Source organism: Pleurodeles waltl, chromosome 11 (assembly GCF_031143425.1).
Source record: "Pleurodeles waltl isolate 20211129_DDA chromosome 11, aPleWal1.hap1.20221129, whole genome shotgun sequence".
NCBI classification, from domain to species: domain Eukaryota; kingdom Metazoa; phylum Chordata; class Amphibia; order Caudata; family Salamandridae; genus Pleurodeles; species Pleurodeles waltl.
This window is the reverse complement of record NC_090450.1, coordinates 760,460,044-760,532,132: the sequence shown is the minus strand read 5'-3', so window position 1 is coordinate 760,532,132 and position 72,089 is coordinate 760,460,044.

Genomic DNA, 72,089 nt, shown 5'->3' with positions numbered 1-72,089 from the left:
CAGTACTGGCCAAGTTTCAGGAGACCCAGCAGCTGCAGGAGGAACAGTGTTTGGACTCCAGGGAGGAACTCAAATCCATCAATTCCCCCCTGGGCACTATCATAGGGGTGCTGAAGGAAGTCCTCAACACCAGGAGGGACACTGTGGCACAAAAAGGGGCCCCTGACACTAGCCTGGACGATGAACTGCCCACCACCTCTGCCGGCGCTAGTGAACAGGAGGCACAGCCACAGGACCACCACACCAGCACCCCACCCCCTGCAGATGGAGAACCACCCCGCAAACGGTCCCTGAGATCCAGGACAAAGACAGAGAACGATGCCAAGACCCTGCCAAGAAATGAGATCACCCTGATTGTCATCCTTTTGTCCCACCTTGTCACCCTGTCCATCCTCAAACTGCCCCAGCTCCACTTCCTATGCCCCTTTGGACAATGCACCTGTGAGACTAATAGCTTGGACTCTGCGATGGACATTCCTCCACCATCACCCCTCACCATTTTACAACCCCTTCCAATATTGAGCACTTTAATAAACACCCTTAAAGCACAAAACAATCTGGAGTCTGTCTGTGATTTGAAATTAGTGTATTAGCAATTACAGTGACAAAATGCTCTTTCAAATGTAATGTCAATATACCTATGTCGCACAGCTCTAGTCCATGAGGAAACAAAGCAGAAGTCACACGGTGGGACCTACATCTGTGAAATCGTAAGGGAAAGTGACAACTCAGTGACCATACACTGGGTGAAAAAGACAGACAGTAGAGAGGTAGTAGTGTTAAAGTACATTTAGCAGGCAGGTTTGTCTTCTTACCTGTGTTTCACTGGAAGTATTGCAGGATCACTGAGTTCCTGTTATCAATGTCCTCTTCTCCTGCTTCCTCGTCTTCACTGTCCACAGGCTCCACAGCTGCCACAACACTTCCATCTGTACCATCCTCCTAAAGAAAAGGCACCTGCACCAAAGCCAAGTTGTGAAGCATACAGCAGGCCACGATGATCTGGCACACCTTCTTTGGTGAGTAGAATAGGGAACCACCTGTCATATGTAGGCACCGGAACCTGGCCTTCAGGAGGCCGAAGGTCCGCTCTATAATCCTCCTAGTTCACCCATGGGCCTCATTGTAGCGTTCCTCTGCCCTTGTCCTGGGATTCCTCACTGGGGTCAGTAGCCATGACAGGTTGGGGTAACCAGAGTCACCTGCACATGGCGAGGGACAACTGTTAGACACACACTAACTCTTAGGGACATCCCCGGACCCAGACCCAGACCCATACACCTATTCACACTGTATAGTGTCCATGTCCTCACTTAATAGCCACACACGGTGCCTCTGGAGTTGCCCCATCACATAAGGGATGCTGCTATTCCCCGGGTTTAAGTGTCATGCACTGAGCCAGGGAATTTGGCATTAACATGGGAGATGTACTGGTCTCCCAAACACACCATCTGCACATTCATCGAATGGTAACTCTTCCGGTTTCTGTACTCCTGTTCACTCCTGCAGGGGGGGGGCAACGCCACATGTGTCCCATCAACGGCACCTATGATGTTGGGGATATGTCCCAGGGCATAGAAGTCACCTTTCACTATAGGCAAATCTTCCACCTGAGGGAAAATGATGTAGCTCCGCATGTGTTTCAGCAGGGCAGACAACACTCTGGACAACACGTTGGAAAACATATGCTGGGAGATCCCTAATGCTATGGCCACTGTTGTTTGAAATGACCCACTTGCTAGGAAATGGAGTACTGACAGTACCTGCACTTGAAGGGGGATTCCTGTGAGATGGCGGATATCTGACATAAGGTCTGGCTCCAAATGGGCACACTTCCAGGATTGTGGCACGATCAACCCTGTGGGTGATGATCACATGTCTTTCCTCCTTTGTCGACAGGTCCACCAGCGGTCTGTACACCAGAGGATGCCGCCATCTCCTCACATGCCCCAGCGAACGGTGCCTATGGAGGAGAACAGCGAGCACAGAGTCAACCAACTCTGAGGTACGGAAATACAGCTTACTCAGAAAAGTTCATAAAATGAAATTTGCCTGTATGAGTGTTGAGCCAAGGCCTAGGTATGTGTGACGCAGTTAAAAATAAAGCTATGTGGCCCCTGAAATGGCAGCTGCCTGACCTGTAAAGTGGGACAATGGGATATGAGGTAACTGCGCTGGCGTTGTACACCGTCGCGGTAGGCGGTCGAAGACCGCAGTGCAATTCTGCATTGGTTAACATGGGACCCTATGGGTCCCAGGAGCCAATGACAATGTACGCCGGCGGTGACGGTACGCACTGCCGCAGACGTGACCGCCATTTTCTATCTGTTCAATCACTCGATACCTGATCTTCGACAGGTGAGGACCTACACTGCAAGTGCTGCTGTGACCTCAGTCTGGAAGAGATAATGGCTCGTGCATCTGGGGAAAGGGCCCCTGCCTTCAGCATGGATGAGTTGGAGAAACTCGTGGATGGGGTCCTCCCCCAGTATACGCTACTCTACGGTCCTCCAGACAAACAGGTAAGTACACTGGGAGCATGCTGTATGGGCAATGCCTGTGTGGAGTGGTGTGGATGAAAGATAGGGGGGGAGAGTGAGGCATGCATGAAACAACGGTGAGTGCATGTGCCACATGGCAAGGGTAGGGTTGCGGGCCAATGACTGTGACGGTGCAGTTGGTAATAACTTCTCTTTTTCCCCTGTACAATTCCTGTAGGTCAGCGCCCACCAGAAGAAGGATATTTGGTGTGCCATTGCATAGGATGTCCAGACCCCGGGGTTCTACCACAGACGGAGCACCCACTGCCGGAAAAGATGGGAGGGCATTCGCCGCTGGAGCAAGAAGATGGCGGAGGACCAGCTGGGGATGGCCTCCCAACGTGGGAGGGGTGCCCTTCGCACCATGACCCCTCTAATATTCCGGATCCTGGAGGTGGCGTACCCGGAGTTGGATGGGCGCTTGAGGGCATCACAGCAGCAACAAGGGGGAGAGTACACTCTCATTCCGCTGATTCAGCGCGCATTGTAGGTATCTGGGTGGGGGAGGTTGGCTGTGGGTTCCCCTAGGCCAGGGCGAGTTTGCTAGTTAAGTCCCCTTTTTCAGGCAGACCCTGTGGCACCCCACCCCACCTGGGTACAGTGCCAACTACACCTAGTCAGGCTCCTTTGACATCCATGTGTGCAGAAATCAGCCATAGCCTTGTAAGCCATGTCCCAGGGATTGAATAGTGGACCCCAAGTGCGCGGCGTAGTGCAGGAGGCTTCTGTGTCTGTCGTGTCCACCAACGGTAGCGGTATTGTATGCACTCAACATGTCTTTCTTCTGTCTCCCCCCCCTTTTTGTGGTCTCCCTGTACTTGTGTGCATTAGCATCATCAGGCGGAGAAGCAGTGGCACCGGGGCCGGAGGGAGCTGCATCCCACATGGCCCTGGAGGGCGAGACTACGGACTCCGAATTCACCAGTGGGACGGAGGGCGAGGGGAGCTCCACGGCGGTGACAGGAGCTGAGACCAGCGATACGGACACCTCCTCTGATGGGAGCTCCCTTGCGGTGGTGGCCCTTCTGTGCCCCCCGCATCTACAGGTACAGCCCCCTCCAGCACCGCCCTCCCAGCAGCCCCTCAGCCTTTGCCCCGTGCCCACTCACCCAGGAGGGTGGGCATCATCTTCGCCCCATGCACCTCAGCCCCTGCCCCTGACACCCCTGCTGCCCTCAGTGAGGAGGCCATTGACCTCATCAGGTCCCTCACTGTTGGGCAGTCTACCATTTTGAATGCCATCCAGGGTGTAGAGAGGCAGTTGCAACAAACCAATGCATTCCTGGAGGGCATTCATTCTGGTCAGGCAGCCCTTCAGCGAGCTTTTCAGACACTGACCTCAGCACTGATGGCAGCCATTGTCCCTGTCTCTAGCCTCCCCTCTCCAACTTCCTCCACCCAGACCCACACCCCTGTACCTCAGCCTATCCCAAGCACACCATCAGACTAGCATGCACACACCTCAACACACAAAGGAAGCTCAGGCAAACATAAGCATCACACATCCCACAGGCACTCATGCAAGCATCAGACACATGCAGACATACCAACATCCACTGCCTCCACTGCGTCCCCCTCCTCCTTGTCTCCCTCATCCTTCCCTGTCTCGTCTCCACTCACACCTGCATGCACTACATCTTCAGCCACTATGTCCATCACCAGAACACCACCACCACACCCCGCTCACATGCAGTCACCACCCCCACTACCATTCACACATCCCCTGTGTCCTCTCCCAGCGTGTCTATGAGGCCACCTCCCAAGGTACACAAACACAGCCACACACCCACCCAACAGCCATCCACCTCACGACAGCCTCCAGCCCATGCACCTTCACCCAAAGTCACCAAACATACGCCTCCTACGACCACTACCTCTTCCTCCACTCCCAAACCCCCTCCATCTACCCGTCCCAGTGTTCCTAAGAAACTTTTCCTGTCCACCCTTGACCTCTTTCCCTCACCTCCCCCACCCCGTCAGTCTCCTACGACCCGACTCTCCAGATCCCAACCTAGCACCTCAGCCGCAACATCGGCCGGACCAGTGGTGCCAGTAGTCACCGGATTATGGAGTGCACCAGGCAACAGGGCAGGCAGTGTGGCAAGGAGCCACAGCACGGACAGTCCCCCACCTGTCAAGCATCAAAAGTTGGCCAGTGCCGGGCAGGAGAGGGGGAAGACACCAGCCACCCAAGCCGCTCACAGGGGTACAGTTGGGATTGTGGAGTCAGCTGCAACACCTTCCAAGGTGGGGAAGGGGCACAAGAAAACCGGCAAGTCTGGGAAGATCAGCATGGCGGAGAAGACCGACATCAGCCCCGCTGCCCAGGAGACGACCGCCAGCAGCCCCACTGCCAAAGACAGGACCGCCAACAGCAGCCCCGCTGCCTAGCAGGCGACCGCCAGCAGCCCCACTGCCACAGACAGGACCTCCAGCACCAGCCCCGTTGCCCAGGAGGCGACCGCCAGCAGCCACACTGCCCCAGACAGTACCACCAGCAGCAGCCTCGCTGCCTAGGAGGCGACAGCCAGCAGCCCCACTGCCACAGACAGGACTGCCAGCAGCTGAACCGCTGCCAAGGACACTGCCGCCACAAGCACCGCTGCCAAGGACACCGCCGCCACAAGCACCGCTGCCAAAGACACCACCGCCACAAGCACCGCTGCCAAGGACACCGCCGCCACAATCACCACTGCCAAAGCCACCGCCGCCACAAGCACCGCTGCCAAGGACACCGCCGCCACAAGCACCGCTGCCAAAGACACCACCGCCACAAGCACCGCTGCCAAGGACACCGCCGCCACAATCACCGCTGCCAAAGCCACCGCCGCCACAAGCACCACTGCCAAGGACACCGCCGCCACAAGCACCGCTGCCAAAGACACAAACGCCACAAGCACCGCTGCCAAGGACACCGCCGCCACAATCACCGCTGCCAAAGCCACCGCCGCCACAAGCACCGCTGCCAAGGACACTGCCGCCACAAGCACCGCAGGCCCATGAGCGCCAAAAGCTCTGACGCTACTGAGGCCGCCACGAGCAGGATGAAGCACTCTGGGCACAAAGCCCCCTCCAGAACCCGTGGAGACTGTTATCCACTACCTCAGTCCTTGGCAGGATGAAGCACTCTGGGCACAAGGCCCCCTCCAGAACCAGTGGAGAGATACATCCACTACCTCTGTCCTTGGCAGGATGAAGCACTCTGGCCACAAGGCCCCTTCCAGAACCAGTGGAGACTGTTATCCACTACCTCTGTCCTTGGCAGGATGAAGAACTCTGGGCACAAGGCCCCCTCCAGAACCAGTGGAGAGATACATCCACTACCTCTGTCCTTGGCAGGATGAAACACTCTGGGCACAAGGCCCCCTCCAGAACCAGTGGAGAGATACATCCACTACCTCTGTCCTTGGCAGGATGAAGCACTCTGGGCACAATGCCCCCTCCAGAACCAGTGGAGATTGAAATCCACTTGAGAGACTGTGGCTTTGCACTCCCCAGGATAAAGCAGTGGGCAAACCACCCACTTGAGAGACTTGAGAGACTGTGGCTTTGCACTCCCCAGGATAGAACAGTGGGCAAACCACCCACTGTAGAGACTTGAGAGACTGTGGCTCTGCACTCCCCAGGATATGGCAGTGGGCAAACCACCCACTGTAGAGACTTGAGAGACTGTGGCTTTACACTCCCCAGGATATGGCAGTGGGCAAACCACCCACTGTAGAGACTTGAGAGGCTGTGGCTTTGCACTCCCCAGGATTGAACAGTGGGCATGGGACCCCCTTGTAGATTTGGCATCGTGCACTTAACCGGCTGAGGTGCCCACCCTTTCCCTTCCCCCTGAGGTGCCTGTTCTGATGCCCCTGCAGTGTTTTCTCCGTCTTGTTCGGGTATCTTGTGTGGGCCTCGCCCATGCCTTTTGGGCCCAGTGATCCACGGACTATGATGGTGGACTCCCTTGGACTTGTGTTCTTGGTGTATTTAATTGTATACAGTTTAAATGAATATATTTGTAAATATTTTGGATGTATGTAATTGAATATATCACAATTTTTCGACTCATTTCCTTTTGTCCTTGCATTCTTCCAGGGGGTTTGGAGGGTGTAACTGTGATGTATCATGATGTATTAGCGTGTGTGTTGTAGTGGGTGAGGGTGGGGGTGGGGGTGTTGTGTATTGCGTGTGTTTGTCACTGTTTTTTCCCTCCCCTGTGTCGTAGGTGCAGTACTCACCATGGTCTTCGCCGCCGGCGTTCGTGCTCCTGGTAGAGGAGCAGGAAGATAAAGGCTGGAAAAATCTGGAGCTCTGGTTCCATGGCGTCCTGGCTCCTTGTGGGGTGTGTAGAGGTTAGCGTTTTCCCTTCGAAGTCCTGTTTCTGCCGTGTTTTTGTTCACGGTGAATCCTCCCTGGAAAAGGTGGCGGATTGGTGGGTTGTAATTCTATGGGCGGTACATTGTCCTCCGCCTGTCTGTTGTTGGTGACGGCCGCTGTGTTTGTTTGTACCGCCGTTGCGGTCGGAGTGTTTAAGTGGCTGTCTATGTTGGTGGTTTCCACCACGGTTGTAATTCCATTTTTTTTTACCACCGGCCTGTTGGCGGTCTTACCGCCGCTTTAACACCGACCACCAGGGTTGTAATGACCACCACAATTTGATTTTCGTTGGCAATTTAGGCAAATTAAATGAGACCATCCTCATACTACTTTACTGCTGTCAAAACTGCTATGATAATACCACAAAGCACTGGGGGGTATTAACCATAACCACTCTCTAGGCATTTGAGCATGAGCAAGAAACAGAAATCCTCAATAAACAAGCATAGAAGAGCTTGCTTTGGTCTGCACACTCTGCAGTCTTTACAGTAGACTACCTAATCTAGTGCGTTAGTCTTACAGTGCCAGCCCACAGGATATAATGTTAGGGGAGAGGGACAGCAAAACCAAGTAGAAGAAATCTTAAGCTGCAAATTACTGACACATTAAAAATAGGAAAAGGGATAATGCAGAGTGGGATAACAATAACAAGAATAAACATTGAATAGAATCAAGAGCATTTGAAAAAAGAATCACAGCTTAAGAGAAAGAAGGAAAACTTAATCACATTAGGGAGGCTTAATGGTTAGAGTGATAAATATTAACAAAAACTTACTGAGGCTAGCAGAGCAGTCTGCCACAGCGCTGGTGGTGGAACTTCCACCAATCGTGACACTGGTGGTAGTACCCTCCTCAGGCCAGACACGGTAAGGTCCTTCGAATCCTTTGGTGCAGATGTAAGAAATAAAGAAATTAACAAAAATAGATTAGTGGTATAGATACTGTCCTTAAAATTATTTTGACAAACAAAGATAAAGGCAGTAACATATTAACATTGTACTTTTCTTAATCAGATTGCCTAATACCTAGATGATCGAGTTGACCGATTCCTAATTTCTGACATCTTACCCAAACCTTATTTCAAATTTCCTAAACTACAATTATTAATACTAATGCATTTCAACCCCCTTTGATTGGCTAATTCAGTTCAGTGTCCCTTTTCAATGCATAGATGCATGCATACATCACTGGAAGATTGCTTAGGACTGTACGAGCTACATAAAAAGAAAGACAAAGAGAAAGCTAACTTACTGATATATATTACGTACTACTACTACCACAGTACCACTATCTTAGTGACAGGAGGACAGAGGAGTCAGCAAAACCAACATAATCAGCACAATCAGCTCAAGAGAGTGCCTACAGCAACAAGCAGAACTAGGTATCACCAAGCACCTGGCTCCCTCAAATTAGATCACATAATATTTGTAACATTACGTTACATGAACTTGGGGGCGTGGTTAGCCTGGCCAAGATGGCAGATGCGTGAAACCGCAGCTCCGTCCGGGCCTAACATTAATCCTCATTGAATCATTCCCTCCTGGGGCTGGAGCCTGGACCTGAGCGATGGGGGGCCACCGTGACACAACGTGGCGCCACCCTGGATAGTCTGCTGACCTCTGGGATGCTCAGAGCGGAAAGCATGGGAGGAGCAGAGTCCGCCACCTCACGTGAGGAGAAGCCAGCCAAGGGATAGCACTCGGCCCCGGAGGACGGCGCACGAACGGAGGAGCAGGCGCTGCGGTCGGGCCGCGGGGGCCTGGGGCTGGAGGAGACAACGCGTGACAATCGGCCTCATCGGAATGGAGAGGGGTCCTGTGGAGGTGTTGTGGCCTCCTCCCCCCATTCTCCTTCTTAATCACCTTTCACGGATTGGCTAGTGCTGGGGAGTCACGGACTGGCCGCACAGCCCGACAGAGGGAAGCGGAGCGGATGGATGGTGGAAGAGGACAAGGGGGAACTCCCCTTGAGTGGAGCTTGCACTGGGTGATCTGCTGCCCCCTGGACGGGCCCTGTGACGAAGCACTAGGAGAATGCGAGAGGCAGCTGATTTCTTGCCGGGGAAACTCGCCTGGGCACGAATGGTCAACTTCTGAGTGGTCAACTCCTGAGTGGTCAACACATGATCCTGCAGGCCTACCTGCTGGCATATTGAAAACAACGGAGGTACAGTTCATAGTGGGGAGTCCTACAAATGAACTGCTGGTGGTAGTGTTGGATTTTTGGAGTGGCGTGGAACCAGGCCGCGTGAACTTTTGGTGAGCTTCCCCCCTGAAACTCGGATGAACTTCAGAAGCAGGCGTAAGGGCAAGGCGCAAGCCCGCAAATGTGCAGGCGAACAAAATTAAGGGACCATGGAGGGTACCCCACAGCCCCCGGTGGAGGCCACCCTAGATAGGATTCTTGGGGCAAAAGAGGATACCAAAATGACGCTCCAGCATGGCAATGGCCACGTGGCAGTGGAGGTGGGCCTGTTAAAGGCAGACCACCAAAAACTGGTGGATAGAGTCCAAGAGACGGAGACCGCGCTGGCAGAACTTTCACCAAAACAGGAGGAACTCACAGCCATGGTACTGCAGCTGGCAGACCGCGTCCAATGCCTGGAGCGCAGAGTAAGGAAGCCGAGAGCCGGAGCCGCAGGAACAATGTCAGAATTGTTGGTCTTCCAGAAGGTGCAGAGGGCACAGACATGGTGTCCTTTCTGGAGGGGTGGCTGCGTACAGATGTGGCCCCGGACCAACTTACTCCTTTCTTCATGCTGGAGCGGGTACATCGGATGCCCTCGACACCACTGGCACTGGGGAGACCATCCTGAGTGGTTGTGGCTAAATGACTGCACTATAAAGATAGGGACGTGCTACTTCAGAAAGCCAGAGAGTCTGGACCCTTCAAAGTGGCAACAGAGTGGTGACTGTTCCCAGACTTCACAATTGAGGTGCAGAACAAGCGGACCTCCTTTATGGTGGTGAAAAGGGCCCTACGGGTGGAAGGGATTCAGTACTCCTTTCTGTTCCCGGCCAGATTGAGGGTGATCTCCAAGGACCAGACTGTATTCTTCCAGACTTCGGATGAGGCATGGGAGTGGCTGGAGGCACATAGTACCGGAGGGAGCCGCCACGCCACAATGGACCACGTGGCACGCTGGGGTCGCAGAGGCCCAAGAAGACAGCAAAGTAAGTATTGATTGCACATGGAACCGACTCTGGCCCAGAAGGAATCCTCAAAGAAAGCGGCATTGGAGCCAGTGTCATCCTTGAGTGGAGTGAACTCTCCAGCGGAGGCTAGCGAAGGGGACTCGGACCGTGCATCTTTTACCTCAGAGGCGGGTTCCCGCTGTTCAGATGCAGTCCCTAGGGTGACCCCTCAAACCGCAGATGAACTGGGTTGAAACAAACTTTAAGGCACCTGCCCTGTGGTGTGGATGAGGACTTGAGTACGAGGCCCTGATGGCTTTGGAGCCCCCCCCCCCTTTTAGTGGTTTCTCAGCCATTGAGCAGATAATGGCGAGAACACTGACTGACTTGTTGTTTCAGTTGTGCCATTGCACTGTTCATTGGCTGACCTACTGTTTGAGAGGTGTCCTGGGGAGGGGGAGTTGGGGTTTGCTGTTGTATGTTTTGGTTCTGCGCAAGGGGCTGAGGGTCACTTCTTCAAAAAGAATATTGAAGGCGAGGGAGGTGGGGGCGGGAACTGGGGATGGAGGCCATGGGAATGGTGGGTAATCCACTCTGACGTAGTTACTATGATATGGCAGAATAAAATGTTCTAACTTGGAACATACAGAGGATGGGGTTGCTGGCCAAACGGCACAGAATCGTGTCATACATGTAATTGTGGAGGGCAGGCTGCATGGGACGCTGGTGGTGCTGAGCAGTATATATGCCCCTTATATGGGGCTTCCTTTTATGCAGCGTCTCTCGAGCCACCTTACTAGACAGCAGGGGGAAGAGCTAATGATTGGAGGAGACTTTAACGGTGTGTTGGAAACCGAGCTGGACTGTTCCACTCCTCCACTCGCATGTGTACTATCGCACAAGATAGCCAAAGGCTTACGGGACTGGATGCAATGTTGGGGACTAGAAGATGTATGGCAGAATCAGCACCCGGGGGAAAGAGAGTACTCCCACTTTGCAGGCCTGCATCAGGTTCGTACCAGAATAGACAGGGTGGTGTGTACGGCAGCTATAGCTCTTGGAATTACACACTCTGAATATTTGGGGTGTACCCTCTCTGACCACAGTCCGCTGCTCCTTACATGGAGAAGTGCAGAAACCAGGCCTCCTATACCGATGTGGAGGCTGGGACCGGCTGCACTGGAAGACTTGGCCTATAGGGAGGAGCTTCGCACTTACCTCGCGGACCACATCAATATCAACAAAGGGTCCGCTACAGCCAGGCATGTAGAATGGGAAATGCTTAAGGTCGCAACCAGGGGGCACTGTATGGGGCAGACAGTTGGGGTTAAGCGTACTCTAAAGTGAGAACTTACCCTCTTAGAAACAATCATCCATGATGAGGAAAGAGATGGGGGTACTGATTTGGCAGCACGACACAGACTGGTTGACGCAAGGAAGTCACATGCTCAGACTGAGGAACAGTTACGCTGCCATAACATGCAGAGGTACTTGACGTCTACACAGGCAGAGGAGGGTAGATCGGGCAAGATGTTGGCGTGGTTGGTGAGGCCCAGAGGGGAGGGTGTGCCAGTAATGAGCGTGCATGACATGAGAGGGGTGAGGGTGTTTAGACCGGCTGAAATAAATGAGGCCTTCCAGAATCATTACACATTTCTTTACAGGCAGCCGGAGGCGGCTATACCGGAGTCCCTGGGCGATTACTTACGTTCACTACCACTACGATCCCTCGTGTTAGAGGACAGGGACCCATTGGGTGTGCCGGTAACAGTAGAGGAAATTAAGGGTGCCTTCACACACTTGGCCGCGGGTAAGACGCCAGGCACAGACAGAAATCCTATGGAGTTTTACAAGAAATACTTGAATATTCTAGTACCCCTAGTGGTTGAATTATATGCGGAGGCGCTCCAGCTGGGTTTCCTTCCTGAGTTAATGAGGGAGGCTTTGGTGGTTCCCCTCCCCAAGCTCGAATCCAGGGAGGTATCGGTGACTGACTTCCAGCCTCTCTCAAGGCTAAGCTGCGACTTTAAGATCCTGAGCAAAATCCTGGCCAACCGGTTAGCCCAGCATATATCCAACCCAATACACGATGACCAAAATGGGTTTATACCAGCATGTAATACTTCTCTCAACCTTAGGCAACTGCTTGCGCTTCTACACGTGCCACAGGTGGAGACACAACGGGGGCGGTGCTCCTGTCGATAGACTTTGAGAAGGCCTTCAACTCGATACACTGGGACTACCAGTGAACTGTGATGCTAAGGATGGGCCTGGGTGAAGGATGGGTGCGATGGGTCGATTTGCTGTACGGGAAGCCGATGGCGAGGGTGAGGACGGGCCGGTCGGTGTCAGCAGCCTACCCCATATTTAGGGGCACTAGGCAGGGATGTCCTCTGTCCCCATTATTGTTTGCACTTGCCATTGAGCCACTGGCAGCCCAGTTCCTTATGAAAGGTGAGGGTAGGGGGCGTACTCTGGAGACTGGCTGAACATAATATTTCACTCTACACAGATGATATATTAATATACCTAAGTGTCCTGCCATTTGATAAAGTTTTGTTTTGACCAATGACTTTGTGTTTCACCACTGCGCATATTAGTTGCTCAATGTTCACCAGTAGCACATGGTATGTTTTGTTCAGTTTAGCCGCCTATGGGCTTTGACATTGCATTAGTCATTACATTCTGTATTGTGCCTATTGGCTTTGACATGGCATTAGCCATTGCTTTCTGTATTCAGTTTAGCCGCCTATGGGCTTTGACATTGCATTAGCCATTACATTCTGTATTCTGCCTATTGACTTTGACATGCTATTAGATATTCTGCCTATTGGCTTTGACATGATATCATATATTACATTTTGTATTCAGCTTAACTGCCTATTGGCTTTGACATGATATTATACATTACACTTTGTATTCAGCTCCGCTGCCTTTTGGCTTTGACATGATATTATACATTGCATTTTGTATTCAGCTCAGCTGCCTATGGGCTTTGACATGATATAAGACATTGTATTTTGTATTCAGCTTAGATGCCTATTGGCTTTGACATGACACTAGACATTGCATTTGATATTTAGGTTAGCTGCCCATTGCCTTTAACGTGGAGTTCTGTATTTTTCCAAGCTGTGTTTTTGCACCAGAGAACCAAGATGTTTTGCTCTCACAGTAGACTAGACCTGATAAGAGAGAGTACATGGGCGTCGTTTCTCTTCCCTTGAGCTTGGGAACAGGAGTAGTCTTGGAGACCTGGCCAGTCTCCAAAAGGCTTGCTCAGTTTCCCAGGTCTGAGAGGAGGGGGCACACCTTTGTAACGAATGTAACAGGCTGCAGAGAGTCAGATTCGAATCTGCCGGACCTCGTGCTGGAGCTTGGCGCAGGCTGCCAGCAATCCCGTGTGGGTAGATGAATCTCTCTTTCTCGCGGCTGACAGGGGTCCTCAGCTTGCAGACCTTAGAAAGATGAAGCTGTGAATAGTTCCCACACGGTGAAGTATTTGTTTTGCTTTGCATTCAATATCTTATAAGTATAACCTGCTGTGTATATTGCAAACTGATATATTTTGTTTGATTAACGCGGACTTGAAAGCTACTAATTCGTCATTCATTCATAAACATTGGGGTTGGGGAAGAATAAAATAACAATAAAAGTCTTCTTTGACCTCAGAAGTGCATTTCTGTTGTGTTATGTTAGTGCTTAGAAACTAAATAAGAGGAAAGCACTACAATTGGTACCAGAAGTGGGGTCGGTCATTAAGAGGTGATTAAGAAGGGGTTTGACGAGTTAGTAGATTTCTAAGTGCACACTTTAAAAGTGTAATTGTTTTTTTGTTGTTTGGAGAATTACAGAAATTGTTTTCTATTTGGAGAATCACAGTAGCACGGCAGACCATGTCTGAGAATACATGTGTTGATGAACTGCCTGATGGTGCTAAGAAAAACTGTGAATTGTTTTCTGTTTGGGGAATTACAGAAGAAAATGCATGTGTAGCTAAAAGGCCTGATAATGTTTTGAGAAATAATTCCCGTTGTATATATGTAGAAAACGTGTCTTTTGGAAGTAATGATGACAGAAAGGTCTGGATACCTTTATCTGCTTACAGAGAAATGCAGGAGAAATGTAGGAAGTTGGAACATGAAAATAGGAATTTACGTGAGCAAATTAGCCCGACTGAAAGTTATAAAAAGGCTGTTTTTGAAGAATCTTTCTTGTCCCATTCCAGTAATGAGGGGGTTAAGACAGCTCCGAGCTGCACTGAGTTTCCATGTGAGCCAGGGTTTTTGGCAAACAATATGCATTCCTTAACTGATAACATGGACGAGAGAGCTCAGAATGTGATTTACGAGTTACCGTTGCAAAATGCCCAAGTAAAAGGAAAGATTTTAGAGAAAGAGACACCGAGTTTCATTAGCTTGTTTGATTTTTGGAAAAAGAATAGCCCTCATTTGAGTGAAATCCTAACACTTTTGTATATGGTCACTGTGAAAAATAATATGCAGCTGCGCGCGTGTGATTTGGCAAATGAAATAATGCAGACTTTAGGTTTCTGCGCAGTGCAAGAAGGAAATACTTATGTATATTTAAATCATGAACAAGGAAAGAAAATAGTGCCCCTAGCTAGAATCATACAATGGATCTGGTACTTGCAAGACAGGGCTAGAGTACCACAGATAAAAGAATTACCAATGAAGTTGAATGCACCATTTGAATTCGTGTCCACTGAAGATAAAAAGCATGTTTGTTTTACTAATGATTCATTGACTGAAATGTTGTTTTCTGGCACCGTAGAAGGAACAGCGTTGTATAATGTGTGTCAGATTTTAAAGCAAGAGCTACGTGAGATGTGTCATTTTTATGCTGATTTTTGGTTCTTTGATAATGTTTTAGCACCTAACTGGTTCAATTACCTTGCAGATGTTAATGAGAAAAATGCAGAGAGAGAAGTGTTCACCCAGAATTCTGCCTTAGTGGGGATGGCTATGTGGGTGCCCCAGAAATGTGAAAAGGCCACTTACAGGTGGGCAGAGATGAGAGAGATGCACATTCCCCTAGATTTGATAAAAACTGTGCAGCACGCACAAAAGCAATCTGTCATGCAAGCAGTCACAGAGCAGTTGGGGAGAGGAAAGTTACCAGAACAGAAATGGCAAATTGATCAGGTTTTAGGGAGAGTGATTGCTGCAAATTACCAAGGAAAAATCGAAATTATGCTGATACCTAGAAAAGAATCTGATTTATTCATACAAATTGGAGACAGAATGGCCCAACTTGGCAAAAATGCAGTGAATGGAGGTTTGGTAAAGAAGGAGTCTGCCCCAGCCCTTCTGACAGTGCAAGAAAAGGGAAGCTGTGGTGCAGCAGATAAAAACCTCAGTGCTGATGTGTGGGCTGAAGCCCCAAGTGATCCTCCAGAACCTGCAGAAAATATAACAAAGGGCCTCAAAAACGTCCTGCTGATTATAAAACAGGGAAAGAAAGAGGAAGGGTGCAGTTTAAATGAAAAATGTTATTTGCAAGAAAAGTCATACTTGTTTCTTTTGCAGATCCGACCACGTTTCGCCACTGTCCCTGAGTGCGCTGTGTGGTCCCCCTTCCGGTGTGTGCGTGTGGGGTCGGGGAAGGGACCGAATCCCCAACCTGAACCTGGCTGAGTAAAGTGCCAGCACCATGGATCCATTTTGCGCAAAGTGCGCCTTCAGTTCAAGTTCAACTTGTTTGCTGTGTTTTTTTTTTTTCCCTCTCGTATGGAACTCTGACTTTTGCTTACCTTCCAGAAAACCTTTCAGGTGGACCGTGCACCTTTACATGAGCAGAACTCATGCCACATCAAATTGCTAATACTGTTGAATTAGAGACTCATTCAGAAAAAAAAAAAAAAAAAAATTGCCCAGTCTTTTCTATGTAGATGTATCTGATGTGAAAGGTTATGAAATCAATGTGTTAATTCACTTCTATTGCTTTACAGGGATTGCTTTGATCATAATGTTTTTTTTTTGTGCTGATGTTTTTTTTTTTTTTTTTTGGAAATATGAGATATGTGAAACAAAAATTCATTGGTCAAAGGGCGGAATGTCCTGCCATTTGATAAAGTTTTGTTTTGACCAATGACTTTGTGTTTCACCACTGCGCATATTAGTTGCTCAATGTTCACCAGTAGCACATGGTATGTTTTGTTCAGTTTAGCCGCCTATGGGCTTTGACATTGCATTAGTCATTACATTCTGTATTGTGCCTATTGGCTTTGACATGGCATTAGCCATTGCTTTCTGTATTCAGTTTAGCCGCCTATGGGCTTTGACATTGCATTAGCCATTACATTCTGTATTCTGCCTATTGACTTTGACATGCTATTAGATATTCTGCCTATTGGCTTTGACATGATATCATATATTACATTTTGTATTCAGCTTAACTGCCTATTGGCTTTGACATGATATTATACATTACACTTTGTATTCAGCTCCGCTGCCTTTTGGCTTTGACATGATATTATACATTGCATTTTGTATTCAGCTCAGCTGCCTATGGGCTTTGACATGATATAAGACATTGTATTTTGTATTCAGCTTAGATGCCTATTGGCTTTGACATGACACTAGACATTGCATTTGATATTTAGGTTAGCTGCCCATTGCCTTTAACGTGGAGTTCTGTATTTTTCCAAGCTGTGTTTTTGCACCAGAGAACCAAGATGTTTTGCTCTCACAGTAGACTAGACCTGATAAGAGAGAGTACATGGGTGTCGTTTCTCTTCCCTTGAGCTTGGGAACAGGAGTAGTCTTGGAGACCTGGCCAGTCTCCAAAAGGCTTGCTCAGTTTCCCAGGTCTGAGAGGAGGGGGCACACCTTTGTAACGAATGTAACAGGCTGCAGAGAGTCAGATTCGAATCTGCCGGACCTCGTGCTGGAGCTTGGCGCAGGCTGCCAGCAATCCCGTGTGGGTAGATGAATCTCTCTTTCTCGCGGCTGACAGGGGTCCTCAGCTTGCAGACCTTAGAAAGATGAAGCTGTGAATAGTTCCCACACGGTGAAGTATTTGTTTTGCTTTGCATTCAATATCTTATAAGTATAACCTGCTGTGTATATTGCAAACTGATATATTTTGTTTGATTAACGCGGACTTTAAAGCTACTAATTCGTCATTCATTCATAAACATTGTGGTTGGGGAAGAATAAAATAACAATAAAAGTCTTCTTTGACCTCAGAAGTGCATTTCTGTTGTGTTATGTTAGTGCTTAGAAACTAAATAAGAGGAAAGCACTACACTAAGGGATGGAGTAACTGGCCTGCCTTGGGCGTTATCGAGACTGGAAACCTTTGGCGGCTACTCGGTCCTTCGACTAAACAAAGGCAAGACGTATGTCTTTCCATGGATGGCGGGTGAAGAACAACCTCCCACCTGCCCTGCGGATATTGTGTGGGCTCCCCGCACCTTTAAGTACTTGGGTATCCAGGTTTTCCATGACTTGAAGGACCTCCGTGAAGGTAACCTTGGTAAAGCGCTCTGTTCATTGCGAGCTTCTGTGGGGTTCTGGCGATCTCTTAAATTATCCACGATGGCCAGAGTGTCTCTTTCCAAAATGATCATGCTGCCCGCCTCCTTTATTACTTCAGCAAACTCCCGGTGATTATCTCTGCGGGTTGGTTCAGGGAGCTGAACACACTGCTGCAGGAGCTTATTTGGGATGGGGGGTGCATCTACGGGTGGACTGGGGGCCTCAGATTTTGAACTTTACTACCTGTTGTGTCAACTACAGTGGATCTCCAGGTGGTGTGCTGGGGAGGGATGCCTGGACCGTGCCACGACTTGCGGTGAGATGAATGGAGATTTAATACTAGCGCAAATGCTTGGCCACCAAATAAATCCTTAGGTGAGGAATGTCCTAACGATGCTAGGACTCTCCTGCTGGAGAAATGTATGCGACGTATGGGAACAAAGGTAGCTTACTCACCGGTGTTGCCACTGACGGCGGTGGTGCAAGGTACCACAGTTTACTCAGTTATGAGGGCTCAGTTGAACATCTGGACGGGAGCAGGGGTGGAATCACTGTGCGACTTCTTCTGTGATGGAGCGTTACAACCCTTTGCTAATATGATTGAGGAGAGTTGAATCCCAAGTGGGCAATTGCAATTCTTGCTGTATCAATCTTTGACACATCAAATACGGGAATACTGGTTTACAGTTAATTTGGAGCCGGAAACACACAGGATTCTTTACCTATTATTGACCTTAGGGGGAGACACTCACCTCGTCACCAAACTTTGCAGGGCCCAGATTGAGGACACTTTGGGCTCTCTACAACCTCTTAGGGAGAAGTGGGAGGAAACGTTGGGGAGAGACTTGACTGATGCAGAATGGCAAAGAGTATTAGCTTATTACCGAAGGGTGTCACAGAACACCCGCCTCAGATACATACAGTGCAATTACATCCATAGAGCGTACCTCACGCCACATAGGTTACAACTCATATATGGGGGAGACCCTAGGACGTGCCCCAAATGCGGTAGACTTGACGCAGACTTGGACCACATGGTATGGTTCTGCCTTGTGATACAACGGTGTTGGAGAGTGGTACTAGACGAACTTGGCAGAGCGCTGTAGGAATGGAATTGGACCCCTCTCTCTGCCTTTTGGGCATGAGAACCGAGCTGCCCACTGGGAAGGTTGGCAGTAGATTCCTGGATCTGGCTTTGGCCCTCCTTAGGCGTCGTATCGCCATGTGTTGGAAGTCGCCTTGGGGTCCTCCCTTGGGGAATTGGATGCGAGATGTGACAGCATGGGCACGAGCTGAGTTGCAGGTTTTGAAACGGGAGGAGGCACGGGGGATCCGTCAACACCCAATCGCCCCAATCTGGGGGGAGATACTGGATGCATGGGAAGGGCGTACACTAGAAGAGGGAGTTAACCCGGGGGCCCAGGGAGGGAGTGTGGTTGCAGTGCACACAGATATCATCATAGGTGCTGACCAACATAATACCAGGGTGCAGGTGATGAAAGGTGATTAACTGCGGAGCAGAGGATAAATGGGAGCATGTCGGTGAGGTGGATGGGAGCGCCCTGACCATAGGGACCAAGATACACTGAGACACTAACCAATGGGGTGGACAGCCTAGACTAGGGAGTGGTCTGGTGGGAAAGGAAGATAGCGGGGTGGAGAGCTCACCTGAGCTGTCACAACACTGCCATCCCAGTTCAATAAACCCTCCTCCAGTGCTGACTCACCCAATTAGCGCAAGGTTACACTTAAAGTTAGTTCGAGTTTGAAGACATGTTGACTTTTGAATAAGGTGTGTGAGCTTCTGAAAGTTGGCAGGGGGAATTACAAGCGAGGCAATTAAGAGTGAGGATAGATACAGATACATGGCATTTGAACAGATAAAGGATTAAAACGCTTGCCTTACTTGTGTACTAAATATGCTTGTATACGATATATGCATTTGGACTATGACCCGTGCCTTGAAGTATGTATACTACTATGAAATTATGTATTGAAGAAGCATAAAGCAAAATGTCAATAAAAACAATTTAAAAAAAAAACATTATGTTACATGAACTTAATTTATCTCTGAGTGTGAGCAGCATGCTTTTTTAAAAGAAATTGCATTATAGGACAACACACAGTAAAATTAGTAATCATGAATTACTAGTACTCACCAAGGCCCTCAACCTGGATGCCCAATAGGTCGAGCAGGTCCCTCTTCCGGTCAATGTTATCAGCCCAGCAATGCATCAGCTGCTGCTGGTTGCGCCAAACCCAGTACATCGGCGGACACAAAGACACACCTTCCCTCACAGTAGCTGATGCCCCCGCGGCCATACCTACTGGTGAGCCTGCCACCTGTTGCCAGCATGGAGGGTACGTGGCACTGGATAAAACAAACAAGTGTAGCTACCTCCTCCTTTCTAAAAATGGTGCAGAGCTGCACCCCTTGGTGGTGCTGACACCCCCAGGGTAAGTGGTTCGCTACACTCCCTGCACTGGTACAACTTTGTCCCCAACATTCTGTCATGGCACTGGGTGGAAAACTAATAAAGGTACAAGAAGTCACAGGAAATTAAAAAAGAAGGACACATTTAAATACACAACACAAATACACACACTAATGAAATAAATGTAAAACAGGGGAGGGTAAGGAGAATAAAGTAGGGATTGCAAAGATATATATTATATTGAAAAGTAGATTCAGCACCATGCACAGAATAGGAAAAACAAGATAGCTGCGCATGCTAGTGACCAAGTGGTGCCAATAGCATCACAACAGATCAATGCAGAGCACACAAGTCACACCAATCAGTGTGAATGGGTGGCAAGTACAACTCTGCCCTCTCTCCTGGAGTTAGGCAGAGTTCACGGAGTGATTTCTTCACAGTGCAGAATTCTGCATTGCGGAACTCCACAAACTCCGCCCGGGCCTAGTTTTTAGCCAAAAACGTTCTAAGTTTAATGTTTTGGCTTTTGGCTATTTGGGCACCTTTAGTACCCCCACCAAAGACTCACTCAAGCTGGGTCCAGGTGCAGATTTAAGATTATGGGAGCTTTTTCTTTCCCTAAGGCAATGACCAGGAGGCCAGCCAACTAGCCACTGGAGACACACTGGTAGTCCTGGGTTGAAGTGATCAAATGGCGCAGACAGCAGGGCAAGCTTCTGGAGGTTCAGTGCAGGCTTTAGCCAGGTACAGCAAAGCAACCTTGTGGAGGACACAGCGGGCCACAACATCAGGAAATCTTCTGAGAGACCCTCTGCAAGTCCAGAGAGTGAACTGAAGGGTAAGTCTGATGGTCCTAATTTAAACCTGGTATCCTCTTTGAAGTTGGAGAACTTTTTAGAGAATTCCCTTTGAAGTTTATTGCTTTCCATGACAAATTCTTTGTGTGAAGGCAGAGCACAGCCTATTGAGTTGCAAATGGGACTGTGCCCCGCTCCATTCCCCCCATCCTGTCAGTGATGGCTCATCCAGACACATCTATTCCCTCTATTGTGTGGCTGTCTGGGAGGAATAAACAAAGTCCATCTGCCAACTACACCCATTCATTTGAACCAAAAACAGGCTGAAGACACCACTTAGAGTACGAAAATGTCCACTTTCTAAAAGTGCATTTTTAAAAATTGCAACTTACAATCTGACTTTGCCATTAAAGATGGCTTTAAATTACAATTTCTCAGGCACTCAACATAAGCTATTTACCTGTTGCCAATATGACATTAATTCTACTAAATGTAATAAAGTACCCCAAAGCTATCCTCGAGAGAGGTAGGCCATAAAGTAATAAAAATGAAACAGATTTGCATTTGTTGTAGAAGAACACAATATAAGAAGCAAATAGAAATGATACATCTGCTCAGAAAAAATGGTGTGAAGAAATCTAACTCTTTTTTATGTGCACAAGAAAGATGCAATATCCGTGAATACCATCTAATCTGCTATTAATGCCTTGGAAAACTAGTCAATAACTTCATGCCCTCACATGCAATTCATAACAATTTGAAAATATATCCATTCCCTTCAAAACTATAGCAACTGAATTTATTTGAAAGCATTTTAATTCAAACAGTGCTTTCTTTTCAAGCCAAACTTAGAAAGCAAACCTGATCTGGAAAATTTCAACAGCATGGATTAGTGCATGCACTGAAAAGGAAACTTGTTTTCTCCCATAATGTTTCAAGAAAAACATAACAACACTTTGAAATGAACTCAAACTAGAGGAACCTTTAATGGATGGTTTAGTCAATAGAGTAACTACAAAAGATAAAAACATTTGGCAAGAATCAATTTTCCTAAAGAGTTTGAAAAGCACCAAATTACCTATAGAAAACAAACATACTCTACAGATTCTGATATTGCAAACTACATCTTGTGCACATACTTATTTTTTGGGAGAGAAAATCAAACAGGACAATTTGAACAGAATACTGAAGAACAAGATGAACCATTATATGACAATTTTAATATACAATAACTACACTCAAGAGATATGATAGGTGATGCTTTAGAACTGTATCAGACAAAGGAAGCTATGGGAGAGCCTAGTAATGTCTGGGAACAAACACCAGAATCAAGAAGTTATGCATATTTATTCCTCACTGGAAAAGGTGAAGAATATGATGGTTGTCTGTTCCACATTTCCACATGCGAGTACTGAGCAACAAGAATATATTCCCAGGTCCACTCTTTTGACAAAATATTCCTTATATTTTCACACTACTATATGAAAGTGAACTTTCTGTCACTTCTTATACTGTTGCTTATGTTCTGTAAATAGGAACTTGCTTTACTAATATAACAGCACAGGATTTTGTTGAAAAGGTGCATGATAAAGATGAACACCTAGAGCATACCTTGATCAACAATTGGCAAGAGCCTAATTAATATTTGTTTCAAAGACATGGTGAACTGAAATGTGTGCTCAAACATTTAGGACCACCTCCCAGTCTCATTATTTTAAGTTGTATTGAGAACGCATTTCTTCTCAAAGCTAATGCTAACATTCCAAACATTAACTGCAAAATACCAGCAGAAATATGTTCTTTTGATCCTACCAGTATTAGCACATATTTCCACCACACATTTCAAACTATGCATCACTGCTTAATAAGCAAAAAGAAAAATCCTGTTGTAGAAGTACTTGATTACTTTTGGTGCAAAGAAAATCACACAGGAGGTGCACCACACATTCATATGCTTCTCTGGATCAAAGATGCACCTAAGTTTGGATACGTGTCTGATGAATCAGTGCTACATTTTATTGAACATTATGGCCCTCATTACAACCCTGGCGGTTGGCGGTCTTACCACCAACAGGCGGGCGATAAAAAAATTGAAATTATGACCATGGCGGTTACCGCCATGGTCATCCGCCACTTCTCCAAACCGACCGCCATGGCGGAGAAGACCGCTGGGCTGGAGACTTGGGTCTCCAGCCCGGCGGCCATCACAAGACCGCCGGCGGTATCATGACCCGGCTGACCGCCATGGATTTCATAGTTTTGGGCACCGCCATGAAATCCATGGCGGTAAGCACTATCAGTGCCAGGGAATCCCTTCCCTGGCACTGATAGGGGTCTCCCCTACTCCCCACCCCCACCCAGAGTCCTTCCCTGCCACCCCCCACCCCCCTGCCACCCGCCAAAGGTGGCAGGACCCCCTCCCCACCCGACCCCGACATCACTATACAGACACACAACCGACACGCATGCAGACACCACCAACACACATACCCGAACACACATGAACAAACATGCCAACAGACACACACAGTCATACACACACACCCACATTCAGACATACATGCACACATCCATACAGACATACATACAGGCAGACATGAACACATTTCCAAACACACTACACCCCCTCTTCATACTCACACGCACACCCCCATGCACACACAAAAAACACCACACCCCCATGCCCCCTCCCCTAACGGACAATCAACTTACCTGGTCCGTTGATCCTCCAGGAGGAGAATGGATCCATGGGGGCTGCTCCGCCGCCAGCACCCCGTCAACAGAACACCGCCACGCCGAATCATGTAACGTGATTCGGTGGGCAGTGTTCTGTTGACGGGCGGTGGAGCAACCTCCACTACCCCGCCGACCGCCAGTATGGCTGCTGGTGGCTCTCCATCCCGAAAAGGACGGAGGGCTGCCAGCAGTCATAATTCGCCGAGCTGGCTGTCTTCAGCACGGTGGTCCCTCGGCGGTCTTGTGAAAAGACCACCAAGGTTGGAATGACCCCCTAAGTGACTTGTGACATCCCAGAGAAAGATAACAACAAGAAACTATGGGTGCAAGTTTTATGCTTTTAATCACATAAGTGTGGTAAATACTTCTTAACAGTATATTGGAACAAATGTAAATATTACTCAAAATGTTGCTTTGGATTCCCAAGGCTAATTTATAGAAAGAAAGAGTCAACAATTTAATGCCATATGTAAGATATGCAGTTACAAGCAAATCATTGAAAAACACATACAATCACAGACCAATAGCATCACAACGGATCAATGACGACAACCCTTTTATTCTGGATATCTAGGATGCTAACATTGATATACAATTTATTGCAGATAACTCACCAGAGGTTGAATGTTATGTTACTTCCTACATTACAATGGCAGAAAAAACAAATATGAAGGAAATATGGGAAGAAATATCTGCTGAGCAATTCTTAAATAGAAGGTTATAAAGATTTAGCCTACAAATGCTATCTTACTGTGACGTCAGTAGGTATGAAGAATGTGACCTCTTAAGTTCCTTCAGCTTATATAGTATATCAAGGATGATCCTGTGGCTTAGTTTCAGTTTGTTATATAATATAAGACAAAGTCAACCCTACATGTCCACTGGTATTAGGGTCAGCATGTAAGATTTATACCACAGTCCTGTGGGACTCATTCAAAACTTGAAAACCTCTTAGTTATTTAAAGGAATTCATTAGATTTGGCATTCTTTAACCTACAATAAGTGTTTAAGAAGAACTGGAGACCAGAAGGGTCAACAATAAACTAGTGCTGGTTTTCTGTCAATCATATATATTAACAGTGTACAATCAGTCATATGTGAGAGGGTGAATCAAGTGTAGACAACGAAATGCTCAAACATGAAGCAGTGTTTAAAAGCACATGTACATTAAGGCACTGTATAATTCCTTGATCTGTTACAATAGTTCTCTATATCAATTGGGGGTGTTGTAAGTTCCATCACAGTCCCTGCTACTATGAATTCAGACAACAACAAGGGAGGGGGTCTATGTTGACTGTTCGACCCAAATGAATTTAAGGGTCTCCTCAGGACTAAGCCATCTGACCATTCAACATGCACGTAATAAAGGCAGAACCAAGATAGCATTCTTAGTCCCAGCTGATACTAGAATAATGGTCTATCACTCTGTCAAAGGTACTACATGAAGGAACCACCTCTTGCCAGCATGTGAGTCTGGCTGAGACTCTCAAAATGTTTGTGGTAATATTCTTAGTTTCAATACACTGTATACAACAATATGAGATCAAATCAATATGTTGTGTATTTGTGTATGTGTGTGACTTGACAGGTACAGAGCCTTATCAGGTCTGGAAAAAAGACCTGTCAAAACTTGCAAATGAGGAGTTATTGCTAGTTATAAGGTTTTATAAGAGAGTTAAGCAGGCTTCGCTAAAGTGCAACCATCTCTTTATACATTATAGGGTTTACTGAACTCCCTGTCACATAGGTGTGAAGGTGCACATGCGCCTTAACAATGTATTTACAGTGGAAAAGTGCCCAGGGCCCTAAGGCTACTGGGAGGGGTCTATATTTATAAAGAACAAGGGAAACCCATGGGTACTCAGGGACCAGGAGTCTATATATTTTAAAGGAAAAATGGTCCCTTGAGTGTACAATGCAAAGATAGGTTAAGCATAAAAATACAATGAAGTCTATGTCTGATATCTAAATGGACAATTATATATATTTATTGAGTTAAAAATAACTGCATTACAATGGGGAACTAACCAAAAGGGAGGGAATTTCCACACTCAAATATTTTACATGGGACATAAATCAAATGGTGAAGTCACTTGCTGGTAGTGCCCATGCTCATCTTTTCACAAATAAACAATTACAACCATTTGAGTCAGGGTATTATAGTCAACCATATTTCGATCCCTAAACCAGATATCAGGATCATCATCATGGCATAAGAATTTATGCCTGAGGTACAAGGACCTCCTTTTTGGTTGTTCTTTTAAAATATGTAGGCCTGTGTGTGCACTTGCACCTTTGGTGCTTTTAAACATGCGTCCAGCCTGCCATTGCAGGCGTGTATGTGCACAAGGGCACATATGCCTAGAGAGTGAAGAATACCCATGTGTGTTTTCACTGCATAGAAACGTTGCTCTGTCCTTAGGTTAACATGTGAGAAGTGCTACAATTTCTCCTAGCTGCAACAGTGGTTTGCAGCAGAACAGCCTCATGCTGTTTTACTATTATTGGATTCATCCTGATAAACCCCTTCCTATGGTAAAGGTGGTTTTGTCATCAATCATGGAGAAATGCCACTTCTAGAAAGTCAACATTTCTCTTCCCTAAAACGCTGTTTGTGCCTTCAAATCTGACTTGAGTCCAATGGAGGGACACATCTGTCCATTTCCCAGCACAGCTATAAAATTTGGATACACAGCTGGAACAATAACCTCTACAATTTGTGGGCCTGCCTGGATAGATTGGATGGAGAGGTTCTAACACTTGGCCTCTAGGAGCCAGATCATGGCCCCACTAAAGATTAAGATCTGCGTTCCACAGCCTAATGACAGACAGGACTGAAATTTATGGAAGACATCTGTGGTTAAACTCATATCTGTGACTGAGGGTGAATGTTTGATTTGTTCTGCATACTTTTCAAACCTGTTCTTTTTGTATGTGTTGCCCTAACTGGTAAGGGTATGTCCAGACATAGGTCCTTTGCTCACTATGCAACCAGATTTCAGGCTAGTGTGACTGATGAGGTGTGATATCCAAAAACCGGTCCAAGGAGACTTGTTTTTGGTCCACAGATGATCTGGCTTGGCAGGTCAAGCTGGCTTGGCAGGTCAGGATCTGGCTTGGCGGGTCAGGTTTCCATGGGAAGCGGGGGCAAGACTGTTTTGCTTATATCTGGTTCCAAACTGAAATGGCATGGCGAAGTAAAAAGCGATGGATTAAACCCAGATCTGTGACTTGTGGTGAATGTTTGATTTGTTCTCCATTTCGTCCATCATCTGTTCTTTTTCATGTGTTGCTCTAAGTGTGAAGGGTATGCCCAGACGTGGGTCCGATGCTGACTGTGCCACCAGATTCAAGCTAGCCTGACTGATGAGGGGTGACACCCTGAAACCAGTTTCAGGATGCTTGTTTCTGGTCCACTCAGTATATGGTCTAGCAGTTCAGACTGGACTGTTCCCATGGGGAGCAGGGTCAAGACTGATTTGCACATGGCTGGGTCCAAACTTGTATGGCACGGTGAGCAAAAAATTTATGGATTAAACCCAGCTCTGTCACTGGGGTGAATGTTTTGATTTGTTCCACATTCTGTTTATTATCTGTTCTTTTTGCTTTTGTCATCCGAAGTGGAAGGGGTATGCCCAGACGTGGGTCCTCTGCTCACTGTGCTACTGGATTATAGCGAGCCTGACTGAGCGGGTGATACCCAAAATCTGTCCCAGGATGCTTGTTTCCAGTCTAGGGAAGATCTGGCTTGGCAGTTCGGACTGGACTGTTTCTGTGGGGAACAGGGTCAAGACTAATTTGCATATTGCTGGGTCCAAACTGGGGTGGCGTGCGGACGTAACTCCACTGCACTTTATCACACAACACTTAATTCTAAGCCACTCCATTATGTGACTCCATTCTCTGCTATTCCACTTTACACCAGTACGCTGCATGGCATTCCACTCTGTGCCACAAAACCTCTATGACACAACACTCTATGCCACAACACTCTGTGCACCATGATAATCGATGATGCAACACTTTATACCACAATACTCCACTCTATGCCACTCCCCTCTATGCCACTTCACTATAATCAGCTCCAGAACAATGTACTCCACTCTGCAACACTTTAGGCCCCTCCCCTCTACCACAATCTTTTCCACTTCATACCATTCTACACTACGACACACCACTTCACTCTATGTCTCTATACTCCACTCTATGCCACACCACTATTGCATTCTAACCACTCCATGCAACTCCACTCTATAACTCTCTACTACACTCTGACACTCTACTCTATTCTATCCCTTCTCCACTCTACACCACTATACTACACTGTATAACACTCTGAAAAATGTCACTCCACTCCTCTCTACAACATGCCACTCCACTGTATGACACAGCAGTCCACTCTAAGGCACACTCCTCCACTCTACTCTATACAACACTCCACTCAACAATACTCCACTGTACGGCATTCTACTCTACCTAACTTCACTCTATGCCACTCCACTCTACAACACTTTACTTCACTCTATGCCACTCTGTAACACTCTACTCAACTACACTCCACTGGACGACACTCAACTTGATGATACTCTGCTGAAAAACACACTATTAATTTACACTATATTGTACAACACTTAACTTTATGACACTCCACTTTATGACTATCCACTGCACTGTATGACAAGTCACTTCACTCTACACCACTTCACTCTAGAAGAAACTACTACTGTGTATGTCCCTTCCTATCCTCTCCACTCTACAGGACTGTGCAGTACTGTACTCAATGACACTCAACTACAGGGCACTCCACTTTACGACACTCCAGTTGATGATGCTCCAGTGCACAAGATTCTACTGTACTCTGCTGTTCCCTACAATAAGCCACTTCACTCTGCAGCACTCCTCTCTAGAATACTCTACTCAACTGTATGTACTCAACAGTATGCCCCTACAGTTTATGCCACTTTATGTCACTAAACTCTACTCTACAACAACTCTGTCTGATATTCCCCTATAACACTACACTGTACGACACTGCACTGTATGACACTCTCCTCCACTCTGCTTTACAACACTTCCTTCGACAACACTCCACTGTATAACACTCAACTCTACTCTTTACCACTCAAGTGGACACATTTTTATAGAAATAAAAAACATTGAAATCCAGTTAATTAACCAAGGTTGAAGCTTAGTTATAGGTAGGAAAACATTATGGGGGTCATTACAACATTGGCGGTAAAAGCCGCTTACCGCTGTGCAGAAGACCGCCAACACACCGCCGCGGAATTCCGCCACAGCTATTATGACCCACAGCATGGAATCTGCCAAAATTCAGACACCCACACAAGTCCACCACACCAAAGGTCACTGATAAACTGGCGAAATCAAAACATCCACCATCACGCCAACAGAAATACGGCCACACTATCACGACACATGAATCCACGCGGCGGACTTTCAACTGCGGTAATCCATTGGCGGTATACACCGCTGCTCTCAAAATACACACACTCTTACAAAACACATCCACATTGGACAATTACAAATACACACACCTGATACACATACACACACCACTTCCACACACCCACTACAATATAAAACACACACCTACATCACCCACAAACCCCTACGACCACAATTACCGAGAGAAGGCCAGAGAGAGACACCACAAACAACTACCAAGCATCCACAGGCACACAATACCATCACCCACAGAACATCCACGCACCTCAGCACACTTATCACCACACACACCACCCCACACATCACCGACCCCACCCCATGGCACGGCAAAGACACCCCAGGTTCTCGGAGGAGGAGCTCAGGGTCATGGTGGAGGAAATCGTCCTGGTAGAGCCACAGCTATTCGGATCACAGGTGCAGCACACCTCCATAGCTAGGAAGATGGAGCTGTGGTGAAGAATAGTGGACAGGGTCAATGCAGTGGGACAGCACCCAAGAAATCGGGATGATATAAGGAAGAAGGTAGAACGACCTAAAGGGAAAGGTGCGTTCTGTGGTCTCAAGACACCACCTTGCGGTTCAGCGGACTGGCAGAGGACCCCCACCTCCTTCCCCACAACTAACAACATGGGAGGAGCAGGTCTTGGCGATTCTGCATCCTGAGGGCCTCGCAGGAGTAGATGGAGGAATGGACTCTGGTAAGTCAAAGCTTCACTATTACATCCCCCACCCTACCTGCATGCCATCACATACCCCCACCCTCACCCCCATCACTCCTACTCCTCACAAATGTCCCAATATCACAAACCACCCATCCCAACACCAAGCCCTGCATGCAACAAAAAAGCATGGACACCCATCACCAAAGAATGCCCACTGCACATACCCATGCACCCACCTAAACCATCATCACACAAGGTCCCACACAGGAATGCAAGCACTGGGGTACACAGTCACCCACCCATTGCACACCATGACACACACAGATGTAATAAACATCCTTTTATACCCCTGCAGGACCCCTACCCAACATCACCGGACAGGAGGGTCCACACATGTCCACACCACCAACAGAAGAGGCCCACAGTGATGACAGCACCTCTGTCCAAGTGGATCTAGATGACCAGCCCGGCCCATCGGGGACCTCTGGACAGTCGGATCCCCTTACCCAGGCACAGGCCACTACAGAGCTCCCTCCCTCTGGAAACACCAGCACAGCACCCACCCAGCGTACCCATACCTCTGTCCCCAGGCCACGTCAAGCAGCAGTGTGTCCACCACCACAGGGATCCCAGGCTAACCCACCACCCCAACAACAACAGGGACCTGGGGGCAGTGGTAGTGGGCACACGGTCCAGGGGACGGAGGCCCAGGAACACAGGGGAACTGGGAAGGCTGCTGTGCGACAGGGGGAGGACAGGCCAAGGAAACCCACTCTCCATGAGGCCCTCTCCTCCATCATGGGAGCCTACCACCTCTCCCAGGAGACGATGGCAATGGTACTGGCCAAGTTTCAGGAGACCCAGCGCCTGCAGGAGGAACAGTATTTGGGCTTCAGGGAGGAACTCAGAACCATCAATTCCACCCTGGGCACCATTGTAGGGGTGCTGAAGGAAGTACTCAACACCAGGAGGGACACTGTGGCACAACAAGGGGCCCCTGACACTAGCATGGAAGATGAACTGCCCACCACCTCCGCCGGCGCTAGTGGACAGGACGCCCCGCCACAGGACCACCACACCAGCACCCCACCCCCTGCAAAGGGAGAACCACCCCGCAAACGGTCCCTGCGATCCAGGACAAAGACAGAGAATGAAGTCAAGACCCCCACCAAGAAATTAGACCACCCTGAATGTCATCTTTCTGTCCCACTTTGTCACCCTGACCATCCTCAAACTGCCCCAGCTCCACTTCCTATGCCCATTTGGGCAATGCACCTGTGAGACTAATAGACTGGACTCTGCCATGGCCATTCCTCCACCATCACCCCTCACCATTTCACAACCCCATCCAATATTGAGCACTTAAATAAACACCCTTGAACCACAAAACAATCTGGAGACAGTCTGTGATTTCGAAATGGTGTATTAGCAATTACAGTGACAAAATGCTCTTTCAATTTTAATGTCAACATACCTATGTCACACAGCTCTAGTCCTTGAGGAAACAAAGCAGATGTCACACAGTGGGACCCACATCTGTGAAATCCTAAGCGAAAGTGACAACTCAGTGACCATACACTGGGTGAAAACGACAGACAGTAGTAGTGTTAAAGTACAGATAGAAGGCAGGTCTGTACTCTTATCTGTGTCTCACTGGAAATACTGCAGGATCACCAAGTTCCTGATGTCCATGTCCTCTTCTTCTGCTTCCTCGTCTTCACTGTCCACAGGCTCCACAGCTGCAACAACACCGCCATATGGACCACCCTCCTGCAGATAAGGCACCTGTAGTCGCAAAGCCAAGTTGTGAAGCATACAGCAGGCCACGATGATCTGGCACACCTTCTTTGGAGAGTAGAATAGGGATCCACCTGTCATATGGAGGTACCTGAACCTGGCCTTCAGGAGGCCAAAGGTCTGTTCTATGATCCTCCGAGTTTGGCCATGGGTCTCATTGTAGTGTTCCTCTGCCCTTGTCCTGGGATTCCTCACTGGGGTCAGTAGCCATGACAGGTTGGGGTAACCAGAGTCACCTGCAAATGGCGAGGGACAACTGTTAGACACACACTAACTTGTAGGGATATCCCCAGACCCAGACAACCATTCCCACTGTCTTGCTTCCAGGTGCTCACCCAATAGCCACACACGGTGCCTCTGGAGTTGACCCATCACATAAGGGATGCTGCTATTCCGCAGGATGTAGGCGTCATGCACTGAGCCAGGAAACTTGGCATTCACATGGGAGATGTACTGGTCGGCCAAACACACCATCTGCACATTCATGGAATGATAACTCTTCCAGTTTCTGTACACCTGTTCACTCCTGCGGGGGGGACCAAAGCCACATGTGTCCCATCAATGGCACCTATGATGTTGGGGATATGTCCCAGGGCATAGAAGTCACCTTTCACTGTGGGCAAATCCTCCACCTTAGGGAAAATGATGTAGCTTTGCATGTGTTCCAGCAGGACAGACAACACTCTGGACAACACGTTGGAAAACATAGGCTGGTACATCCCTGATGCTATGGCCACTGTTGTTTGAAATGACCCACTTGCCAGGAAATGGAGTACTGACAGCACCTGCACTTGAGGCGGGATTCCTGTAGGATGGCGGATAGCTGACATCAGGTCTGGCTCCAGCTGGGTACACAGTTCATGGATTGTGGCACAGTCAAGCATGTAGGTGATGATCACATGTCTTTCCTCCATTGTCGACAGGTCCACCAGCGGTCTGTACACTGGAGGATGCCGCCATCTCCTCACATGTCCTACACTGGAGGATGCCGCCATCTCCTCACATGTCACAGCGGACGGTGCCTATGAAGGACAACAGCGAGCACAAAGTCAACCAACTCAGAGGTACGTACGCACAGCTTACACAGAACACGAATCCTAATCCAAAAAGTGGCCTGTATGTGTGTTGAGGCTAGACATAGGTATGTGTGACGCAGTTAAAAAGTAAGCCATGTGGGCCCCTGAAATGGCGGCTGCCTAACCTCTAAAGTGGGACAATGGGATGTGGGGTAACTGCGCTGGCGTACACCGTCGCGGTAGGCGGTCGAAGACCGCAGCGCAATGCTGCATTCGTTAACATTGGACCCTATGGGTCCCAGGAGCCAATGACGACGTATGCCGGCAGTGACGGTACGCACCGCCGCGGACATGACCGCCATTTTCTATCTGTACAATCACTTGATACCTGATCTTCGACAGGAGAGGACCTACAATGCAAGTGCTGCTGTGACCTCAGTCTGGAAGAGACAATGGCTCGAGTGTCTGGGGAAAGGGCCCCTGCCTTCACATCTCAGAAACTCGTGGATGGGGTCCTCCCCCAGTAGACGCTACTCTACGGCCCTCCAGACAAACTGGTAAGTACACAGGGAGCATGCTGTATGGGCAATGCCTGTGTGGAGTGGGGTGGATGAAAGATGGGGAGGATAATGAAGCGTGCATGAAATGACGGTGAGTGCATGTGCCACATTGCAAGGGTAGGGATGGGGGCCAACGACTGTGACAGTGCAGTTGGTAATAAAATTTCTCTTCCCCCTGTACAATTCATGTAGGTCAGCGCCCACTAGAAGAAGGATATTTGGTGTGTCATCGCCAAGGATGTCCGGACCCTGGGGGTCTACCACAGAGGGAGCACCCACTGCTGGAAAAGATGGGAGGACATTCACCGCTGGAGCAAGAAGACGGCAGAGGCTCAGCTGGGGATGACCTCCCAACGTGGGAAGGGTGCCCGTCGCACCATGACCCCCCTGATGTTCCAGATCCTGGCGGTGGCGTATCCGGAGTTGGATGGGTGCTTGAGGGCATCACAGCAGCAACAAGGGGGTGAGTACACTCTCATCCTGCTGATTTTGCGCGCAGTGGAGGTGTCTGGGTGGGGGAGGTGGGCTGTGGGTTTCACTAGGCCAGGGCGAGTTTAGTACGCAAGGTGCCACTGTAAGGCAGGCCATGTGGCACCCCACCCCACCTCTGTAGAGTGCCAAGTACACCTAGTCATGCCCCTGTGTCATCCATGTGTGCAGATGTCATCCATAGACTTGTAGGCCATGTCCCAGGGATTGAACAGTGGAGCCCAAGAGCGCAGCGAAGTTCAGGGGGCTTCTGTGTCTGTCGTGTCTGCCAACGGTGGCGGTATTGCATGCACTCAACATGTCTTTCTTCTGTCGCCCTCCCCCCCTTTTGTGGTCTCCCTGTACTTGTGTGCATTAGCATTGTCAGGGGGAGGAGCAGTGGCACCGGAGCAGGAGGGAGCTGCATCCCACATGGCCCTGGAGGGTGACACTATGGACTCAGAGTTCACCAGTGGGACAGAGGGCGAGGGGAGCTCCACAGCGGGGACAGGAGCTGACACCAGTGACACGGACTCGTCCTCTGGTGGGTGCTCCCTTGTGGTGGCGGCAACATCTGTGCCCCCCGCATCTACAGGTACCGCCGCCACCCCCCCCCCCCTACCAGCACTGCCCTCTCAGCAGCCCCTCAGCCTTTGCCCCGTGCCCGCTCACCCATGAGTGTGGGCATCACCTTCGCCCCAGGCATCTCGGGCCCTGCCCCAGTCACTCCAGCTGTCCTCAGTGAGGAGGCCATTGACCTCCTCAGGTCCCTCACTCTTGGGCAGTCTACCATTTTGAATGCCATCCAGGGCGTAGAAAGGCAGTTGCAACAAACAAATGCATTCCTGGAGGGCATTCATTCTGGTCAGGCGGCCCTTCAGCAAGCTTTTCAGACTCTGGCCTCAGCACTGATGGCAGCCATTGTCCCCGTCTCTAGCCTCCCCCCTCCAACTTCCTCCACCTAGACCCAATCCCCTGTAACCCAGCCTATCCGAAGCACACCATCAGACCAGCATGCACACACCTCAACACACAAGGGAAGCTCTGGCAAACATAAGCACCACACATCCCACAGGCACTCACGCAAGCATCACACACATGCAGACACACCAACATCCACTGCCTCCACTGTGTCCCTCTCCTCCACATCTCCCTCCCAGTCACGTCTCCACTCACACCTGCATGCACAACATCTACAGCCACTACTGCCATCACCAGCACACATACCACCACACCCTGCTCACGTGCAGTCACCACCCCCACTACCATTCACACGTCCCCTGTGTCCTCTCCCAGTGTGTCTGTGACGCCACCTCCCAAGATAGACAAACGCAGGCACACACCCACCCAACAGCCATCCACCTCACGACAGCCTCCAGCGCATGCACCTTCACCCAAAGTCACCTCCTACAACCACAACCTCTTCCTCCACTCCCAAACCCCCTCCAGCTACCAGTCCCAGTGTACCCAAAAAACGTTTCCTGTCCAACCTTGACCTCTTTCCCACACCTCCACCACCCTGTCCATCTCCTAGGGCCTGACTCTCCAGGTCCCAACCTAGCACCTCAGCCACAACATCTCCGGGACCAGTGGTGCCTGTTGTCACCGGAATCTCGAGTGCACCGGCCACCAGGGCAGCCAGTGTGGCACGGAGCCACAGCACGGACAGTCCCCCACCTTTCAAACATCAAAAGTTGGCCAGTGCCCGGCGGGAGAGGGGGAAGACTCAAGCCACCAAATCCGCTCCCAGGGGTCCCGGTGGGAGTGTGGAGTCAGCTGCGACACCTTCCAAGGTGGGGAAGGGCCACAAGAAACCCGGCAAGTCTGGGAAGAGCAGCACGGCGGAGAAGACCGCCATCATCCCCGCTGCCCAGGAGGCCACCGTCATCATCCCCGCTGCCTAGGAGGCCACCGCCAGCACCTGCCCTGCTGCCCAAGAGGCCACCGCTAGCACCTGCCCTGCTGCCCAAGAGGCCAGCACCAGCCCTGCTGCCCAGGAGGCCACCGCCAGCAGAAGCCCCGCTGGGCTAGAGAGGACCGCCAGCACAAGCCCTGCTGAACTAGAGAGGACCGCCAGCACAAGCCCCGCTGGGCTAGAGAGGACTGCCAGCAGCTGAGTCACTGCAAAGGAGCCTGCCGCCACAAGCACCGCTGAACAGGGCACCGCCGCCTCAAGCACTGCTGCCAAGGACACCGCCACCTCAAGCACCGCTGAACAGGGCACCGCCGCTACAAGCACCGCTGAACAGGGCACCGCCGCCTCAAGCACCGCTGAACAGGGCACCAACGCTACAAGCACCGCTGAACAGGGCACGCCACCTCAAGCACCGCTGAACAGGGCACCGCCACCTCAAGCACCGCTGAACAGGGCACCGCCGCTACAAGCACCGGTGGCCCATGAGCGCCAAGGGCACTGACGCAACTGAGTCCATCACGAGCAGGATGAAGCACTCTGGGCACCATGCCCCCTCCAGAAGCAGTGGAGACTGTCATCCACTACCTCTGTCCTTAGCAGGATGAAGCACTCTGGGCACAATGCCCCCTCCAGAACCAGTGGAGACTGTCATCCACTACCTCTGTCCTTAGCAGGATGTAGCACTCTGGACACAATGCCCCCTCCAGAACCAGTGGAGAATCACATCCACTACCGCTGTCCTTAGCAGGATGAAGCACTGTGGGCACAATGCCCTCTCCAGAACCAGTGGAGACTGTCATCCGCTACCTTTGTCCTTAGCAGGATGTAGCACTCTGGGCACAATGCCCCCTCCAGAACCAGTGGAGAATCACATCCACTACCTCTGTCCTTAGCAGGATGAAGCACTCTGGGCACAATGCCCCCTCCAGAACCAGTGGAGACTGTCATCCGCTACCTCTGTCCTGAGCAGGATTAAGCACTCTGGGCACAATGCCCCCACCAGAACCAGTGGAGAATCACATCCACTACCTCTGTCCTTAGCAGGATGAAGCACTCTGGGCACAGTGCCCCCTCCAGAACCAGTGGAGACTGTCATCCACTACCTCTGTCCTTAGCAGGATGTAGCACTCTGGGCACAATGCCCCCTCCAGAACCAGTGGAGAATCACATCCACTACCTCTGTCCTTAGCAGGATGAAGCACTCTGGGCACAGTGCCCCCTCCAGAACCAGTGGAGACTGTCATCCACTGCCTCTGTCCTTAGCAGGATGAAGCACTCTGGGCACAATGCCCCCTCCAGAACCAGTGGAGAATCACATCCACTACCTCTGTCCTTAGCAGGATGACACACTCTGGGCACAATGCCCCCTCCAGAACCAGTGGAGACTGTCATCCACTACCTCTGTCCTTAGCAGGATGTAGCACTATGGGCACAATGCCCCCTCCAGAACCAGTGGAGACTGTTATCCACTTGAAAGACTGTGGCTTTGCAATCCCCAGGATGGAACAGTGGGCAACCCACCCACTGTAGAGACTTGAGAGACTGTGGCTTTGCACTCCCCAGAATGGAACAGTGGGCAACCCACCCACTGTAGAGACATGAGAGACTGTGGCTTTGCACTCCCCAGGATGGAACAGTGGGCATGTGGCCCTCTCGTGGATTTGGCATCGTGCACTCAACTGGCTGAGTTGCACTCCCTTTCCCTCCCCCTGAGGTGCCTGTTTTCTTGCTCTCTGATGCCCCTGCAGTGTTCTCTCCGTCATGGTCGGGGATCTTGTGTGGGCCTCGCCGATACCGTGTGGGCCCAGTGTTCCACGGACTTCATTGGAGCACTGCCTGGACTACTAAGCTTGGTGTATATGTTGTTTATAGTGTATATATATATTTTTGCGCACTTGATTTTAATACATTACAATAGTTACACTCATTTCCTTTTGTCTTTGCATTCTTCCGGGGGTGTTGGGGGGTGTAACTGTAATGTATCATGCTGTATTGGTGTGTGTGTTGTAGTGGGTGAGGGTGTTGCGTGTGTGTGTCTCTGTTTTTTCCCTCCCCCCTCCCCTGTGTCGTAGGTGCAGTACTCACCGTTATCCACGTCGCCGGCGTTCGTGCTCCTGGTACAGGAGCAAGAGGATAAGGGCTGGCAGGATCTGCAGCTCTGGTTCCATGGCGTCCTGATTCCTCTTGGGATGTGTAGAGGTGAGCGTTTTCCCTTCGAAGTCCTGTTTCCGCTGTGTTTTTGTCCGCGGTCAATCCGCCCCAGAAAAGGTGGTGGATTGGTAGGTTGTGATACAGTGGGCGGTACTTTGTCTCCCGCCTTTCTGTTGGTGGTGACCGTCGTGCTGTTTGTTTGTACTGCCGTGGCGGTCGGAGTGTTAAAGTGGCTGTCTTTGTTGGCGGTTTCTGCTACGGTCGTAAATTCCAATTTTTTTACCGCCGGCCTGTTGATGGTCTTACCGCCACTTTAACACCGTCCGCCAAGGTTGTAATGACCACCTATGTCTATACAAAATCAAAATAAACCATAGAAATTCTACACTTACAGATATAACTTACAGCTATAACGTGTGCCCAGTCTGAAACATGCTATAACTTGTACATCTCAGAAAGTAGCACTTTTTTGGGAACTTTTGTGAAGATTTGTCAAATGGCATCAAAGTTAAATGTAAAAAAGTAGGCCTGGGCGGAGCTTGGGGGGTTCTGCTAAGCAGAATTCTGCGTAGTGGCCAAGAAACTCTGAGATTCTGTGCAATTCTGTGAGTGGATGGAGCTGCTCAACGCACCCATTCAGGATATGTTTTTGGCATTTAGGAGCACAATAGGAATTCTTGCACAGGAAACGGCAAACCAAATGGCACCACGCAGTTTGCATGTGCATGACCATCTTGTTTTCAAATGTTCTGTGCATGGTGCTGGGCCCTGTTTTGAATCCACTCTTAAACATTTCAGACCTTCCCTATCTGATTCATTTACCCCTCATTTTCCTTTACTGTATCAAAGTGTGCCTTTGTATTTGTGTATTTAAAGTTTTTGTCTTTATTTGTGATTTTCATGACTTTTAATACTTTTTTGGTATAGCCTTTACTTCTTTAATTTTTCCTTTCTTTCTTTCTTCTTCTATTTCTTACATTTTTTTTAACCTCCCAGCACCATGGCAGAGCAGGGAGAAAGAGGGGGTTGGGTCTCCAGTGCTCCTGCTAGCTTCACACCAAGGGGTGCAGCCCCACACAATGTTTTTCAAGGCAGAGGTGGCAGCCCTTGAGTTTTTGGTGCACCGACACCTCCCCTCCATGCTGGCAGCAGGCCTGCTAGTGGCTACGCCCTGTGGGAGCATCAACTGATGTGGAAGAGGATATACCAGTGTGTGCATTGACACACTGGGTTCAGCGCACACAGCAGCAGTTAGTGCTCCGCAGAGCGAATACACTGGACCACGAGCAGAACCTACTGCTGGGCATCAAATTGTTGGGGCTCAGTATGTAATTATTTATTTGTTATGTTCTACAATGATAATTTTGATCCAAATAGGATGCTGCTCACACTCAGAGGTAAGTGAAGTTTAAGTTACAGCAAATATTACTAGACAAGTGCTCAGCACTACCTGATCCTACTCTTCAGTGCTCACTTTGGCTTATTATTTTAAAAGCCATGAAGACGCCTCTGTCCTGTTACTAAGGTAGTGGTAGTCATAGTAAGTAATATCAGTAAGTTAGCGTTCTCTCTGTCTTTCTTTATTTAGCTGAGACAGTCACTGTCGCAATCTCCCAGTAATATGTAGTATGCATCTATGCATTGAAAAGGGAGACTAAGTCGGCCGGACAAGGTTGGTTGACAAGCAAAAATCATTCATTGCAAATGGTGGTAGTTCCAAATGTAGTTCAGGTTTAGGAAATTTGGAATAGGGCATAGGTTTCTGGAATTAAGAATAGGTCAACTAGACTAGTACTATAGGCAATATGATTTAGAAAGTATAAGTTTGCCATTGACTGTCAAAATATGTTTGGGAGATTAACTGTACCACTGATCTATTTTTTTAATCTTTTTTATTTTCTACCTCAGCACCCATGGGCAAGAAGAGGGCTTCAGAAGTGGGTCAGGGAGATGGAGGTACTACCATCACTGCAGCAGCTGGGAGATCTGCTGGCCCCAGTAAGCCCTCTTATGATAGTATTACTATTTTCCTAACTTTTACATCTCCCCTTCAAGAATAATTTTTCCTTTTTTTAATTGTACCTGTCTCATTTTCTTCCTGCTCATCTTCGTTCTATCTAAGGTTTGTAAAAAATGTTGTTATCCATGCAGTTTCCTGTTTTTTCTATAGTTGTCAGGTTTCATCAAAGTTGCCCTATTAAGATACCACAGGGCATTTGTGCCACCTCCCATGGAATAAAGACAAGATGTAATCAGCTGAGACACAGTACCTTACCAGATTGGACCTCAAGGTGGCATCGGCGGATAGCAAAGATGGCGGCCACACCCAATGAAGTTTGCTGGTCTAGTCTTTCTCCCACAGAGTTACTTAAAGAGAATCAAGAAGCCAGTGAAGTGCGCTTGCAACTTTCTAAGCAGTGTACTTCTCCTCAGTGAATCTCCAATAAATGTAGTCTGTAAATGCGCACGCAGTAGTTAGTTTTAGTATGGCTAGTGTTTCGTCCTTTCAACCGCGTGTGTGTAGGAAAGTTAGGGTCTTGTCTGGGTGTTGTTTGAGCTAATTTTCGAAAGAAGAAAAATACAGCAGCCCTCAGTGAAGAAAATAAGTTACTGACCGACATGTTTAAAAAAACTAATTGAATAAGGAAGATAACTGGTCACACAAGTGTTTATCCAAAAAAGAAATAGAGTTTTAATGCATACTGAATGTGGAAATTATAATGGCTGTTTAATGCTGTGAAGAAAAGACAGAGTTTATCTAAAAGAAAAAAACTGATAAAGAGTTGTTTAAAAATAATAATGTACGCAAGAGAATGAAGAGAATCAATAGAAGTATAAAGGACTAAAAATTAGAACAGAGAATAACTAGAAATAATAAAGACAAGTGATTAACTTCCTTAGTCTAGTGGTTAAGATGGGTAGAATTAAAGATACAACAGCATGATTAGGGAATAGAGTACAAAAGTTATTATTGTGATTTTGTATGTTAAGGTTCCTACAGCATCACCCGAGCATTTGAGAGCAATACAATTAGAGTGGGTGAACAGCAAGAGGAACCAGAGAATCTAGACAGAAGACAGTCTCTTCTCTGTCCCAATCCTCTCCCCCAGGGAGTTTTCTTTGACCTCTTATAATTATAGTGAAGGTTATTCGAGATTACCGGAAGGGGATTTGGGAACTATGCAACATTCTGCTTCTATGAGGGATAGGTACCCTGGCCCATTCTTAAGGTCCTGACAGTATTTCATGGTTCTGTATGTGACTTCCTTCTGTCTGTACTAGCCTGTAGCTTTCTTCTGCTTGTTAGTAAGCTTTCCCTCTTCCCTTATGTATCTTGTGGTCTTGTACTTTAAGACTAAGAAAACAGATTTTAGGACATAAGATTCTACTGTGAAGATTGCATGTCCAAATAAGCTTTGCTATGCATATTTGCTGAGAAGAATTTATTTTTCTCATGCATGCTTAAACAGTAAAATGAGAGAGAGAGACCATGGTCATGGTGGATCCCCCCAATGTTGTGTCATATGTTTTGTTCATTTATACAGTAGTATCCCATACCAGCAGTGTCAATTACAGAGAAGCACGGCTGGAAAGTAATATGAGGATGGCCCTATTGCATTCACAACCAAGACCTCACCGTGGCCCTCATTATGACCCTGGCGGACGGGGGAGGAGTGGCGGTAAAACTGCCAACAGGCCGGCAGAAAAAAAAATGGAATTATGAACATGGCGGTTACAGCCATGGTCATCCGCCACTTCTCCACTCCGACCGCTGGGCTGGAGACTTCAGTCTGCAGCCCAGCGGCCGTCACCAGAGCTGGTGGTATCAGGAGCCTGCATATCGCCATGGATTTCGGGTGCTTTGGAACCGCCACGAAATCCATGGCGGTAGGCACTATCAGTGCCAGAGAATTCCTTCCCTGGCACTGATAGGGGTCTCCTCACCTCCTCCCCCTCCCCCCCAGGCCTCCCCCACACCCCCCACCCCCCTGCCACCCCGCCAAAGGTGGCAGGACCCCTCTCCCGACCCTACGCCTAACATGCACATACACACACCCCTTCCCCACCCCCACCCCCAACATGCACATACACACACCCCTACATGCACACATACACTACAACACATACCCGCACACATACAAACAGAAAGGGAAACACAGACTGACCCGCACACATTTCCCATACACACAACACACCCCCCACATGCATACACGCACTCACACACCTCCTCTACATACTCACACGCACACCCCCATGCATGCACACAACACACAACCCCCCACCCCCTCCCCTAACGGACGATCAACTAACCTTGTTCAGTGATCCTCCGGGAGTGGACGGGATCCATGGGGGCTGCTCCGCCGCCAGCTCCCCGTCACCAGAACACCGCCACACCGGATCATGGGATGTGATTCGGTGGGCGGTGTTCTGAAGACGGGGCGTGGAGGTGGAGCAGCCTCCACTTCCCCGCCGACCGTCAGTATGGCTACTGGCGGCTCTCCATCCAAAAAAACACAGAGGGCTGCCAGCAGTCATAATACGTTGTGCGGAAAACCCCCTGCACTGGCGGTCTTTAGATCGCTGAGGTCGAAATGAGGGCCCATATGTCCTTGATTGACCGATTATTCCACCCCTTCATTGTGCTTCAGTGACTTAGCTCTGCCCCTCCATTGGGAAACATCTGCAGTTGGGTTGACTTGACTACTTGGCTTTTCTAGTTAGGCAACAAAATTCCTAAGGTGAACAATAGAAGAAGATAGAACGGTAGTGATCTACTGCAGTTGTATATTTTGTTGATTGTGTTCTTATAAAGTAGCAAGGGGAGGTTAATCTGGGATCTAAAATGTGCAATGTTTTTTCCAACCAGCTGCCAGTGCCGGGATACAGCAGCAGCACCAGTGCAGCAGTGGTCAGAGGGAGAAAACCAACTGGATGGGTGTTGGTAAGTCATATTGCTTGCTTATAGACAATTACCAGTACATCTACTGCACGCTTGTTGCTTGTGAACCCCTTGCTTTAGCAGCTACTGCAGGGGTTGAGTTTTAATGGCCTCTTCTATCTGCAACTCAGCAGCTAAAAGCTTATAATGAACACTACAAATGATACGTTGATGAAAACAGGAAAGAAGTATGTATGGTTAAAAGAAAGGATGAGTGAAATGTTATAAGAGTGAAAGGATGTGTGGTAGTGTGAAAGGATGCATAGGTGGATGATAGGTGATGCATGGGTGGGTAAAAGGAGGGATGAAAGGGTATATGGGTGAAAGGATGCCTGGGTGGGTGAAGGGTGGATGGGTAAAAGGATGCTCGGGTGGGTTAAAGGATGCGTGGATGAGTAACAATATGTAGGTATATAGATGGATGGGTGAAAGGAAGGTTAAAAGCGTGGATAGGTGAATGGATGAATATGTAGATATATTGACAGATGGATTGGAATGGTAAAAGACTGGATAAGAGAAAGTAAAGCATAAATGATGGCTATCAAAGGGTGAAAAGAACAATGAAAGGAAAAAGTGCTAATTGTTTGGATGAAGAAATATGGGAGCTCTTCTGGAGAGGGAAATGTTCACTTACTTCTCTTTCTTTCCTTGTTTATCAAAGCTTTGGTTTAAAGTGGGGAGTATTTTAACCCCTTCTGTGCAGTGGACGTAATGGTTCCATCCAACCGTACAGTGCTCATGTGCCGAGGACGTAACCATTACGTCCTCGGCACTGAGCTCAGATGGAGCGCTAGCATTCCCTCTGTGGGCTTCCCTCCAACCCCCCCCCAAGGCAGGGATGGAAGGGGAAGCCCTTCCCCTTCCACCACCAACCCCCCTGACCCTCCCAGTGACGTATGATGATGACAGCATGCATTCGTGCGCTGACCTCATCAGAGGCAACTTCCCCATCGCGCTGGAAGCTCAGCTTCCAACATGACCGGAAAAGAAATGCAGAGCATTTCTCTTCCGATCATGTGATGGGGGCCCTGAGAGGCTTGAAAGGGAAGGAAAGGAATTTCTCTCAGAGCATTTCAAAAGCCGTATCATAAAGCGATCCGGCTTTTGAAATGCCCACTAGAGACCAGGGGTGTATTTCTTCAAAAGAAGCTGGTATAAGGGGAGCGACCCCTTGGGCAAGGGGGCAATTTTTTTCAAGGCCTTTTCTGCCCCCCAGGGGCTGATCGGCCTATTGTTGTTAGGCCGATCTGCCCCTAGGGGGGCAGAAGCCACTAGTCGCCAGGGATAAAAAAAAATTGGTGCTTTTTTTGTTTTTTGGAGTTGGGGAGTGACCCCTTAGGCAAGGGTCGCTCCGTAGGTGGCAACTTATATTTAGGGGGCAGATCAGCATATTTTTATGAGGCCAGTCTGCCCCCAAGGGGGGCAGAAACCACTAGACACCAGGGAGTTTATTTTTTATGGCAAATTCACAGAAGGGGAGTGACCCCTTCAGCAAGGGTTGCTCACCGGGGGGGGAAATTTATTTTAGGCCATTTCTGCCCCCTTGGGGCAGATTGGCCTATTGTTATTAGGCCGACCTTCCCCCAGGGAGGGCAGAAACCTTTAGGCACCATGTTTTTTTTTTTTTTTTTTTAGAGGTGGAGAGCGACCCCGTAGGCAAGGGTCGCTCTCCTGGGGGACAAATCGGCCAATTTTTGTTAGGCCAATCTGCCCCCATGGGGGGGCACAAACCACTAGGCACGGGGATTATTTTTTTGCACCAATACCACGCAAGGAGAGCGACCCCTTAGGCAAAGGTCGCTCCCCGCGGGGGCAAATTTATTTTAGTCCATTTCTGCCCCTGTGCGGGCAGATTGGCCTATTGTTATTAGGTAAACATCTGGGTGATTCCAGGGTGGTGTTTTTCACATGCACCCCACACCATTTTCGTACCCACAATGCCCTGCAAAACTTCCAACTTTGCTGGAAATCACACATTTTGCCCACGTTTTTGTGATGGAACCATCCAGAATCTGCAGGAATCCACAAAATTCCTACCAACCAGCATTGTCTCATCTATACTGATAAAAATTCTGCTGCACTTGTCAGCCTAAAAATTTATTTTTGCAAACTGCACTTTTGGACCCCCTTTGGTTTCCACTCAATATCAACATGTTTTTGGCTCTTCCCTTTCACAAGCACTTGGCCCACCTACACAAATGAGGCACCACTTTTACCGGGAGACTGAGGGGAACATTGGGTGGTATGAAATTTGTCACAATGTGGTGATCCCACACAGAAATGTGGGGAAAATGTGATTTTTTAGCTAAATTTGAGGTTTTCTGTGGATTATGGGTAAGAAAACATTGGGGGATCCACACAAGTCACACCTCCCTGTACTCCCTCGGGTGTCTAGTTTTCAGAATTGTTTGGGTTTGGTAGGTTTTCCTAGATGGCTGCTGAGCCCAGGACCAAAAATGCAGGTGTCCCCCGCAAAAACAGGTAGTTTTGTATTTGATCATTTTGATGTGTCCAGATAGTGTTTTGGGGCATTTCCTTTCGCGGGCAGTAGGCCTACCCACAAACGTGAGGTACCATTTTTATCTGGAGACTTTGGGGAACGCTGGGTGGAAGGAAATTTGTGGCTTCTCTCTGATTCCAGAACTTCCTGTCACCAAAATGAGAGGAAAAAATGTGTTTTGGCCAAATTATGAGGTTGAAAAAGGATTCTGCGTAACAGAACCTGGTCAGAGCCCAACAAGTCACCTCATCTTGGATTCCCCTAGGTGTGTAGTTTTCAAAACTGTGCTGGTTTGCTATATCTTCCTATGTGCCGGCTGAGCTAGAGGCCAAAATCCACAGCGAGGCACTTTGCAAAAAACAGCTCTGATATTTTTGTGAAAATGTGATGTGTCCACATTGTGTTTTGGGGCATTTGCTGTCAAGGGCGCTAGGCCTACCCCGACAAGTGAGGCACCATTTTTATCAGAAGACTTGGGGGAATGATGGGTGGAAGGAAATATGTGGCTCCTCTATGATTCCAGAACTTTCCGTCACCGAAATGAGAGCAAAAAGAGTTTTTTTGCCAAATTTTGAGGTTTGCAAAGGATTCTGGGTAACAGAACCTGGTCGGAGCCCCACAAGTCACTTGGATTCCCCTAGGTGTCTAGTTTTTAAAACTGCACAGGTTTGCTAGGTTTCCCTATGTGCTGGCTGAGCTAGAGATCAAAATCCACAGCTAGGCACTTTGCATAAAACAGCTCTGTTTTCTTTGTGAAAATGTGATGTGTCCACGTTGTGTTTTTGGGCACTTCCTGTTGCGGGTGCTAGGCCTACCCACGCAAGTGAGGTACTATTTTTATCGGGAGACTTGGGGGAACACAGAATAGCAAAACAAGTGTTATTGCCCCTTTTCTTTCTCTACTTTTTTCCTTCCAAATGTTAGACAGTGTGTAAAAAAGACGTCTATTTGAGAAATGCCCTGTAATTCACATGCTAGTATGGGCAACCCGGAATTCAGAGATGTGCAAATAACCACTGCTTCTCAACACCTCATCTTGTAGCTATTTTGGAAATACAAAGGTTTTCTTGATACCTATTTTTCACTTTTTATATTTCAGCAAATGAATTGCTGTATACCCGATATAGAATGAAAACCCATTGCAAGGTGCAGCTCATTTATTGGCTCTGGGTATCTAGGGTTCTTGATGAACCTACAAGCCCTATATATCCTTGCAACCAGAAGAGTCCAGCTGACGTAACAGTATATTGCTTTAAAAATTCTGACATCGTAGGAAAAAGTTACAGAGTAAAACGTGGTGAAAAAAAGCTGTTTTTTATCTCAATTTCAATATTCTTTTATTTCAGCTATTATTTTCTGTAGGAAACACTTGTAGTATCTACACAAATGACCCCTTGCTGAATTCAGAATGTTGTCTACTTTTCAGAAATGTTTGGCTTTCTGGGATCCAGCGTTGGTTTCTCACCTATTTTGGTCACTAACTGGAAGGAGGCTAAAAGCACAAGAATAGTAAAAATGGGGTATGTCCCAGTAAAATGTTAAAATTGGGTTGAAAAATTGGTTTTTCTAATTCAAGTCTGCCTGTTCCTGAAAGCTGGGAAGATGGTTATTTTACCACCTGCAAGCACTTTGTTGATGCCAATTTTAAGGAAAAAAACAACAAGCCTTCTTCTGCAGCCCTTTTTTCCCATTTATAAAAAAAAAAAATTGCTGTATTTTGGCTTATTTCTTGGTCTTCTTCAGGGGAACCCTCAAATTCTGGGTACCTCTAGAATCCCAAGGATGTTGGAAAAAAAGGACTCAAATTTGGTGTGGGTAGCTTATGTGAACAAAACGTTATGAGGGCCTAGGTGCGAACTGCCCCAAATGGCCAAAAAAAGGCTTGGCACAGGAGGGGAAAAGGCCTGGCGGAGAAGGGGTTAATTGTCTGTCTTCTCCCTTGACTCACTCTATTTGTTAAGCAAGGCACATATGTTTCAGTCTACCCATCATCGTTCATCACCTCTATGCCCATGGCATTTAGTCATCTATGCCATGGCCTAACTACAGGATGGTTCAATTTGGCAGTGCAATAGTGTTGTCTGTGCAATGTGCATCTCCTTAAGTTACTACAACATTTACAAAGTTGTAAATGTATTTGAAATCAAAAAGGTGTGTTTCTGTTCCCTCCCAGTGAACAGTCAGTCACTTCCTAGTACGTTAGTCCTTTATTCTTTTGTAATTCTATCCCAGCCACCCAATAAAATTAAAAAATCCCTTTTGGGGATGTGTCACATTTTTCTGGACAAGTGATTTATATATTTAACGTGTTCCCTAACAAATTCATCCCTTTTCAAATTTTTCTATTTTGACATTAGTCAACCACAGTGAGGCATGTGTGGGAAAAATGGTCCTGTGATTTGTAATCAGCCATATCAAATTCCAATGGCTCTAGGGTACCAGCAATCTACTGCTACTGTGCCACTTTAATTTAAACACATGTATGCACAGAGCACTGTTTAGAACTTCTATTTTTTTCTTCTTTGACATATCTACTCCTGGTGGACCAGCTACATGCCAGGAGATAGCAGCATGGCTGAAGTGACAGAGGCTGGAGGCCATCCGTTTAGTGTACTAGTGACTGGTGGCTGTGCAGGAGGGGAAGGTGCAAGGCAACTGCCTTGCCTGCAGGCAGCAGCTCCTCCAGCCAGTCACCTGTGCCTCCAGCCTCTCAGCAGCCACAACATTGGCAGTGCCGCAGCCAGCTGCCTATCCACATCAGACCACTGCTGCCCCACGCTCAGACCACGTGTTCCAGTGCCACATCCTGCAGTATCTAGATTGCCTGTACTGCATAGTGGCACACCTTGAGGGACTCTTTAAAGGTGTCTGGACCTGCATGGAGAACACCATCTTTAAGTTCTTTTTAATTTTTTTTTGGTTGAAAGGGACATTTGTTATAGTTGGAGCAGGTGAAAAATGGATTTGGAGCAAGGGTTTGGACTAGTTAGGACTTCCGACACTTACGTTCTTTGGACTTTGGTTAGGGATGGGGGAATTGTTTGTGGAAGGGGTGGGCCTATTGTGGGTGGAAAGAGTGGATTTTATAATTGTTAAAGAGGGAGATAATTTATGTCACTTTAGTTATGCCTCAAATCTTTATTTTGGTGTTTTGCACTGCTGTCTTTTAGCTTAGCTTATTTTTTTAAATATGCTTAAAAAAGTATATGCCAGTTAGTTATACACTTTTCCTACTATCCTTTGTCACTATATAGTGACCACTGATGGTAGGGGGGATTGCCATTGCCTGTATTGCCTACAGCAACCTAGATACACACAAACAACATCTCTTTAGTATATATTAGTTACTAACTAAACTATTTCACTTCATTCCATAGTTCCTGTACCTGAATAGATGAAGTGAGGGCTGGAACCTCTCTCAGTCTTCTTACTGCAGGGTTTCCCAAAGCGCCATCTTGGTGGTGGTAGTGGTAGCAGGAAGTAGAAGCAAGCTAGCATGCTAAAAGGGAATAAATACTCCATAATGAGGGTTCCACTCCTACCGAGGTGAACTTCAACTGTAGGATTAATCAAACGATTACCCATCACAGACAACTTGATTGAAGGAAAACACAGAGTTAGTTATATTATTTATATCATACCTGTAGAAAAACTGACACCAAATTACCACCATGACACAGCAAAGAAGACCTGATGTGATCACAAAAACGTTCAATAGTAACTACTTCTGAGCAGTGGGTAGCTAGTATTTAATTAAATCTAAACTTACAAAATCCTCAAGTCAGGAGAAGTGGACTTTGAGTCAGGAGTGGAGTGGACAAGGTTAAAGTTTTTTGTGCAACACAATGGAAGGCCTGAATGATGATACTGATGATTGATGCTTGGTGGGTAAATCAGACCAGTGTGGGATATTGCTCAGGTAATAGAAGATCCATCAGTGAGTTGGTGTCACTTTCAATACATCAACCCCACCAAGTATGTGATCCATTTATGGTGTACAATTAAGTCACACCTCCAATAATCACACACTCGAGGGGGAGAGGGTTAGGGATATGATGAATGGATGGAAAAAGGGATTTGGGGAAAGGCATGACAAAGACAAATACAACACAACAACTATAGTCACCAGAGTGATGAGCAGCATATCTAAATCAATCTGTTGTGAAAGGAAATGAAGGAATGAGTGTGACACAGCTCAGTTAAATGCATTGCAAACAGTCCTTCGGCCAAACTATTGGATATCTAAATGTTCGGTTATCTAGGTTTGAAAAATTCTAATTAGAGAGTAGTGAATTGAACCCATCCAGTTCTTAAAATATGATTATTAAAAGAAAAATGATGCTGTATTGCCAAATTGGGCAGTTCGTCTGCATTCTTCTTGGAATGGTTGTCACTCTTATGTATCTGGCTGAACTGGTGTATAGGTAAGCAGAAGTGTTGAGCTCAGCTTTTGCCTTTCATTTGTGCAGGAGAGGCCTGCGAATTGTAAAATATAAACTGTATTGTAGAGTAAAGGAGAAGGAAAAAAGGAAAATAATCTTCATGAGGAGTGTACCAAGAAGACTTAGAGATGGAGCAAAACAAGAGGAGTTTCATTTTTTGACAGCAGTTCAGCATACTTACTCAGCAGCATTTCCCAAATCAATGCACCTCTCTCAAGTCACAAAGCTGAGTACACACATTCACAAAGCTGAGTGCTAGGTCCTTAACATCATTGTTTCCCTTGGAAGTCAATAACTTCCTTCTTCTAACTGTTGAGGTAGTCTTGCCCTTAGTCCTTCTATCATCCTACTGACTCTGAGTAACTCTGTCCCTCTCCCGACCTGAGCGAGATAGACCTGTAGTGCACTGCTATTGAAGAACAAGTAGAGAAGCAGAATTGGAATGTTTTGGGTAGATTTGTGCTTGTTGAATTAGGTGGCTGGCTGGAAAAAAAGGAGTGGACCCTGCAGGTAAATTTGTGCTAAATCTGAAAGGTCCAATCACCTTCAGCACCAAACATTGCAAATCATCGAATCAAGTTTACTAATTAGTTGAATATCCTCGTCACTGTCTGCTACCACACAAATCATCACTCACAATCACTCAATAATATATCATCACACATTGGTGCAATAGTTGTAGTTACCTCTTAAACTCCAAGCATGGTAGTAGGTTCACAACTGTATCTCCTCTTTGATACAAGCAACACATTGGATTTTAACATCAGAAGTCTTGTAAATCAATGATCTTCTTGGGCACTGGGGAAACCCTGCTAGGTGATGCAAAGAAAGGAAAGGAATGCGAGGGAGAAAGGCATTGTCTCCAATGTCAAGAAGGGAGTGTGGAACTTTCTCCAGTGCACACTGGCTCAACTCCATTCTAGCCATGCAATCAACAAAAAAATGTTGGGCTCATAAATCAGATACAAACATAATGTTCCACTAGCTAAATCTTTTTATTTCTTGGGGCAAAGAAATAATTAAAAAGTGCAATGGTGGCATACTTAGTAAGATAAGTAGAGTTCCTAGAATTCATCCTTAAACTCAGGTTGTTCATCCAGAAGTTGGTCAGCTACCACACTTGATTCCAACCAATCATCTTCCTCCTCCTCCTGTGTGGTTTCAGGAGTGGTGTAGTTGTGTGGTATGAAATGTTGATTCATTTTAATCATTTTCAATCTCTCCACATTTTGAGGGAAGAAACTGGTCTTTCTTGGTGTGACAACCACATGAGCTGCACTGAGCACACGCTCAACAGCCACACTGTCTACAGAGAAGCCAAAAACTTTATTGACAACCTGCTGAGAACTTGCTATTGGTGGATCTTCACGTACCAGTACACCAATGGGCTTTGATCCACATAAAGCTCTTCTGGGTCATCCAGATATTCCTGGAACATCCTCTCAATGATAATTGGCAATGCCTGTTTGGCCTTCACCTCTGCAATGGACTTAAGACCTGCCACTTGAAACTAAACCCTTGGAAATGTTGTGGTCAATACTTCTGTTCCTGTAGTTGTGGTTTTGCCAGTGTTCATGTTGCTGGTTTTGGCTGCTGTGAGACAAGACTGCCCTCTCAGGAAGTTGAAGGTGGCAACCCAGAATTTCTGCCCGGGAGTGGGACTCTATTAATTTCCAGTCATTCTTTTTCCAGATCTCCGGCTTGCTCAGAAATCCACCTTTTGTATTCAGAAAAGGGAATTAAAGTGGTCAGAATTGTCTTGTACCATGGATCAATTAGTCAAGTACAGATGTACTCTGTGTATCCTTGCATTATAAGCCTAGTGAAGGATTAAGCTCTCAACCAAGGCATGCACTTCTGCATTTTCGTTTACACCACCTACTGCAAACCTTTCAGACACCTTCTTTAGCTGGTCCTGTAGCCAGTGCAATAAGGGAATAGCCTTATGTCCCATCGTACTATCCTCCTTGATAACTTCCTGTGTGAAAACCTCAAAAGGGAGTAGCATCTGTGTCAGGCATATGACTAGTCCCCATTTGTTCACATCCATGGTCATAGCTTTCCCAGTTGCATCCCCTCCTCTTTGAATGACATAGTAATTGATCTGTCTCTACTGCTCAATCAGATGTTGAAACATGCAATAGGTCAAGTTCTAATGTGTTGGCACCTCCTGCATGAGGGTTTTAACTTATACTCTATTAGCACACTGAATAATCCTCAACTGCTTCTGGGCTTTGACAGAATGGCGGAAATTAGTACAGATTCTTCTGCTGGTGGTCAGTATGTTGCTGACTATGGCCCTCATTACAATCTCAGCGGTCTTTTCAAAAGACTGCCGAGGCTGCGGGAGCCGGAATACTGCTGGCACTGGTGGTATTTCTGGCTCCCTATTATAACTTTTCTGCTGGGCCAGCGGACGGTAACAGCATTTTTTGCCAGCTTCCCATTGTACAAATTCGCCATTTGGTGGTTGCAGTCAAAGGGCCCCTCCTGCCTAAACAATCCCATAATAGTAGCATTGAATTTCGTCTTTTCTGGGGCCACTGATGCAGGCAACTTCCAAGAAGCAAGAGGTGGTTGACTTAATGTACATACCAGAGCAGTCAATGTATGCCATGTTGTCTCAATTTGACTCTGAGTCTTGTGCCATTTTCTGGTTGCTAAGGCGGGTGATGCTGAGGCACTGGTGGGGCAGCCTTGATTAAAGATGTCACTCTCTTCTTCCTCTTGACCTCCTACCATGATTGGAGCTGATGGCTCCTGGCTGTCACTCACCTTCAAGACCACCACATTCAGCAAGTTTTTTTTAAAGTGCTTTGTGCACCAGATTGCGTGATGTTTTTTTTTATTTCTGTCATTTGGTCTCTAGTTCCATAGTGTGACCCAGGCCTACCTCGATGAACATGCGTGTAGAAAATGGAACACATTTCAATGTTCTCCTCCAGCTTGCTAAGTGTAAAAAGTCCTAAACTGGAAACTAGTACTTTCTTAGTGTGTCAGTGCCAATGCCTAAAGAAGAACAGGAAGTAGGTGGATCTGTGGTCTTTTGCCACTCTGCAGTGCATACTTCTACTGAGGGAGAATAATAAATGTACTTTTACTTTATCAAAAGAAAAAGCACAGACTGGACATTCATTTATTAAGAGTCATGCTTGCGTGCTTATGAATGGGGATTACTAGCCCACACCACCTCCCTTGAGTAAGCCTTGGACTGCTCTGCAACGCTACCCTATGAGAGTCAAGCGCTACAATGGGGTGTTTGGTTCCCAGTGGCGGTCGTGTGCAGACTCGTTACTTGTGCAGGCCACACAACTAATGACCCACCTTCCAACACTAAGTAACCAACCACTAAATTATGTTGTCCTTATCTGAAACAATGCCCTTTTTCACTAAGTTTATTCTCGCTTGTTTGCTTTTACGTGCGCAAGAGAAGAAGAGACATCACCCACAGTACTGCCAAACATGTGACATCAGCCATCCCATCTCTTCCACTTGTGCAGTTTAGTGCCACTGCTGACTGCTTTAAGATAGCCCCAAAGAAAGGCCCTCTTCTGCGCGGGGCCCCGGGATGGGGTCCGGGGCCCCTCGGCCATATTGACGGGGAGCGCGACGGCGCTCCCCGGCTTTTCTTTGGCTGGGGGTGCGCGACGGCGCACCCCCACTCCTGCCTCTTCTCGGGGCCCCGGGATGGGGTCCGGGGCCCCAGGGGACCATTTTCACGGGGAGCGCGACGGCGCTCCCCGACTTCCCTTCTGTTGGGGGGTGCGCGACGGCGCCCCCCCATTTCACCCTTTCTTCACGGGGAGCGCGACGGCGCTCCCCGGCTTGTGTTCGCCGCCGGGGGCCCCGGGATGGGGTCCGGGGTCCCCTCTCCACAGCGGCAGGGGGGGGTGCGCGACGGCGCCCCCCCTTCTCAAACATCCAAAGGACCAGGCTTCACGGGGCCCCGGGATGGGGTCCGGGGTCCCTCCTTCCTCAAAGAGGGGGAGTGCGACGACACTCCCCTGTTCTCCTCTTCCTCCTGGGCAGCCCCCAGGCCCTGGCCCACCCTGGGGGCACAGTCTCAAGCAGCTGCGGAGCTCCACGCGCTTCGTAGCTGCTCTCACAAAGGTAAAGGTCGCCATTCTTTGTCCTGTGATATCTCGGGCCCCCAAGGGCCGATTTTCTTCATTCTTGTGTCGTTCTGCTCCTGGTGACAAGCCCTTGCCACCAGGAGTACTCTCGTTAGGCCTCCTGGCATGGAAGGGTCCCAGATCTTCAGGGAGCCAGTTCCACTGACTCCTGCGCCAATCTTTCCTCTGGGTTTCCTCTTTTCCTTCTGGGCTGCGCACTCTCCTTGCGCTAGCCCAGTCCTTCCCCCAACTAGTCCTCTGGGGGAGTAAGGGGGCCAGCTTGCCTGGCCCTGGCATTCACCTCGCTGGCCTGGGATCCTTCAGGGGCAGAGTCCCTGCCCCATGGGCAGTCAGGAGGTTCTTCCTTCCAGTTGTCCATGACGCCTGTCTGCAGTCCCAGTGTCCAACAGTGAAGCACAGCCAAGAGAGAGAGCTCTCCCCTGTGCAGGACCTTTTAAGTGGGGGCGGAAGTGTCCAGCAGGTCTGCACCTCTGGCCTATCCAGATGTGCCACATCACTTCCTTGCTCCCATCCCCTCCTTCTTGCACAGTCTTCTGGGATAGCTCAAGATGGCATCCTCCAGGAGTTAGTTGCCACATGTGCTCTGAAAGTCTCAGCCCCTCCTTCCTGACATTCCTCGCAGGGCTTCTCCAGCCTGGTCCTGGCACTGAATGACAGCTGGCTGATTGATGCTAGGCCCTGCTCCAGCAACTGGACAGAGCAATAATTGGCCCTAATCCTGAGCTGAGGCAGAGAAATATGACATCCCTGGATGACCCATAAGTTGTACAACTATGCTCCTGTAACCTACTGCATCATTCTTTTCTTACAGGTTACAGTGTACTTTGGTGTGACTCTGGTCTCGGTGGACCCCAGAGAACTGGAGTTGCACCCTAGGCCCTCCTTTCCCATTGACATTCAATGGAGTATCCCCCAATGCAAATACCTTAAGCACCCTGACATTGGCATTGAACTGGTTGTCCCTACAGTGAAAAGACAGTAAGCACACTGACTCTCCCTCACATGTATACACCCCTCTCATGAGACCTACTCCAGGTCACCACCCACTCTGCATAGTTCCTCCTGCGCCAGGACTATCTAAGCGCAGTTCTAGGGCTGCGCACACTAGGAATCCTCCTCCCACAGCCCTCACATGGGTGCACATCCATGCGCACACATGATCACATGTAACCTGCCTGGGGCCTCCTGCCTTGCTGTGCCACAGCAGCCTTTCCTTAGCACGGCGACACCAGCGGTAAACATGTGTAGTCCATTTTACCATGTGTTTATTGTGCGGGAGTCACCTCATAGGAGGCTTCCTCACAGTAAACAGTCAAAAACCAGGTGGTCAAAAATCGAAAAATCAGGGCAGTCCTGATGGTCAGAACTGTCCTCTAACACACGCCGCGCCCAGCTGATTCCTACGGGGAAGACGCAGCCACCATACGTGGGAAGTCTTCACCTGGTCAGCGATAACAAGTGACGAGGAGTTCTGACCAAACACCCTCCTCGACAATTGTCCGCGACCTCTAACACTTGATGCTGGTCATCGGCCACTAGGACCACCTCCTTTGCCCAACCATGAGATCACCTTACATGATCAGGGCAACACTAGGCCTACCCTTGCCCGGGGTCACGCAACACTACGCCCCTCTCTCCGTTGGACAAGGGTACAGTGCCTCAGCACTGCGGCCTCCACCTTGAGTAGGTGTAGAGCCTACTCCACGGGCCACTGGCTGGTCCCCCTTCTGGAGCCCACCCAGTGCCCTCCTTCCTTGGGATCCCTGCATCCTGAAAAAATGCAGACTCATCGGACCCTCTCCCTCAGCATGCAGCTGGGGTCTTTGCTGCCACCACCCTTTCGGGACGACTGCCTTCCCTTGTGGAAGAACAGCCCACTCTGAACTTCTTGGTACGTCTCCCTCACAGAGAAGCACCACTGGCCTGGGTCTGGCTCCCAGAAAAGTCACCAGTCCGTCCTTACTACCGCACGGGTAGCGTTGGAGGAGGAGCACTGTAGGTACCTCGCCAGGCAACCCCCAGGTCCCTCCTTCCCTCTTGGTAGCTCCGCATGGAACCCACCCGAGAACCTAGACCCTACCTTGTTCTCCTCCGTGAGAACAGGGCCTACGCCCCCGCCGTCTCTTGGGAATGAGCTCTACCCCCTAGAGCACCCTTGGAGGACCCGTGACCCCTGGGTCAGCTTCACCCAGGCCCACTTCCTTGGGCCCTCCCACGTCTCCCAGCCTCAAGTCAGGAGACCTCCCAGTAACCCTCCAGATTCCTGGCTCGCTAGTGCCACCCTGCACGGGAGCACAGGGTCCCTTGACTTAAGATAGGCCCCACCTGGCTCCAGGTGACAGCTAACAGCTAACAGCACCACGGCAGGCGGACCCGCCCGTGGCACCCGGCTGAGGGGACACCCTCCCCAGACCTTGCCACCTTACGGGACCCCAGGACGCACCCTGGGGCTGGGACACCAACGGTGTACCACGCAGGGGTCTGCTAAGTAAAGGCCTCTGCCGCCCGTCACTCATCGACAGCTCAGACGCCCCTTAACAGACGTGGCTCCCTGCCCCCTTCCCTTGTCCCGGGGCCTGACCCACAGGACCTACCTGACTGGTCAGGCGGTTGGGCATCACCCCAACCACCACCTCAGGTTTCAACCCTCCTTACTCCAGGATGACATCCTTCAGTTTCCTTGGGTAGTCTCCTACCCTACCCTGACACCTCAGGGTCCACTGCTGACTCCTCCTGACTCTTCAGGGTTAGTCACCTAGCCCACCTAGGGAACCTAGGGGCTAACACCACACTTCCTTTGGGGCCTCCCATTACCATGGGTCACCCCGGGGTCCCTCACCCTCCTCACCAGATAACCTAGGGGGATCAAGGGAATCACAACTTCCTTGCACCCTCCCACCACTATGAGAACACCTGTCTGGGTTCCCTCCTCTGGGAACTCTTCGGGGGTGTCACTACCTGTGGGTTTGAAATCTTCCACCTCCACCCTTCCGGTGGATTTAGCCTGCGCCAATGGCGGGTAAACAAAATTTCCTCAGGAAGACTGACTAGCTGGGGCCCCCTCCCTTTGGAAACAGGTCTTATCCTCAACAAGCATAAGAATTTCCCGGGCCCCCCCTAACCACTTCCTAACCCACGAAGTCAGGCCACCCTACCATCCCAGTCTGTGATGTGGGTATCAGTTGCTGTCCCTAAACCTTTAGAGAAAACCCCCCCTCGTGCGGGTCCAGTATGTGTAGTGTTAAGGGTTCAAAAGGATAACCTATGGCCTACAACACTTTGTGAACATTTCTTGGAAAGCTTCCTCCCGGCACCCTGTCACTTTGTGCAAATAAACTAGTCCTAACAACACAGTTAAAACCCTTACTTTTCATTTTCTCACCTGACATATGTGTGCACAGGGCTTTCCCTTCTCATACCTCTAGTTCACATGACCAAACCTTTGAACCCTTCTTAGAGCCTTACGCTCTCATATTTGCTCATTACTGCATAGGCAATGTGTGGTAAAACTGGACTTATCAAGCGCCATGAATGCATACTGGAATGGGATACTATGTATCCCACCGCTGCCACCAAATGTTGGAAGGTGGGTCATTAGTTGTGTGGCCTGCACGACGAAGCCAAAGATGGCGCACGCTTGATCCGTCTGCTCCGGAGGGGCCTAAACTTCTCCTGTTATCCTGGGCCTCCCCCCGGGGCAAATTGACGGGGAGCGAGTGCGGGGACCCGTGTGGGCGACCCGAGCACCGGTGGAGCCCAGAACGAGCCCGTCGGAGGCGGCCGGCGAGCCCCTCGGCCTTGGGTCTGTCGCCGCGTTAATGTCGGGAGCCGGACTGAGCGAGTGAGCGGACACGCGGCTGGGCGTGGGACCGCGCGCCATTTGAGGGGGAGCCAGCCGACCGCGGCTGGGGAGACGGGGCGGCCCCCCTCCTGCCTGGGGGTTGCTGCAGGGCTGTTCGTGGAAAGCCTTGTGTTCCCGAGACCGCGGAGGACGGTGTGACGGCGACCGGAGGTGCGTGCGGGCCCTCCGGCCCCACCCTTGCAAGTAAGGAGAAACGACCGGAGCCCCTGGGCCTGACGGGGGCCCGGCTGCCGGGAGCCTTGCTGTGGCGCCGCCCCTGCATGCGGCACGCTGTGTCTGGCGGAAGGGGCCTCTGGTGTAGCGGACACCCACTTTGAGCACCGGCACACTCCTGCGGAATGTGCCGGGCCCCGGGAGGGCCGCCCTTGAGGAAAATACCGGACCCTCGGCCGAGCGAGACAATCGGCGGATAGGGGGACCCCCTGTTGGATGGTCGTGCCCTTGGTGGCCTACTGCGCGTATGGGGCGCTGGCCCCTGAACTTAGAACTAGCATGGAGGGCCCCGGGCCACAGAGCATGAAGGATCGCCCAGCTGCATCTGGGGAGATGAGAATCCCGGGGTGACCCCGACTGGAGCATGCCAATCGAGGAACTGAGTAACGGCGGACGGCCGATGGCCCGGGGGTAAGGCACAGCGAAGCTGCGCTTTTCAGCACCTCCTTAAGAGTGGATGAACTGCCTGGTAGGGCTCGCCTGCCGAAACGGGTTGGGAGCGGTCCGCGGTACTCCGCGCGGTGGCCCACCGCGGGGGATGGTCGATAGTGGGCGTCCTGCCTGACCGGACCGGCCCGGCCCCTGAAGTGGCGACTACTGTGATCGAACTGGTGTGGTGCCTCGTGTCCAGGCGCAACGCGCCCCGAGTCCACGGGGATCCAGAGCGAGAACGTTCGGGTCTCTGGTGCTGATGAGATTCTACCTGGCGGCCCCTGCAGGCCTTGAACTGCGCTTGAGACGGAAGTCCTAGATGGGGGATCCCCTGAGCTAACGCACTGTGGTCGGATTCGCCACTGGGGGGGGACGATCTCCTACGTAATCGATGTCCCCTAAGAACCGCCACAGGGCTAAAGTCATGGACGGCACAGCGGCCCCCGGGCGCGGGGGGGGGACGTGCGGGGTCCATCGCAGGTCGATGTACAGGACACCCTGGACAAAATATTGGGTGCGATAGAAGACACTAAGTTAACACTGCAACACGACATCAATCAGGTCGCGGTTGAACTGGGCCTCTTGAGGGGTGACCATCACAAATTATCGGACAGAGTCAAAGAGACAGAAACCACACTGGCCGACATCGCACCAAAACAAAAAGACCTGCAGGCCGAAATGTTGCATCTCAGAGATAGAGTGATGCGACTAGAGCGAAGAGCTGAGGACGCAAAGGGGAGAAGCCGGCGGAATAACGTGCGAGTGGTGGGCCTCCCGGAGGGGGCAGAAGGATCAAATATGGTAGAATTCCTGGAAAAATGGTTGAGCACAGTGGTGGCACCGGGCCGGCTGACTTCATTCTACACTCTGGAGAGAGCGCACCGCGTGCCTGCGAGGCCCCTGGCGCCGGGCAGGCCCCCCCGAGTGGTGATCGCAAGATTACTGCACTATAGAGACAGGGACATCTTGCTACAAAGGGCGCGTGAAGAGGGCCCATTTAAGGTAGCAAATGGCGAAGTCACGCTGTTCCCGGACTTTACAGTAGAGGTACAGAGTAAGCGTGCCTCATACATGGCAGTCAAAAGGGCCCTAAGGGACGAAGGTATACAATATTCGTTGCTGTACCCGGCTAAGCTGAAAGTAATGCTTGACAGTATAACAACATTTCTTCAATCCCCGGAGGAGGCATGGGAATGGCTGGAAACTCATGGGACCCAGACAGAGCGGCTCAGGAGGGAGGGCCCGACCGGGGGTGGACCGCGCCGGCCCCCCAGGGGAAGACGGACCCGAAGTCGCCCACGCTTGGCGCCATCCCGGAACCAAAAAGAAAGTAGCAGAAGAGCAGCTCTGGAGGCAGCGGCCCGTGTGAACGGAGAGGGAACCCCCCGGGAGGACTCAGGCGGTGAATCTGACGAGACTGTGATGTCATCGGCGGGGGCTCGAGCAGCTCGGTGCAGGCCCCGGTAGTGACCCCACAGACTGCGGATGACCTCTGAGGCCCAGAGGCTTACCGGATACCCCGGGGCGGGCGCAAATGGTGCTCTAATGGCCCCTCCGTGCAGGGCCACCCCCCTACTGGAATCTCGCCTGTACAGGTGGACTGGCGAGAACTGCAAATAAAAGATGAAACATGCTGCACTGTTGCACGGGTGTTTTTTCTGTTTTTGGGCAGCCTACTGTTTGAGAGGTGCCCTGGGGAGGGGGAGTTGGGATAAGCAGTTACAAGTTAGGATGGCAAGGGGTGGTGAATGGTTGCGTAACAACAGTGCTTCACTAAGGATCAGGGGACAGCAGACGGTAAAAGTAGCAAAGAGTAGCCAATGTAAATTTAAAAATCACCAACATGGCAGAATACAATTTCTTAACGTGGAACGTTAGAGGGATGGGGTCACCGGCCAAGCGACACAAAATACTGGCTTATTTAAAAAGGAGGAATATACAGGTAGCAATGCTACAGGAGACCCACCTGGCGGCTGGTGAACCTGAGAGATTGAGACGTAGGTGGAGGGGGCGGGTGTTCGCAACAGAGTACTCAGCGTACGCAAGGGGAGTAATGATCTGGATCCGTGCAGGGGTTCCCCTAGAGATAGAAGCTTCCAACATAGATCGTGAGGGGAGGTTCGTGATTCTGGAGGGGCGGCTATCCGGCACACCGATTGTCCTGTGCTGCATGTATGCCCCAAATCAAGACCAGATCCCCTTTTTGACGAAATTATCGAGCCACCTCACCCGCCAGAGGAGAGGAGAGCTTTTGGTTGGAGGGGACTTCAATAGTATATTAGATGTAGACTTGGATAGATCCTCCCCCCCACTACAGGGTGCAATATCAAGTAAGATAGCTGGGAAACTTAGTGAATGGATGAGCTACTGGGGGCTAGTGGATATATGGCGGGAACAACACTTACACGACAGGGATTACTCATATTATTCGGGCCTTCATCGACTCCACACCAGAATCGACAGGGTGGGGTGTACGGCTGACCTTGCACGTGGGATGGTTCACTCAGAATATCTGGGCCGTACACTGTCCGACCACAGCCCCCTATTGGTAACATGGAGGGCAGCAGAGATTAGGCCCCCCATTCCGGCCTGAAGATTATCCCCTACAGCACTTGAGGACCCAGCATATAGAGACGCCCTGAGAAAGCACCTGACTGACCATATTCAATTTAACAGTGGATCCACCACCTCTAGATCTACGGAATGGGAGGCCCTCAAGGTGGTGACAAGGGGTTTTTGTCTTGGACAATCGGCCGGAGTGAGACGCACACTTGAAAGGGAGCTGACTACGCTAGAGAAGATAATACATGAGGGAGAACTTACTCAGGGGACTGGCACACTAGTAAATGAGAAATATACTCAGGCAAAGAGGGACCATTCCCAGATTGAAGAACAACTTAGATGTCACAGCACACAAAAATACTTTGCCTCCCTACAATCTGAAGAGGGTAGGTCTGGGAAAATGTTAGCCTGGTTGGTGAGGCCGGGTGGAGAGGCTGAGCCCATCACAAATGTGCTGGATAAGGAAGGGTCATGCAGAAGTAGACCAGGCCCTGTAAATGATGCATTCAAGGAATATTACACCTTTTTATATGGAAAACCGGCTGAAATCAGTACGGAGGTGTTTGATAATTACCTACAACATATACCTATAACGAGCCTGATGGCCGGAGACAGGGATAGGCTGGGGGGCCCAGTGACGGTGGCGGAGGTCGGTGAAGCTATAGCTCAATTAGCCTCAGGGAAGAACCCGGGAACAGACGGCCTCCCCATGGACTTTTATAAAAAATTCGAGAAGCAACTGACCCCCCAGTTGGTAGAGATGTATACAGAATCGCTACAGAATGGGATAATGCCGTGCACCATGAGAGAGGCAATGGTAGTCCCACTCCCTAAGACAAAATCTAGGCAACCTTCGGTGACTGACTTCCGCCCCCTGTCAATGCTAAACAGTGATTTTAAAATACTAAGCAAGATCTTGGCCAACCGTCTACTCCCTCTTGTACCAACTCTGGTACATGTAGACCAGAATGGTTTCGTCCCGAATCGCAGCACCTCCTTAAACCTGAGACGTCTCTTTGCGGTCCTGAATATGCCTAGCGACATGAAACCTGCAGCAGGGGTGTTGCTCGCGGTGGATTTTGAGAAGGCATTTGACTCGATCAGATGGGACTACTTGAGAGCAGTGATGCTCCGTATGGGAATGGGTGAAGATTGGGTCAAATGGGTGGACTTGTTGTACACGTCACCGCTGGCAAGAGTGAGAACAGGTAAAACAGTATCCGGAACTTACCCAATTCACAGGGGAACCAGACAAGGTTGTCCATTGTCGCCACTTTTATTCGCCCTGGCCATCGAGCCGCTGGCGTCCCAGATGCGGCGGGAGGGCGTGGGTAGAGGAGTGGAATGGGGACACCAAGAACATATCATCTCGCTATATGCTGATGATATACTTGTCTACCTTAGGGACGGAGAGAAGGATCTCCCATGGGCGCTGGGAGTGCTGGAGAACTATGGGAACATATCTGGACTTTGCCTCAACCGTAGCAAGACTTGCGTGTTCCCTATGGCTCCGGGCGGCGAACGCCCGACGACATGCCCTGGGGATATGATTTGGGCCCCTCGAACCTTTAAGTATTTGGGCATACAGGTGTTTCACGACAGGGCAGACTTGCGCGAGGGTAACCTGGGCAGAGCTCTACGATCTCTAAAGTCCTCAGTGGGGTTCTGGCGGTCGCTGAAATTAACGATAATGGCCAGAGTAGCATTGTCCAAAATGGTCATGCTGCCCCGGCTTCTATACTACTTCGCTAACCTGCCCCTTCTGATTCCAACAGCGTGGTTTCGTGAACTAAACACCCTACTCAGGGAACTTATATGGGATGATGGCCGTAGACGCACCTCGCTCCAGATACTATGCAGGCCAACTAACAAGGGGGGTCTAGGAGCACCAGATTTTGAAGCCTACTACCTGGCATCCCAGCTGCAATGGGTTGCCGGGTGGCTCACAGGTAAGGGTCCCCTGGAGAGATACGCCGACCAAGTAGTGGAGGACATAAATCAGTTCATTGCTCGAATGACAAATAGGAAGCTTAATCCCCACATGCACAGCCTGATGACAAAAGTGGCGTCAGCATGTTGGAAGAGGTGCGTGAAAAGGGATGGCACTGTCCCCCCGTACTCTCCGGCCCTACCCCTGGCGGTACTTACGATCGAGGCTGGTGAGAGGAACCTGGGAGGCATGAGCCTCGGAACCTGGAGAAGAGCAGGAATAGAAACGGTGGGAGACCTGTTTCAGGAGGGAGTGTTGAGGTCTTTCACTAATCTTGTTCACAGTGGAGTCTCCCCGGGTCAGTTCCTTATGTATCATAAACTGATACATGTGCTGAAAATGCACTGGATCACGGTCAATGCGGAACCAGCTACCCACAGGGTGCTGCATCTCCTATTGACGTCAGGAGACGAGTCCCATCTGATATCTAAATTATACCGAGTTCAAGTTGAGGATGCACTAGATTCCCTGCGGCCACTGAGAGAGAGATGGGGGAGGACAGTCGGTAGGGAACCGTCAGATGCGGAATGGAACAGAGCTTTGGCTTACCCCCGGACCGTAGCTCGCAGCACGCGCCTGAGATATATACAATATAATTACCTCCACAGAACGTACCTCACCCCACATCGGCTAACAGTAATCTATGGGGGAGTTCCTAGGGTGTGCCCCAGATGTAAAAATGTAGACGCAAATTTTGACCACATGGTATGGACCTGTCCAGAAATCCAACTGGGGTGGGAAGAGGTGATGTTCGACCTATCGAGACTCCTTAATATGAACCTGACTCCGACCCCTGACAGATGTTTGATGGGCTTTGGGAATGGGTTGCCGCGGGGAAGAGTGGAGACCCGATTTCTGAGTCTGGCACTGGTATTATATAGGAGACAGATCACAAAGAACTGGAAGGCACAGTTTCGGCCCCCCCGGGTTGGGTGGAGACAAGACGTTACAACATGGGCTAGAGCCGAACTCCAGGTCCTGAAGAGCGAGGAGGGGAGGGGACTGCGTCGCCACCCTATAAGCACAGAAATGGGAAGTAGCAATGACAAGCTGGGACAATATATTGAGAACAGCGGACGCAGACACTCCAACAGGAGTGGAGACTGGATAAACATAGGAAGGGAGGAAATGTTGCCTCGCCCTCTAGGACATGATAAGGGAAGACACGATAAGGCCGAGATTGAACAAAAGGTGGACAACAGGGGACCGAGCCCATGACATTGGTTAACAGACAGGCTGAACCCGGTAGACGCCCCACCCACCTGAAACCAAACAAGTCTATGAGTAATGACACCATACATACTGGAAAAGCCAAGAAATGGCATCCCCCTGCATTAGCAGCCTCCACCCCCTACTTTGCCATCGTGTTTAAGTTTAAGTTAATTAATGTTTGAAACGAGTTATAGGTGTTGTATAATAGCTAGCAAAACATGACTCTGCTACACTAGGCCAACTGGGCAACCCATACGAGAAGAAGCGCCACTGTTGTTCCATTCTTGCATACGTTTAAAGTATAAAGGTTATCGAATAATTAATGAAGTAGAACATTCAAACAATGTAGACAGTAGTGATATTAACACTGTTATGCACTAACACGAAGCAAACAAGATGGTGCTGTAAACATAATACTGTTTATTGAATGATAAAATGTTAATAAAAAAATATTTAAAAAAAAAAAAATAGTTGTGTGGCCTGCACAAGTAACGAGTCCGCACACGACCGCCACTGGGAACCAAATACCCCATTGTAGCGCTTGACTCTCATAGGGTAGCGTTGCAGAGCAGTCCAAGGCTTACTCAAGGGAGGTGGTGTGGGCTAGTAATCCCCATTCATAAGCACGCAAGCACGACTCATAATAAATGAATGTCCAGTCTGTGCTTTTTCTTTTGATAAAGTAAAAGTACATTTATTATTCACACACACACTACTCAGTACTATACAACAATCTACAAATATATACAAAGTGATAAAATCACTGTGGACCAACCGTATGTAATCATTCAGGTCTCCCTAAAGGAGAATATAATCCAACAACCCCCATGGCAACACCATCCCAGTGCCCCCCTTTGCGACATTTGAACATTCTGACAGTATTCAACAGTACAGTGCAATGATGACACCTACATTTGTGAACAAATACTTTCATCCTGCCAAAATGTGACTGTCAGTATCATTATTCAAATTAGCATATTCAGGGAACATAAGAGACCAAATTCTAGCATTATAACCATTGGGATTACTTTTGGATTATTCTTACTAAACCATAAAATAATAGTAGAATACATGGGGCCATACCAACCTACACCTAGAGTAGGCACCCTGGCACAAACAGGAACAAAAGTTCACGGAAGCTTGTGCTTCAAGAATCCATCCACCCCTTGAGGGGTTATCTCCCAGGTGTCCCACCCTACCTAGGGTGGGGACACCCACAGATGTTGGGGGGAGGCTGCGCTGCTCCTGCAGCTCCCCCTGTCTCACAGTTCTCGTTGGTGGTGGCCCCCATCTCACTGGGACCACCACAGGTGTTCTAGGGGCTCAATAAGCAGCCCCAGCCCCGCAAAGCATGCTGGGGCGGCTGCATAAATGATGAGCGGCTCTCCCGCTGAGAGGGGAGAGCCGCGATTCCTTTTCTGTTGTTCTTTTCGTTTTTCGTTTGTCCCACCCGGACACCCCCTGCACTAAAAAAAACGGATCCCTCGTTGGAGGGCGGCTCATGGAGCCCACCCCTGGCCGCCCCCGCCGGCTCCCCGCACGGCCAGCACCTCCGGGTGCTGCCGCGGGAGCCGGCCAGCTGATTTGGAGTCTGCCCGCTCCAGCGGGCAGACTCGGGATGCTGGCGGCTGTCGGGCAGCGTGGGGGGGAGTGCAGCGGCACTCCCCCTACCTCCTGGTGTCGTCGGGGCCCCGGGATGGGGTCCGGGGCCCCTCCTCCTCACGACGGGGAGCGCGACGGCGCTCCCCGGAGTCCTTCTCTTCTCAGGGCCCCGGGATGGGGTCTGGGGCCCCTCTCCTCCATAGGGGGGAGCACGACGGCGCTCCCCCAGGCCCTCTTCTGCGCGGGGCCCCGGGATGGGGTCCGGGGACCCTCGGCCATATAAACGGGGAGCGCAATGGCGCTCCCCGGCTTTTCTTCGGCTGGGGGTGCGCGACGGCGCACCCCCACTCCCGCCTCTTCTCGGGGCCCCGGGATGGGGTCCGGGGCCCCAGGGGACCATTTTCATGGGGAGCGCAACGGCGCTCCCCGACTTCCCTTCTGTTGGGGGGTGCGCGACGGCGCCCCCCCCATTTCACCCTTTCTTCACGGGGAGCGCGACGGCGCTCCGCGGCTTCTGTTCGCCGCCGGGGGCCCCGGGATGGGGTCCGGGGTCCCCTCTCCACAGCGGCAGGGGGGGTGCGCGACGGCGCCCTCCCTTCTCAAACATCCAAAGTACCAGGCTTCACGGGGCCCCGGGATGGGGTCCGGGGTCCCTCCTTCCTCAAAGAGGGGGAGTGCGACGACACTCCCCTGTTCTCCTCTTCCTCCTGGGCAGCCCCCAGGCCCTGGCCCACCCTGGGGGCACAGTCTCAAGCAGCTGCGGAGCTCCACGCGCTTCGTAGCTGCTCTCACAAAGGTCAAAGGTCGCCATTCTTTGTCCTGTGATATCTCGGGCCCCCAAGGGCCGATTTTCTTCATTCTTGCGTCGTTCCGCTCCTGGTGACAAGCCCTTGCCACCAGGAGTACTCTCCTTAGGCCTCCTGGCCTGGAAGGGTCCCAGATCTTCAGGGAGCCAGTTCCACTGACTCCTGCGCCAATCTTTCCTCTGGGTTTCCTCTTTTCCTTCTGGGCTGCGCACTCTCCTTGCGCTAGCCCAGTCCTTCCCCCAACTAGTCCTCTGGGGGAGTAAGGGGGCCAGCTTGCCTGGCCCTGGCATTCGCCTCGCTGGCCTGGGATCCTTCAGGGGCAGAGTCCCTGCCCCATGGGCAGTCAGGAGGTTCTTCCTTCCAGTTGTCCATGACGCCTGTCTGCAGTCCCAGTGTCCAACAGTGAAGCACAGCCAAGAGAGAGAGCTCTCCCCTGTGTAGGACCTTTTAAGTGGGGGCGGAAGTGTCCAGCAGGTCTGCACCTCTGGCCTATCCAGATGTGCCACATCACTTCCTTGCTCCCATCCCCTCCTTCTTGCACAGTCTTCTGGGATAGCTCAAGATGGCATCCTCCAGGAGTTAGTTGCCACATGTGCTCTGAAAGTCTCAGCCCCTCCTTCCTGACATTCCTCGCAGGGCTTCTCCAGCCTGCTCCTGGCACTGAATGACAGCTGGCTGATTGATGCTAGGCCCTGCTCCAGCAACTGGACAGAGCAGTAATTGGCCCTAATCCTGAGCTGAGGCAGAGAAATATGACATCCCTGGATGACCCATAAGTTGTACAACTATGCTCCTGTAACCTACTGCATCATTCTTTTCTTACAGGTTACAGTGTACTTTGGTGTGACTCTGGTCTCGGTGGACCCCAGAGAACTGGAGTTGCACCCTAGGCCCTCCTTTCCCATTGACATTCAATGGAGTATCCCCCAATGCAAATACCTTAAGCACCCTGACATTGGCATTAAACTGGGTGTCCCTACAGTGAAAAGACAGTAAGCACACTGACTCTCCCTCACATGTATACACCCCTCTCATGAGACCTACTCCAGGTCACCACCCACTCTGCATAGTTCCTCCTGCGCCAGGACTATCTAAGCGCAGTTCTAGGGCTGCGCACACTAGGAATCCTCCTCCCACAGCCCTCACATGGGTGCACATCCATGCGCACACATGATCACATGTAACCTGCCTGGGGCCTCCTGCCTTGCTGCGCCACAGCAGCCTTTCCTTAGCACGGCGACACCAGCGGTAAACATGTGTAGTCCATTTTACCATGTGTTTATTGTGCGGGAGTCACCTCATAGGAGACTTCCTCACAGTAAACAGTCAAAAACCAGGTGGTCAAAAATCGAAAAATCAGGGCAGTCCTGATGGTCAGAACCGTCCTCTAACACTTAGGTAATAATTAAGAACAATGTTTCCATTCATTTTAAAGTCAAACCACAACACCATACCATAAAATGTCATGTTTAATCTGGATAATACAACATACAGATATAGTTATGTGCATATAGTCTAAAGGAGCCACCTGTTGCATCAAGGAAAGAGCATGGTATAGTGGAAATGGAATAACCATTACAAAATGAATGATACTGGGGTGTGTGCAGTGTACCTACTTTGTGTCAGGCAAGGGGCACAAGGGGAAATGGAATAATACCTAGAAAAATTAATGTTTTTGTGCAGCTGTGAGTCTAAGGCAGTCAGGGGCTGGATAGATTGATTTGAGGCAAAATGCACACAAACAACAACAATAAAAAATAAAATGAAATTAAAAAATGCAATAAAAAATAAGATAAAAAAATGAATTAAAAATTAAAATATAAAATTCTAATAAAAAATATTGTTGATGTTTATACTATGGGATTATGAGAAGACTATGGAAGGCAAGGAGGTGTAGATGAAAAATGCAACAATATGGATACACTATATTACAAAGCCCTGTTCATCATAATCACATTCATAATATATGTATACTGCAGTGATCCTTAAACATATTATTAAACTGATATCACATGCAAACCTATGGCAAAAGCACACTGGCTGGTTGAACAAAATGTGCACCAGCCACATGGTTAAACAACAACAGAGAGCAAGGAGGCATGGAGAAAAAAGAACATATGCAAGCTTATGGCAAAAGCACACTGTCTGAGTACACAATATGGCCTTTAGACACATTATCAAACAACAACAGCGAGCAAGGAGGCATGTGGAACAAAGATCACATGAAAGCCTATGGAAAAAGCACACTGACGTTCTGCTCAAAATGGCTGCAGGCCACATGGTCAAATCAACAGCAGCATGCAAGGAGTCATAGAGAACAAATAACATATTCAGGCCTATGGATGCAGACTACTCAAAATGGGCAACAAAGGCAAATGGTGGCCTGTGGCAAACATATTTACACTTACACTGGCCTTAAAAAGGAGGCATGTGAACACTGAAGAAAACAACACCATTAATCCAGTAATGCCAAACATGAAAATGAACTGAGCTATAAAAAGTTCCAACAATACACACCCTCCTATGGCATCAAATATTGTCCCGCAAACACACTTTTTGTTGAAAAAAACATGAAATACAATCAATAGCCAACATTTTCAATTTAATTCAAAGCCATCACCGCCCTACATACGTTTTTTTTTTTTTTAAACATATACCACAGAAACAGTTCTTTCACGCACTGATAACTAGTACTGGGCCTATCAGCAGAATGGTGCATTGGCAGAATAGGCCACATGGTTAAATAAATGAATATTGCAAATGTAACAAACATGGAGGAAAGGTACTGAACTCTGCAACATTGTTCCTTTATTAAAAGTGACTAGGAGATGTACAAAACACTGGGAGGAGCCTGCTGGACAGGAACAGGAAGTAAGAGTTTCTGGGACACTTCCTTCCTGCTGGAAAACAATATTTTAAATATTTTTAAAAAAGACTTCTGGCACCAAAAATTTGAATAATCTATGTGAGTAGAAAATACAATACTGTGCTGCCACAACACGAAGCATGTGACCAGACGTAAAATCTTGAACGTGCTCGCAATCGACCTGAGACTATTGTGACACTTGCAAGCTAAATCTAAAAAAATTCCCACGCATGATAACAGAAAAAAAAATTGCTTTGTGCCAGATGGTGGAATTTTAGGAACTCTGGGTTACTCTGCATAGCAAGGAGTGCCCAAATTCTGAAGCTCCGCCAGCTGAGCTAATTTTACTACCCAGGCTTAAAAAAAGGGAATTCTTACGGAAACACGATCCTCACTGTAACCGCCACTGGGTAAAATATACATGGACATTGTTGAGGTGATCCATCAAGCGGGGGCGAAAGAAAAGGGTTCCAAAATGTGTTTTCACATTCTTTTTTCCATGGCAACTTCAGACACAACTACACCCCCAATGGCTGAATGGATTTACAAGAAATGTGGCAGAAAGCTAGATCTTGGTACAGAAAGAGTGTTTTTTATGATTTGGTGTAAATCTGTTCATTAGATTATGAGCAGTTCAAAATAAAAAACTGTGTATATTTCACGCCACCACTGCCTAGCAACATATATTGATCCATCTAGAGAGAGTGAGATTACCTTCTAGGAAAGTTCCAGATGATTGGTCAAGCAGGGGCAGAGAAAAGGGGGGCATTACAAAACACTTTTTCCTCATCCACTTTCCAAAGAAGAAATAGACAACATTCATAAAAACAGCCAAAAAGAATTACACCAAATTTACTCGGAAAGTATGCTTTTCTGATTTGTTGTAAATCTGTTTAATAGTTTTTGAAAACATAAGCTTCAGAATGTAAAGGTATATTGATAGTTGGTCCCATGGGATTTTTTGCAGAGGTCCAGCGGTGCCACAATTTAAAAAAAAATGAGAGGCAGATTTAAGAGCCTCTGGCGGCTTCTTGCGCCACATTAGCGTGTTTTTTTATGCTAACATTGCCCAACGAGGCCAAAATCGCTGCACCAACTTTACAAAGTGGAGCAATGCATGCAATGCACCACTTTGTAACACTTTGCACTATATTATGCCTGCATCAGGCATAATGAAGACAAAGGAGCATTCCCCTATTAGGGGGACAAAAAAATGGTGCAAAGAAATCTTAGATTTCTTTGCGTTATTTTTTTCGGCACTTTCACCACCTGCTCAGAGTAGGCATTAAAGAAGGCACACCATTGTTTACTTTGAGTCTCAATGGGCTTTGTAGGATTTGCGTCAACATTTGCTGCTAATCCTGAAAAGTGCAGAACTAGCATCAAAAATGTTGACACTAGTTCCCTAACTACCACCATGGTGCACTGTATATTAAATACAGCACACACATGGTGGTGTTAGGGGGGCGTTAAGGGATGCTACAAAAGAGGTGCAGCAGTAGATGCTGCACCACTTTTCATAAAACTGCCCCTGAGTCTTTTGATTGGTCACAGCAGATTTCTTTCCAGTCACCCTGTTTCCCCCCACAGGAAAAATATGCTAATAACCTAAATTTGCAACCACATGAAATATAAAATAACCCAAATACCACAACATTTTCTGAACCTAAAATATATAACTCTACCCCAAAATGTTCTCAAAAACATTCTAATACCCCGAATCCTTCAAAATAAACCATGCCCATGAAGAAAAGCATTAGCAGGCCTACCCATAATACAATAGATTACACACACGTAGCCCTAAAAACAACCACTAAATTAAATCCACTACTAAACACAATAATACACCTAGTGTTTAATCAAATTACATACATGAAATAAAACAAGCAACATAAAAACATATTTGGTAAATCATTACATACTGTCAGAATGCAGTGTATTCATTTTGGAACGTACATCTACCATCTTAATAAAATCAATTGGGTGAAGCTAAATCAAGGTCTTTCATGAACTTCTACTGGATCTCTGGTTATTATTACACAAGAAACAGTTAATTTCCCAAAATTAATGTAGGTTAAGTTCAAGCATTAACAATAATTTTAAAGTAAAGAAAACAGTGCAATAATGTTATCATATTAATTTAGAGTAGAGAAAGCTTTGATAAGTGTTGGACCTGACAGCCTTAGGGTGGTCATCCTCCAGCTTTTTGCCTGAGTCCCTCCATTGTTCTGACCCTGTTTTTGCTGGAATTAGGACTCATTGCACTTTACCACTGCTGAGCAGTGCTAAAGTGCATGTGCTGTCTCCTCTAAATATGGTGACATTGGCTCCTACCCAACTGGCATATTTAATGTACTTGTAAGCCCCTAGTAAAGTACACTAGAGGACCCCAGGGCCAGTACATTTAATGCTACTAGTGGGTCTGCAGCAGTGCTTGTGCCACCCAGTAGGTAGCCCCTTTACCATGTCTCAGGCCTCCTATTGCAAGGCCTGTGTGTGCAGTTTCACCACCACTTCCCGTCTGGCATTTAAAACTACTTGCAAAGCCCTAAACTCCCCCCTTTCTACAGATAAGTCACCCCTAAGGTAGGCCCTAGGTGCCCCATAGGGCAGGGTGCTATGTAGCTAGAGGGCAGGACATGTCCTTAATTCATTTTCTACTACTGTGAAGCCTGCTCCTCTCAAAGAGAAACATTAGAACTTCTCACATATACTTTTTAAGTGGTAGATTCTGATCTGGAAGGAGTATCCCAGTCATGTTTAGTATTACCGGAATGGTAATAGAAACTCCTGCTTACTGGTGAAGCTGACTTTAAGATTACTTTTTTAGAAATGCCACTTTTTTAAAGTGGCCATTTCTATGCACTTACTGCAATCTGTGCCTTACAGCCTGTCTCCAATTCACGTCTGGTCTGCGCTGGTTGACAGCTTGCATTGTGCATTACACCCAGACAGCCATAAACACAGGACACTCAGGCCCTCATTA